Source organism: Anopheles moucheti, chromosome X, assembly GCF_943734755.1.
Source record: "Anopheles moucheti chromosome X, idAnoMoucSN_F20_07, whole genome shotgun sequence".
Classification (NCBI taxonomy): Eukaryota; Metazoa; Arthropoda; class Insecta; order Diptera; family Culicidae; genus Anopheles; species Anopheles moucheti.
In genome coordinates, this window is record NC_069142.1 from 14,569,028 (window position 1) to 14,641,116 (window position 72,089).

At 46.8% G+C, this 72,089-nt stretch overlaps 2 protein-coding genes across 2 annotated transcripts; both read right to left on the minus strand.

Annotated features, from left to right (window-relative positions):
* Positions 1 to 24,230: 24,230 nt before the first annotated feature.
* On the minus strand, positions 24,231 to 36,919 carry LOC128307139 (proline-rich proteoglycan 2). Its single transcript, XM_053044871.1, has 6 exons — positions 36,813 to 36,919; positions 36,621 to 36,688; positions 30,271 to 30,407; positions 25,376 to 25,655; positions 24,759 to 25,196; positions 24,231 to 24,599 (listed from the first exon to the last, which is right to left on the minus strand). Exons 2-6 carry the CDS (start codon positions 36,636 to 36,638, stop codon positions 24,429 to 24,431), a joined length of 1,044 nt encoding a protein of 347 aa, XP_052900831.1. The 5' UTR covers positions 36,639 to 36,688; positions 36,813 to 36,919; the 3' UTR covers positions 24,231 to 24,428.
* Positions 36,920 to 51,668: 14,749 nt separating this feature from the next.
* On the minus strand, positions 51,669 to 56,838 carry LOC128307000 (pupal cuticle protein 27). The gene is made up of 4 exons (XM_053044700.1): positions 56,715 to 56,838; positions 56,269 to 56,477; positions 52,370 to 52,625; positions 51,669 to 52,293 (listed from the first exon to the last, which is right to left on the minus strand). Exons 2-4 carry the CDS (start codon positions 56,278 to 56,280, stop codon positions 51,902 to 51,904), a joined length of 660 nt encoding a protein of 219 aa, XP_052900660.1. The 5' UTR covers positions 56,281 to 56,477; positions 56,715 to 56,838; the 3' UTR covers positions 51,669 to 51,901.
* Between the last annotated feature and the right edge of the window lie 15,251 nt (positions 56,839 to 72,089).

A 72,089-nucleotide genomic window follows, 5' to 3' on the forward strand; every position in this document is an offset into this window, starting at 1 on the left:
AAAACACACGTAAAGATATTGGATAAAGAGGGAAGGTGTCGTATAGGATGGTTTTTAATATTTCTCAAAATAATTTCATAGGGGCTTAGTCATCTACGACTCACGCTGTACAAAGCAGAAATTTCGAGGACATTTCAATGTGTTTCGTTGTCGAAAAAGTTCTTCTCAGAATAGAATGCAATTTTTGAATGTACAGAAATATCCGATACTATTTGACTTTAATGTATTTTTGATCAAAATAATTACCTTACTTAAGAAGTGGTGTCTTACAATTTGCAGGAAGCAATTTTGGTAGCAATTTCCCACTTAAGAAACAAAGCTGCTCCAAAATATGTGAAAGTGACCTAAGAGTTCCCCCAAACAATCATTCTGCTGGGAGGCAACAAACATTACTTAGTGACCCGAATATCAGAACTGCTACTTTCAAAACTGTTCACTTATATTTACCTAATTATTGTACATTATTATCTTTGGACGGCTAGACCAACTTGTCAACAGCTCTATTTTTATATGAAAAAAACTAAAGCAAATTATTACCCCTGATGATAGACATCGACTGTAAGCAATTTAAATAAGAAAAACCTCAAAACCTCAAGAGCTTACGCACCGCAAGGTGTGTACTTAAGATGATATCTTACAAGGTGTAACCAATCCACAACGGACCCCCTAGATTTCTCCCAAAAATAAAAGAAAGATAACCCTCATCTGGCACTGGAAATCCCATCGAAATTCGTGATTCCAATCGGCACCGACATCACGGCCGGTACAAGTACCTCCGGCTATATAAGGGGAGCGGAAAAGCAACATTTTCGTGGGTTTTTTTTTTCGAAAGGCAACCAAACAACGGAAGATGATGAAATCTTTAGCGTGTGTTGGTGGCAAAAAATTTGCTGACTCGTCCGTACCATGGGCCTCTGTTCCCATGTCACCTTTGGACGAGCCTGAAGGGCCAACTTCCCAATAAGCACATCGATGAACCTATGCTAATGGGAACACCAGTGTGAACGGCAACCGACTCGAGCGTGTCTATTTCGATTCTTATCGACTGATTGGCTCTGGCCGCTGGCATTGCGGAACCCGGCCATTTGCATGGTCCGGATGCGGGTGAAGAGGACGGTGAGAAAAATGAATAAATATATATTTGTGCAGTCAAGCCCAATGCGAAACAAAACCACACGTAAGGATTTCATACACTCCCATGTTATGGTTAGTGTTGTGTAAAATTCGTATCAAGAGCGAGGGGCATAGAGATGGAGAGAAAACATCTACATTGCCCCAGAAAAGGGGGCTTTAGCTAAAGAACCACCACTAGGCGCCTCTTGTCCGAAATCGAGAAAAACAACGACAATAGAATCGCCCAAACTTTCCGATCTCAATCAGCATTGGAGGACAGAAAAAAATGAACCGAGACACAAAAATCATATCATTGGAGCTTGCACAACTCCTTCCCCTTCACCACCTTAGTGTTCCGCGCCTCTACTGTCCCGATGTGTCGTTGGAAGAAAGTTAGACACTTTTATCGAAAACCCCTGGGTTCATGGCGGAGAGTGTCTTTACTGTTCGGCCTCGTCAGAGTATGGTGGGAAGGGACAGCAGGAGTAGGGTCTTCGTGTAATAGAATCATGGAGGGATTCACCAGCAACTCGAAAAAGATCAGACAATCATGTTTCATCTTCCTAGGGCGCTCCAACGAGGCCAAAATGGGCTAAAAGCGTGGAAGTGGCAAGGGTTCAAAATTGATTTCTTTTATTTCTAGTGAGCGAACGAGCTTTTCCTTAGTTCGCAATGTGTGGAACACCATAAAAGAAGCCAAAAACTAAATAACAAAAAAAGAAACAAACTCATTCACGCTACAAATCTATCTTCCATTTCAGTTTTAAACCCTTTCTTTCTCTTGCATTTACATCCCCTATTTACACCCCATCTTACTACCCCTTTTCGTTTTTAGGTACAATGGGCAGCCATACTCTTTTTTTATTACTTTTTCTCAAACTCTACAACCTCTATAATCGTGACTATTGGTGTTGGTGTATGTGTGAGTGTGTGCGCGTTTATGATGACATTAGCGGAAGGAAATAAAATCAAATAAAAGGCAAAAATCACACACATCACCACCCCCCAACATAGGGGGGAGGGGGAGGGGGTCCTTTTTTATTTTAGAAACTTAACTTTTTTGCTAACGTCAGCGGAATAAAACCACCCTCGAGAAAACCCATACACACGCTCACGCTCGAATCATGTAAAGCTGTATTTATTTCGCTTCGTTGGTCGCTTTGCTTTATCTTTCTCTTTCGCCCGTTCGGTTGGCCTTCGGTTGCGGGAAAGTGGTGTCCGAAAGATTTGTCAGCAGTATCAACTAATGTTGCAAGTTTTTGCACTTATCCGAACGCCGGTATAAGTTTTATGGCGCTCAACACACTGCGCTGGTGTGTGTGTGTGTGTATGTGTATGTGCGAGTAAAAGCTATCTTTCCTGCGATGTAACGGTTTGACTATCAACAATCTGCCTGACGAGTGGGCGAGATAAAAGAAAAACGAAATGCGAAACAAACCGAGAAGCAAAACCAACAAAAAAACAACAGCGAAAAGCGGAAACAGGAAATGTACATCAAATGAAAAAGCGGATGAAATAAATCAAACGATATGAAACCAAATCGAATAAAAGTGAAAGATACTTGAGAGAGGAAAGCAAATGGTAAGCAAGGGCAGCAGGCGAATAGGGGATGCGAAATTATGGGAACCTTTCGCCACCGTGGAAATGAACGAATGGATGGATGGATGGGCTGGAGAAAAAAAAACCCATACACACATAAACCAAAGGGAACACATCGAGTGTGAATGCGGGGAAAGGACATTTAGGAAATTGAATCATTCCGTGCGATGCCACGTGCTTCAAAGCGTGACCCTCGACTCCGTAACCCAACTGGAAAGTGCAACTTTTTTCCTGCCGTTATTGCTGTTTAGCTTTGCTTTCGATGCTTTTTTTCCTTTTTTTCCGGGATGAGCTTTTTCTACCTCCATCTTTCTCACCAACCACCCCACCCCCTTCCTCTCGCATCACCCTCTCAATCATCCTCTTCAACAGTGCTGATGATTGGATGAGAGATGGCCGGTAGTTGTTGAAATCTGATTCACTTTAACATAAATCAAGTGGCAAGAGATACAAATCGGAGCACCGATTCCGGTTCAGACTCGTTTCGAACGCAAACATTTGCGACTCAAGTTTGGCGAATGGTTCATAAAAACTATATAGGGTACGGATGCTGTGCTACATTCATATCACGAGTTGTTTGTAGTATGTGTAGAGATGATTTAATAGTTCTAATACTCACAAATGTCTGAGAGATAAAAACATAAACTTGACGTTACATTTTTGTCCAACTGTTGGACGACTAGTCCACGTCTGATGATTAGACATCTCACTTAATCTCCCAATTAGTAATTGTCGTATGGATATGGCTGTAATGATCTGATGTCACTATTAGTCAGTATTATTAGACGTCAGCATCTCCAAATCCGCCCAACTATTCCAACCCAATCCACCAACAGCATCATCGAAATGAATTTGATTTTATAGGGTCTCGGGAAGTCATCCAATTATCAGAGCAAATTTAATGTAATGTGATTACCAAAAAAGATATCGTTTTATAATTTTAATTGCTTGCACAACTGTATCAACAATTGCGTGGAGTCTTAAATTTCACATTAAATTCCCCCCCTTAGGATTGACTATCAGATCGGATGCAAACTTCTGCTGATGCCGATACGATAATGTTACGCTTATTGTACGAATGTTCAATACACCAAAAACAGTTGCCTTCGTTTTATGTCTTTAACTCAGACGCGTGCCGTCATCGGCAGACACTCGCCCAGGCAGTCTGCAAATCGAACTCAATCGCCAGTCTCCATTCCACCCCTCCAAATCACCTTCTGCACCCCATCCTGCATGAAGTATACCGAGCAGACCGAAAACGAATCGAAATTGCTTCACATTCGAGCCACCCGACACAGACTGTTTGGGAGTGATCGAGTTACAGCTGTCATTTGGCAGTATCCGATTTCTGCCACTCCGCCACGCACCACGTTCACCGTGATTGCCATTGTACGAATGCGAAAGGACACCGAAAATTGCCATTGGTCCAACATCTCGGTGTGTTTGTATCAAGGGAAATACTCTATCCAACTCAGTACAGTTGTTCTTCGCGTGCTTATGCGGATTTGGAAGTACGTTTGATTCAGTGGAGGATCAAACCCCTTGGTGGCACAGGGCGGAATTTTAAAATGGAGGCCTATAATTTTGCTACGGCATTATCGGTGTTAGTGAGGTGTACTTCAAACATGATTTAACAACACCAGCAAAGTCTCGGGAAGAAAGCTCCCTTGCATACATCTCAGAGTTCTGTTGCGTAGCCCTGTAAACGAGCCTAGTAAGCTAGTCTACATATAAACGTTTGCATGCGCTAAGGAGAACCATCACGCCACTACTTGGATCGCCATTAGCTGGTACGAAATTCCATACAAAACCAGCTATTTTCAGATTGCCGATACCAGGAAAGCATCCACGGAAGAGGTAGCACCTAGTACAGCAATTTTGCTCGAAAACCGCCGAAAGGTATGCAATGTTTAAACACTAACTTTCCCGTTGGTGGAGAAAAATTTCTTCGAAAACTACCAGTTTCCGAATGTATAGTACCAGGAGAGCATCCACCGAAGAGGTAGCACCTAGTACAGCAATTTTAAATATTGCATACCTTTCGGCGGTTTTCGAGCAAAATTGCTGTACTAGGTGCTATCTCTTCCGTGGATGCTCACCTGGTACTATACATTCGGAAACTGGTAGTTTACGGGAAAGTTAGTGTATAAACATTGCATACCTTTCGGCGGTTTTCGACCAAAATTGCTTTACTAGGTGCTACCTCTTCTGTGGATGCTCTCCTGGCAATATACATTCGGAAAGCTGGTAGTTTTCGAAGAAATTTTTCTCGACTAACGGGAAAATTAGTGTTCCTGGTCCTGGTGTAATTTCGTTTATAGTTTAAATTCACAAAGTCGATATTCTTCTCTGCATTAAATTTATCACATAGAAACAAATGTTTTATATAACCAAGGAAGATATTTTTGATCAATTTTTTACCTTTTAAATTAATTTTTTTTGCAATAAATTAACTCTGCTGTCAAATTTTCAAAAATCACACAATCGGCACAAATTTTTTGGGGCCCCCAACACGGCGAGGCCCTAGGCGACCGCCTACTCCGCCTACCGTTTGATCCGCCGCTGGTTTGATTTCCGATTCTACCAACTTTGCTAGAACGGCATGCTGATGGTCTTCATTCTAGCTGAATAATGGTTTCGTGGAAATAGTAGTGAAACAAATTTAAGCTTCGTTTACGAACGGGTAACGCTCATAGAGAGATAGAAATAGGGTTCATACAAGAGAGAAAGAATGAGAAATAGAAGGAGAGAGAGAGAGCAACTTGTAATATGTAAGAAAAAGTAATGTGGGTTGCATACGCTACAGGCGGTTTAAAGAGCATATCCCTTTCCAGGTGTCTTCCATAACTCTAATGTTGATCGTACTGCGTGCATCGTTACTGTGGCATGCTTTTCGATAAACTTGGTATCAATTCTGGCCCAAACTGAAATCATAGAGCACAGCTGGATGAATTATTGCTATTGATTTTCCTCCATCCGATTCATCCCCTTCTACACACAGCAACGCATCGGTTCGCTTTTGTCGCAATTGAGGATCGAATTTAGAAGCAATTGAGGGGGGGGGGAGATTATTATTTATTCATTAATTCATCAATCCACGGAAAAAAGACGCTCAATGTATAAAGAAGGGGGCGCACCACGCAAACGCCTACCCTTTGATGCACGACCGGTGATGTAACAGCAAACACCCCGGCACGGGATCTGGAGAAAACTAATTGACGCCAGCCTTATCGTTGTGACAACTGAAACGCGTGTACGGCGCGTAATCCAATCTAGCGGGAATTGAAATATTAAGCTCCCATCAGTACGCTGACTTACGCGTCGAACTCGTCGACTGTTCCGACCGGGCAACGATCGAAGATCATGAATAATGAATTCCTGCCCGGGTTCTCAATGCCCCTGCTGCTACGGAGGATGGAAGGGATGGCTATGGCCGGTTCCGAACCCAAAATTACCTCCAACAGAGATCCACACCCTTAGAATTTAATGAAACTGTCATCCAGTGTAGCGCCATGCTCAAGCTCCGCAACCGACTACCGACGGCAAACAATTGGGCTTCAGGCTGAAACATTAGCATGTAAATTAGTGTCCTCGATGCCCATTTAATTATGCTTGGATGGGCAAGTAGATGGTGTAGGGGAACTTTTCGGACCTTGTAATCAGCCACGGATCTATGATTATTTCGATGTGTGTGCTGGCATGTGCTACTTGAGACCGTCTTTGTTGCCTGACCAATTCCAGTAAGGACCTTTCAATTTGTGGAATTTTGTCCCAATTTCCAAACCCTATTAAAATGGTTACACTCTTAGGTTTTATTTTTTGTTTTACCTCATTGTTTTATCATCTCCCTACCTGCAGTTTAGTCCATCTACCCATAAGATCTTTGCTCATCTATTTCTATTCACTTTCAATTGCTACTTCGCAATGCGATGGCCAAACATATTATCCTTGACGAAGTAGCAAACGAACCAGGAAAAAAGCCTTTATTAAAATAATACCATTCGTATCATATTTCGTATCTGGTCTCATCTCCTCACCAGGGGGAAGGGAAGATCGGAATGGGAATTGGGTGGAAGCTCTCGCAATGATCCGCATAATAAAATTAAATCCCATTCCACGAAATCATGCAACGCAAACATTAAAAGAAACCAAACGATAAGGCTCTGGTTTCTTCCCGAGCCGAGTGCTGAGGAAAACGTTGGGATCGAGCGTCCGGAATCGGTTCCAATTAACCAAAACGGTTCAAGAATTATGAGCACTCAAATGTAACGACATCCTCCAGTGCAGGCTACACCTCTCCATACGCACACCGAACCCGCACCAGATCAAAGGTATTTGAAGCACGCGAAAGAAAATATACCATGGAGGAGGAAGAAAAGCTCTTCAGATCTTTCCGATTACGGCGAAAGCCCTCTCGAGTGTGGGAGTGCGTACGCACCACGGCAAGGTATGTCTGTAGGTGTGCCGGTGCGAGTGTGTTTGTATGTGTTCATAAATATATTTTTATAATATTGGCCGATAAAAATGCAAATGATTATGATCACGGTGGGGTTCCTTTCAGGCGAAAGGTGACGATGCTTCGTTTCGTTTATTAAATGCCCATTCGTGAAGGTGTTATAACCGCTGTAGTGATTGGAGTTTTGATTGGAGTGGGGGTGAAATTATTAAGACAATGCTTTCATGTATAAAACTGAATCCATTGCCATTAGTCTATTGCTCGCTTTGATTTATTACCTCGGAAAAGGGGTCTTGTAAAACATTGCGCCGGATAGTATGCAATCTGTAACTCAATTTTGTTTCTTTAAATAGCTCCAATGGGTTAAGGAATGACTTTTGACATTAATGGGACCTCGTTCGCCATATCCTACTCCACAACTTTGAGTCTTCCCTTACATTTTCAGTAAAATTAAACACAATTATAATTAAACACAAATTGCATATGTTTAGGCGCATACAATTCTAGACGACGAAAAAGTCATAAGTTGCTCAGAAAGAAAAATGTTATTTATACTCATAGAGGACAGTAAACCTTATCTTTGTGGCTTACAATATTATTCAATGTGATTGATCATGTTTTTTTTTTCAATCCACTTTAAATATGCATCACCACATCATTAGTGACGAACAATAGGGATCCAAATTCGTAATTTGACAGTTATTGAATGTAAGCAAACAAAACATTCCATGATACTTTGAAGTTCCTCTTTAAACGACTCTGCAAAGTCCTTTGCTCCCTTACTTCTAAATACGCTTGCCAGATAATCTACTTAGCGATGAAACCAGCCTGTACAAATCACTCAAAATAAATTACAAACGAATTTAAATTCATCCTCAAATTGAAAAAAGAAACACACGCACAAAACATCCCCAGACATCCGTGACGGGAAGTTTTGTGCTTGTTCCAAACATCTAAACCACAGACCTTTTGCTGCTTAATCCGATCTAGATCCTGGTTCCGATGGATGATGAATTAATCATTTGCTGGAAAGCAGTCGACAAAAAAAAACACCCCAAACATTATCCATAGACAAGCGGAAAGCCAAAACAAGTCGAAGGCGCACCGGAAAAGACGATCGAGACAAATAGACTCCCCTGTGTTCCCTTTGCGCTGTGTGATTTAAAAATTAGTCTTATTTGCCATTCGGTCGGATGGGATTCCGATCCGATAGATTTGCCTTTTTCACTGTCCGCCATTCGCTGGCCTTTCTCGCCAACACCGGTACCACCTTGGAATGGATCGTGCAGTGCGAAACGGCGATAAACATCATGTAGAGATGTTTCGATCAACAGCAACATCCCACAAAGCCGCCCAAAAAATCGCGAGAACCGTGAATCGTTGGCAAAATGTGCACAACGGACCATCAATTATAAATCCACTGTTACGTATTGCCGGCAAGCGGAAGAGCGAGAAGGGTTTGTGGAAGGTTTTACGAAGAAGTATTTTTTGCCTAACAAAAGCAAACGGGCAGCATAAGATAAACAACTACAGCCAGCCAGCTCCCGAATGGGCGGCCAGCCTTGAGGATGCTAAAGCAAATAAATGCTCCCCAATCACCCACCACCACAAACACGCACAGCTCTACTCATCTTTGTTCATCTGACTTTGTTTGTATTGGTGTTTGTTTGTGTATATACTCTTCATTTTCTACTTCCTGTTTTCTTTCTTTTTTGCCTTTCAACCGTTGTCTTTCCGTTTACAGAAGCGACCCCTGTCTATTTTATAAGTCCAATCCACCCGCCCGTAAGCACCTCCTATCCCGTGCCCGAGGATGTGGGGTACGTCGTATGTATATTTCAACCATTATTTGCGACCATTGTTGTGCCAATCCTCCATCCTCTGTTCGGTGCTGAGGAATAGTCCTTCCACCATTCTTCATCCAGCCATCAATGGATGATCAAAACTGAAAATCAATCGACCTCTCCGAGTGGAATATCAATTTACAATGTGAGGCATTTGTGCTGGACGAAGGGGAGGATGTAGCTCCACCGTTAGAGAGGGTTTGTAAGCGCCTAAAGAACCTCCTTCAAAAGCACTAGTCCGGAAGCATCCGGATCACAAACGAAGCGGTACAAAAATCTAGGACAAGCTAGTCGTTCAAAGATGAGTGTACGGGATGGGTGCGAAGTATAAAGGATAGCTACAGCACACCCAAGATGACCTGCCCTAGGGAAAGAGAAAGGGGCCTATGGGTGAGAAGATAGAGTATATAACAAGCAGGACCAGAAAGGGACATTCGTTTCCATCCACTCCCTTAAACGGCGCTCTGCTGATTGATGAATAGTGTCACTAACGAAAAGTGGAACGAAATCCAGCAGAAAATGTGTGTCCCTACGTTGTTTTTCTTTTACTTTTCCGATAGCAAAGCGAACTTTCACCCGCATATCCTCAAAACTGTTATCTTTGCTGTTACTGTATGCCGAACAAAGGACTTTTTTCGTCAAAATTCAAAAGAAAAATAGAACGAACATCGATTTGTGTATCGATTCCAATCAACATTCAAATCAAAAACAGGAAATTCCATCAAATATCCTAGCTCAACACCTAAACCTGGTTTAGCGCACAAAAGGACACCACGGCAACAAAAGGACTCGCCGATGTTTCCTCGAAGGCGTGCTTAATTGAGGCATCAAGCTTGCTTACAGCGTGCTCGGCACGCGCTCCTTTCACTAAATTTCGCTCGTCAGCACATTTGGTGCCGTGACCAGGATTGTTGAATTCCGCCGAACGGAAATGCGCCCGGGAGCTGTCGGAAAGCCCGGGGGTGGGGAAGGGTGTGGGACTTGTTTTTGCTTCCATTGTCCCCCGCATTCTTTCTCTCACCGCATTTTGATTGCCTTTATTTAAGGCAGTCCAGCACCGGAAGCCACACCACAAACTATCGGCATTTAATCTTTTTAGTGCGAATTTTTATGACCCTCATTCTCCGGCCAACACAAAAAAGGGCAAGATTCGGACATTAAATGCGTTTTTATACAGATATATAAAATGGGACGAAACTTTGCGTACTGCGCGGTCGGAAAACCCGGGGCTGGCTTATTTGCTTGCCGCCCGGTTTGAGTGGCTGTCTCGCGAACGGTTGTATTGGAGGGTGCCGCTGGATTGACGCCTGTTGGCGATGGTGTGTGATCGTTTGGGGTTGTTTTTCTTTTTACTCGTTTGTAACAGTGTAGGTTTGTGTGTACCTTCTTAATTAGATCGTTGTGTTTCGGCACTGCTGTCTACACTTGCTACCCCTGCAGCCCCGGGACCGCGCTACTCATGTCTATCCACCGGAAGTGTTCCACGACTTCCATTGCCGGTCTCCGAACCCCATTATAGGCCTATTCTATTACCCCATTAGCTGGTGGTTGGGAGCCATTTTCGAGGGAGAAGGCTGGATAATATACGATCCCTCCGGAGTGCTCCATACCCCACAAACATCCAAGAACTCCAAGACCGGAAAAAAAACCAAAGGCCCTGCTTAAGGAAGAAAGATGGCGCGAATGGGCTGCACACACCCGCATTCCCAGAGTCGCCGAGCCGCTGAGCCGCATTGATTGTTTTCGCTGTTATTTATAAGAAACATTTAAGCCAGCATGATATTGCTCCCTCGTGTGGCGTGGGTAGCACGGAGTAAACGGTTGATGGAGGGGAAGCAGGAAGCACGAGACAAAAAATGATACTGAATAGCAAAATTTACATAAAATATTCATCCAAGCTTCGGTGAACGTTTTTACATCAAACCAACATTGTTTCGCTCGAAAGCGCAAGAGAAAGAAAGAGAGAGAGAGAGAGAGAGAGAGAGAGAGAGAGAGAGAGAGAGAGAGAGAGAGAGAGAGAGTTGTGCCCGGATGAAGTTTGTACGGGTGTAAGCGTTTGTCGTATTAGTGGTGCTCGCCGGTATTACCTCTTCCAACCGTTCGACTGGGCGCCGGATTGGAACACGGAATGTATGTCCCTTTTTAGTCGGTGATCCATGCGGAATATGTCCTTCCCTGGTGGCCCATTAAAGCAGGATGATTGATTGCTATCTGCTATCAATTGACTCGTCGGTGGTTTGTTCTTTCGTTTTTTTATTTTTTTTTCGTTCGAGTCTCTTTCTCTTGCTCTCTCCCGTTCATTTTGTCGATCGTGTTTTGACATGTGCACCGATTTCCGTTCGATTTTGGCTTACCCTTCGTGCGACTTTTATTTGACGGCCTGGGCCGGGTTTGAATGTGGTCCGACTTTTTTATTGTTATTATTATTATTATCTACGCTTTTCCCAGCACCCTACTCAACCAACCGGAAAATGGTCGCCGTGCGGGCAAACGTTGCAGATTGATTCACCAGGCCAGGCACACGCACCACTACTGCCACGATCGATTGGCACCCGTACCCGCGAACTTCGGGCTGGTCGGGCAACAGTCATTAATATCACTTAAGTGAGCGACACTCGATCGGTAAACGGTGGATGATTGAGGAGCGTAGAAAGGGAGAGAGAAATCCGTCCGAGCGAAGGACACGTCGATCGGGCCGTGTTCCGGTAGAGTAATAGTAGCCAAAAAGGCACAAACCGAACATCCCCTATCCCACTCCGAAAGGGGTGGGTAATAGGAGGGAACAAAAAACTTCCACCCTTAAAACCCGATGCCAAACTTGACGAGCCCCAGTAATCGTGGGATATTGACTTTTGACAGCTCCGTTTCTAGCATGGAAGTTGAGGAAGGACAGAAAAAAAACAACTCCGATACCGTACTATTCGGGTCGAAAATTTCTCTCTCACCAATTTCAAACTTCATTAGCTTGACTTTTGCCAGCTGACGAAGGTTGAAACGTTGGCGTGCAAAATGTTGATCCACTTCCGGCGTCAACAAAAAAAAAACGTCTGTGATGGAAGTTTTTTGCAGTTTTCGCCCTCGCCCTCAAGTCTCAAGGCTGCAAAATTGGTGACAAATTGCGGCATTTATTTACTTATTTCTCCACACCAATGCCATGCTCCGAACAGTTATGCGAACCGACCTATTACCTATTCCTATTCCCCATCTCATTCCAATTACTTGGAACGAGTTCAAAATATATACACAAACACACACAGTAAATACAAAACAAACAAATTATGACAGCAAACTATAAACGGTGGTGTGAATTGCAAACACCGTCAGCGCACAGCTGTGGCTGCTAGTGTAAGCGCTGCAGGGGTTTTGCCCTGGTTTACGATGCTCAATCCATCATCGTTCGATGACAAACGCTCGAGAAAAGTCACCCATTATAACCGGCCCGGCCAGAAAGAACGACGCACTAACAGAGAATAACGTCCCCCGTCGACAGATTGTTCCCCACCCTTACTGCGCTCATGTTTCTACCTTAACATTTGGACCGGATGTTTGGAAAAGTCTCCTTGTTGCCTGGGGGGAAAAAAACCGGCGGATGGCCATCATACTGCTCGGACCGGGGTACCAGTTGTCAGTCATTCCTGTCAGCAGCGGAACAGCTTATTACTCCCGAGCAACCACACGCTCTACGGCCCACGGAGAACCTTCTCCAAGGAGAGCTCGTCACGCTCAATTACTGTGCGAGTCGAAATGTGGCTGAATAGTTTCTCGTTCGCCGTCGGAGGCGCTTCATTAGTGGATGTGCGTCACAGAGCCAAACCGCTAATTATCAGAGATATGTTAATACACGTGTAATGTGGAGATAACAGCGAGCATTATCAATACATCCTAAAGTGGAAAGCGGATATCTTAACGGTTTATATAATATCATTAATTTGATCCATGTTTCGAATTTCACCTTATGACTTGCCGGGGCATAACTGAGTTTATAAACGTTTTATTAATTTTACATTGTTATGTTTATCCTCTTGCGTTGGTCACACTGTACCACTGTGTTTAAACACTTTGCAACCAAACATTGCATACCTTTCGGCGGTTTTCGAGCAAAATTGCTGAAATATTTGAGAGAATTTTACATGTTAGGATGGAAGATCATTGTAATGCAAATAACACCATATCTGAAATTCAGTTTGGATTTAGAAAGGGACATTCAACAGCACATCAGCTACAGAGGATGTTAAACATCATTAATGAAGGTAAATCTGTTGGAAAATCTACAGCAATCACTTTGCTGGACGTAGAAAAAGCGTTTGATAATGTTTGGCATCACGGCCTTCTTTACAAACTTAAAAAACAGCTTTTTCCTATGTATATTATAAAAATGATTCAAAGTTATCTAAGCAGCAGAACTTCTGCGGTATACCTAGGTTCGACACACTCTGAACCTTATGAAAATAAAGCAGGTGTACCACAGGGCAGCGTCTTACGACCGCTGTTGTATAATTGTTACACAACGGACGTCCCCGCACTAAATGACAATACTCAGTTATCTCTTTATGCTGATGATACAGCCATCTTACATCAACAGAAATATCTGGCATGTCTACATGGTGGACTGCAAAGAGCATTAACAAAATATGTAAAATACCTCCACGACTGGAAAATTGTGGTTAACTGTGCCAAAACGCAAGGTATTGTATTACCATGTAGAACAAATTTGTGGCTTTCCACCATCAGGCGTAGAGTAAAGTGTATTAAACTAGAAGGCCATGCGATCACATGGGACTCCCATGTTCGCTATCTTGGCGTAGTTATAGATCGCAAATTATCTTTTAAACAGCACATCAACCATATAAAAACAAAAGTCCTTGGGACGCTGATGTGCCTTTATCCTCTAATCAAAAGGAATGGAGGACTAACAACGGAGAACAAGATCATTCTCTACAAACAAGTAATATTGCCTGCAATACTGTATGGATCAAATGCATGGGGAACATGCTCCCCTGCCAATATGCTTATTCTACAACGAATACAAAATAAGATCTTAAAAATGATCCTGAACTTACCTCTTAGATACAGCACCCACGACCTCCACAAATTAACAGAAATACCACTAATACACGAGAGGATACGTACTGATTTGGATCGCCTTAAAAATACCAGCTCACGATCCAACGCCGAGCTCATAAGAGATCTTTTCTTGTAAATATTTTTATTATTTTCTTCGGTAATAGGGTAGGTTAGTTAGGTTAATGATATATTATTAAGTAGATGTAAGCTAGCTCTAGTACTAATGTTTAAGGTTTAGTTTCATGACATAGGTCCAATATGAAAGTTGATCCTTTTCACTTTCCACTCTATAATTGTCCTTCCAATTCCCGAATCGTTAGTATATTCTAACCTATATTTTCCAATCTCCACAGAATGAATTTCTTTCCATAGCGTAAATATTTAGTAATAAAAAACCTATTCAGTACAAAGCACCTGCGACAGTACACCCCTTTTATGTAAATATGGTTTATCATGAATAAATTCAACAATAATTGTTCTTAAAAAAAAAAACGAGCAAAATTGCTGTACTAGGTGCTACCTCTTCTGTGGATGCTCTCCTGGTACTATACATTCGGAAAGCTGGTGGTTTTTCTCGACTAACGGGAAAATTAGTGTTCCTGGTCCTGGTGTAATTTCGTTTATAGTTTAAATTCACAAAGTCGATATTCTTCTCTGCATTTAATTTATCACATAGAAACAAATGTTTTATATAACCAAGGGAGATGTTTTTCATCAATTTTTTACCATTTTAAACCATAAATTTTGTGCTATAAATTAACTCTGCTGTAAAATTTCCAAAAATCACACAATCGGCACCAATTTTTTGGGGACCCAACACAGCGAGGCTACCGCCATATAATACATATATTTTTGGTACGAGAATATTAGAAAACAGACCGTAAACTTCGGCAAATATTGTGGGCGATTGTATAATGACTTGAACATCATGCTAGAAATTATAATAATAAAGTATAGCTTGGGCATTTCGGTGCGTTCTTTATCGGTCTTCAGTATTGGCACACCATTCCCAACCAGTCGCAGATCAAAACGTCCTATCGATGAATATCAGGACTCTAATAGTATTCCTATGAACACAATCCATTTAAACTGCCTATCGTGGTAAAAACATTAGCAACATTCACTAGCCATCAGTACTAAAATCTTCAAGCTTCAAATGAACCAACCGGAATGAAAATCCTCATCACGCACTCATACATACTGCACAAAAAAGAAAGAAACTTAACCATCGAGTGTAATCTGCTCCATTGTGCAACTTTGCCATGGTGAAACTTTTGTTCTAGCCAAACACCAGCGCTGTGAAAACATCACCATGGGGGATTGCTCGTGCGCTCACCAAAACTCGGCTCAGCGTACATGTCCTCCAGATGACTATCTAGATAAGCCTCATAAACGGCATTTTATGAGATTCACAATGAAGCCATCAAAACGTCCACCCATTCCCGACCTTCGGATAGAAGGAGGGGGGTAGTAGGTCCACCATTAAGCCCTGTCAGTGTCTTCTGCGCCCTCTTGCAGTCATTTAGTGCAAGCATTTTGCGGAGATTACGCCTGGTGGGTAACGCCACCACTACCAAACCAAGATTACTTGACCCAGTTCAGATGGGCTCGGTTTATCTCATTGCTTGGCGCATAGCCACCTCACGCCAAACAAATCAAGCATTGATTTGAACCGCACGATACCAAGGATGCGGAACTGTACGAAAACCTTCTGCTGGCACGCTTTTACGAGGCGACCATCTATTTTACGAACGCGATGACAATTAATGTACCCGCCTGTCCACTTTGACCATAATAATCAAGCAATTATCATAAACAAACCACCACTTTTCTTACTCCGCGACGATGGGGTGGACTTTAACACCTTCAAGAAGGAAGATGGCCTTGTCGTGCTCGGTGGAAAATAATCTTCTGTCTATTTTTCGTTGGTTCAAAGAGGGCAATAATTCTTTCTTACCCAGCCGAATTACAATAAAAACATCGAATTGTTTACTCCACAATACAATACATATATTCGATCATCTCTATAAAATTCTATATCATGTTTTGCTTCAGTAATTGTTTTTCCTTCCAGAGAAAATATATACACTCCCGGTAAGGAAGGAAGTCTGGTTTTCATTTCCGGTCTTAAAGTTGGGCTCAAAATAACTCACCTAACTTCTTTTCGCCTCTTTTTTTTAACTCACGTATCTCCCGCTTTCGTCTCTCCCCCACACCCCCACCAACCACCCTAAGAGAAAACAAAAGGATACCCATTGAAAGATGCAACTACCCTTCTGCTCTGTCAAACGTGATCCAGCACGAGCGATAAAGTTGTGTGCCTCGCCCTAACGAATTTTACACCTATATCATTTTTCCCTCCGCTATTGCTACTTCTTCTTCGTCAGCGTGTTACGGTAAATTTCGTGCGGCATCTATCGGGTGCCACGTGCTGCAATAGTTGACGGGCAAACTATGTATACACACCCCCTTTCCCGGGTGCACCTCCACAAACCATTGCTGAGAGGGAAAAAGTTTTCGCACCTACTCAAGTCAAGCTTACTCAAAAAGTTATAAATATGTAACAGGATTACATCGACCATGGTTTCTGTTTTTTTTTTTGGTAAGCAAATGGCGAATAGAATGGAAAAGTGAGTACTCGCCAGAGACAGTGTGCGCTCTATGCGCAAAAAAAAAATCCCCGTACCCAGGGGAAAGAAAATTTCACCCTGCACCTGCAATTCCGACCGACCGCATCATTAATTACAGCGCCCGGTTTGTGCTTGTGTGTAGTTAAGCGGCTTCAACCTGCGGTGTGCCATTTAAACTCTTCCCTGTTACCAATACGCAGCCGTTAACCAGCACCATGGGTACCGTTTCGCCTCGTGAGTGATGATGGTTTTCGCGAAAATGTCTTAATTATTTGCTGAAATTTCATGCACCGATACACTAAATGAGAAGCGGATGGAGGGTGGATAAGGAGGGTGTCTGGCGGGGATAAAAGCGTCCATTACGTATCCGTTCGTTTGCGGGTGCAATCATAGTGTGGTTGCGAGCAGGAGAGGAAAATAGCACCGTTAAACTTGCCTTCACTTCCATTCCCGTGCCAGCCGGAAACCGTAAGTGAAATTAATCTTATCTTAATTACTGGTCAAACTTCACCATCATGCAATGTTTTTCTTTTCCTATTACCATTTTCTGGCTTCCCTTAGCATCTACTTTTTTTTCTTTTCCTATTTTCCACCTTAAATATCGCAAAAACTCGGGAAATTGCTCGCACATGTTCCAGAAGTGTTCGGCAAAGTCAAGGTTCCAACACCATAATTTACCTTCCCTGCATCACATCTCGTGTTGCACGGAAGAAGACAACATGCGCCATTTTATTTGCCATTTCCGCTCGATTCAATGTACAACATCGAAGAAAACACGACACCGATTTATTACCATCACGCTTCGTACGTTGGTCTTCCCATCCGTGCCGCTCCACTGGACGCCATTTTATTTTACTTTTTGTTTTCGAGTCTCTCCGGTTTTAGTTCACTTGGTGGGGTTCGCAAGAAAATTACACCCCGGGCCAATGGCCAATTCGGTCGCGCAGTCGAACGGTTATAAATCTTTTCCTATCCCTCGCGAACGCTCGCTTTGGAAGTCGTCCCTTTTTTTTGCCATCGCCACCAGCATTTGCCCAAGGTCAGACTGGTTGGTCGGTTGCCAAACGTAGCCCTTGCCCGCTCTACGGCCGACACTATCTTATGAGGACACGCCGAATGAAAAGTAATGTACGGGATACGGCTGCTGTTCCGGCAGTCGGCCTCCGTCCTCCGATGGAGGCGCCAAGTGGCTCACCGCACTTCTGCCGATGCTTATTGCCGATGAGTGCGATGAGAGTGAGATGATAATTATGGTGCCGCTGCCCTCATTATACTATCTCATTCAGCAATCCTCTAGTAATGGTTAAGGGTTGATAAAACGGGACAATATGGCACACCACCCATACGTGGGTGGTAAGCGACGAACCTCCGAATTGGGCCAAACAAATATAAATTACCTAAAGAAATAAAAGCAACATAAAACCCAGTAGCACAAAATCACGCCGAAACAAAATGTGAGGCGGACGCTATATACGGGGGAGCTGCACGCATCTGTACCGTACCAGCCGCCTCCACACGATCAACGGAAGCCCATCCATTTTCTTGACGCAATTCCGAATTTTCGATTCGTTCATGTTTTTCTGCCGTATTGATTTTCACGGATTTTGCTTCCTATTAACATCCAATTAGTTGATTACATTTCACTCCACTCCGTGTATGCGTTCCACCCGGACAGTGTAAGTGTGTGTGTGTATGTGTGTGTTGAAAGTTTACTCTCGTTTGCACACAAACATGCGGACACACATACACTCGGAATGAAGGTGGAAGTCCTTAAGCAATACTGTACCATCCATTGAGCGCGGAGTGACTTTCTTCTTCCGTTCCGCTGCTAATCGTACCTAATGAGAGCGCAAACAGCTTGCGAGCTCCTTATCGGGGCAACCGGATCCAGGAGCAGCAAAGCAAAGCCGGCCGGTTGCAAAAATACTTTTCTGTTTGGCGAGCGAGGGTTAGGAGGCGAAAAAAAACATACAAAAACACTGAAACAAATCACACAAGTAAGCAGGAGCAACACTTAGGCCGTTTCCCTGCTTTCAGTTGTCACTTTCAATTTCACGCTGGGTGCCACCGTTACCGCAAGCCACCCATACCATCCATGCCCACTTTCATATCACCCATAATGGCCATAATGTGGTAAAGTTTTGCGCAAAGAAAATGGACGGGAAGGATTAAATTTCATTTGACTAATTTACTGCAGCACTACTTTACTGGCACTGCCCGGTGGCACAACTCGATGGGAGAGATGTCGCGCATCCTTGACCCTTCCTTTGCTGCATCGTTTGCCTTTTGCCTGGCGCAAATCCCTAACGACCTTGCCTCGGCTGAGCGATCAAATATTCATTTTATAATTATACGTTTCGGTGAATGGGGTAGCCGGGCTGAGCTAGATTGGCTAGGGAATGGTGCCGTACTTGCTACAAAGGCGAATTGATTTAATATACATATTCATGTGCGCATCAACGAAACGTCCGAGGCGTAGTAACGACAGCCATCACATCGTAGGCAAAGGCTAGCTAGCGTATGATGTATGGCCGATGAAAACAAGAAGCTTGTCAAACGGATAAAGTCTTACAAGTTTCTTGGAGAGATTTATACATATTATAACCCTTGAGAACACTCACTGTACAATTTTTGTCTGGTATGATTCTATCTGTGTAGTTAACGGCATAAATAATACTCTTAATATATGATGATTTTCGAAAAAGAAAACACAATTATACCTACATAAAACCTTTTAAAAAGCTGATGTTATTTTACACGCATTGCATAGTTTTAGGCGCTAAACATAACAAGCAACTAAGAATATTGTTCTGCCACTTGGGCATATTTTATAAAATTGTTCATTGAGTACAAACAAATAGAAAAAAAGTGCTGTTGCTCACGAAATTTCTGCCTGTGTTTGGCCCCGTAGTTGTGGGCGTCAAATGTTCATTTCATTTCAACTTCATGAATCTTCTAAGGAAATTATTCACAACGTGAGCATTAAATGCAAAATAAATCTTACGCAGCAACCATCAAAAACATTCGATGCCCTATAGAACAGCAAATCGATACGTACTGCAGATACGAATCGTAATGCTGCTAATCGATCAAATCACCACTAGGTTGTGGCATTGCTGAGTAAGCGTCGGTCCGTCCATGTTTCTACAACGTTCCAGACTACATCCCGGCGAAGCGATGAATGGGATCGAATTTTGCAACTCATTTCACCCCCGGATCTGTTACTCCGCATGCTCATTAGTGCGGATACACACCTTCGCACGAGGCTAGTCGCTCGCACGCCCCCATATGTGGGCGATGGGGGTTTGAGTGTGCTGGATGGTAAAGAAATTATGCTTCGTTCCGGGTAGCATGGCAGCCAAGCAAAGTTCACAAAGGCGCAAAGGACATGCCTGCAAAGGCATTGAAAAGTCACCGTGTTAATTTGGCTTCACCTTCAGCAAAAACCAACGCTCCATTACCGTGTCACCGGGCGCTCACCATCAAGCACTGGCGATAGTTCTAATTAATATTCACCGCAACAGCGCTCAAGTTCCAGCACGGCCTGGGATATCATGAACAGCATCGCGCGTCGAGTGCAATTCCCTGCGCGTTGCTTACAACCTCACCACTTGAAGGATGCAAATTGATGAGTTACGAGACGGTAACTAAACTAGCAAAACATCAAGGACCCAAAAGCCCTCTGCAGGGGATGAATCAGAATCTCCGTAAACAGCACCGCTCAGTTCGTTCTGGGAAGTGGTCCTCTTTGCATGGGTTTTTCCTTCTTCTTTCTATGCTGCTTTCATAATAAATAAAGGTGGGATTTATTACTTAACCTAACTCGTTCGCTCGAAAACAACTTTACGCTTTCTGCGCGAGATGTCGAGCAGCGAGGCGAAGTTTTGTGGCTAACCCGAGTATAGCAGCTAAAGATTAAAAGATCCTTGCTAACGCAGCGTGTAACGTTACCGGTATATTGCTGCTTCCGAGACTCACTACACTTCCTTCTCCGCCCTCTATCACTCACGCCCTCTCCATTGCTGAGGAAGATACAAAAACAGAACATACACACCTTCACAAACAAACACTCCCACAGGTGCTGCAACATTGCTGGAAAAGGATATGCATTAGTGGGAAAGAAAGCAACCGAAGCTGGTTACCTTCATTAGCAGCTTAGCGCTTAGTGCGATGGCTTCTACCGTCACTAGGTGTGGCACACACGGGCTAAGGTCTGCCCGGTAGGCGCACCATTCAACCCGTGCTGCATATCACCGGAATGGTTAATATAACCACCAAAAAGCAAACAAGCTTTCACGCGGATTACGTGCCACGTCAGAATCACGAGCACGAGGCCCTGGGTGAGGATGAGTTCTTGATTAAAACACTCTGCTATCGCCGCACCTTGCCCTTGCTTCAAACCACCCCAGCACAGAATGGACCCACCCACCCAATGCCGGCCCTGCCAAACCGCTCAGTCACACTCATTTCGGGATGAGATTTTAATTGCTCTAATTTGGTGCCATGGCTCGAATAATTGCCACCGACGCCATTTCACCGCTTATCATCAATGCTCGAGCAGCTCCTATTGCTACCGTTGCCTGACAGGTGATTTTAGCGCTACCCGTCTCGCACCGTCCCGTACGGTGTGTCTCTCAGATTTGGAGGATTAGCTTGTCCTCGCGATGGTTTCGGATGCGTGACTTCTGTGTTTGAATAGTAATAGAGTAGTTTACGCGCGGTATCACATTTCCCTCACTACCGCAGTACGGCCTCCCCGGGCTTTCCGTATCCTCCAGCCCATGGAGACGCCCGGTAGCGAACGGTGTAAAAACACCGAACCCATGGAGACGCCCAGTACCTGACGGAACGCCTGATGGAGACGCCCAGTACCTGACGGAACATCCGATGGAGGCGCCCAGTACCTGACGAAAAAGCAACACCATTCGAGACGTGTGGTTGCTTTCGCCATCTAATGGATGGGATATGATTTGTTTCATTTTGTTTACAAAAACGATGCGATTTCTCACATCACACCTACACGCTGTGTTGGTTGGGGGAAATAAATAGGCTTAGGAAAAAATATGTATAAATATAAAAAAACGCACACAAAAATCGAAAACCGCTCCGCACGCCTGTACCCTTCTTAGCGTTGATACCTTTAGCGCGAAAACGTACGAATAAATTGGATTCTGGCATGCCGCCTACATGTTTGCGCTCTGCTGCGAGGCAAAATAGTCAACAAATAACACGCAAATGATACACCGTGCGCTGAAAATGAAATGTTAAAAAAGAACACACATCTATCGGTGTTACGAGGAGTTTAAAAACGAGGTGGCATCTGAAAAATTGCCTCGTTCCTTTTGCCATGTTCAATCATACAAGCTGTATTGAGATTGTACACCGGAAGCAAGAAACCGGCGCGAAACGCATTGCTCAACAACTTACTCCATTCAGCAGAAAAGTAGAAATTCCACCAGACAATCGACGCGAAACGGAAACGACTTGCGCCGGGCAAGGCAAGGCAAACGGAACCAAATCAGGCGGCGAATGTAACGCGTAATTCAATTAGCGCTTTCGGAGTTGGCGAACCGAGCACAACCCAGCGGGGGTGATGGAACGCACCCGGATGTGTTCAGTGTCAAATCAGTGTCATTGTGCGGGTGTCTGTTTGCTGATTCTACTGACGTTTTGAACGTTTGATCGCGAGCAAACAGACAACGGAACGGAATACATCCAACGCTTGATCCCACAGCTTAAAGAAGGCTCTAAACGAAGTTTTCCTTGCTCCAAAATTCTTCTTCGTACTATTTTTTTGGTCCCCTCTTCCCAATGTGCCTCAACCGGAATGATTGGAAATGATGTTTCAATTTCGCCATGCTGCTGAAGGCCACCCAATTGATGGCACCGTTCTAGACCATGTTAAGCAATTTATCGCCCGGCCAATAAAACTCGCACTCGCCTCCATTTTGCACGCCGGCGGGTCATCACTTCTCCGTTGCTGCGTCAATAGATCACCACCGCGAAACTAAGGATTAAATTCAGCCAATATTACGAAAAACCACCCTTAAAATTGTGTCCCATTTGATCGGTGCCGTAAAAAAATTTGACGCCTCCCGGGCACGGTGCCTAATTTCAGGCGTCATTAAGCGAACAGAAAGTGGCTAATAAACGGCAGGGGTCGGCCATGCCCCCTCTTGGGCACTGCCCTGTTTTGCTGCCTTAGAAAAAAAAAACAACAGATATAAATTTATCAAACTTTCAAAACCGGGAGCGTCCCACACCGCGATTCGGGCGCCGCGGAATTGGTTTATGGGCCGACCGTGCCGGCAACGCCTGAATGTATGCCGCCCCGTAACGACAACCCGGGCTCGCGAGGCAATTGTGTCGCTACGGCGCGTAGTGAGCCGTAGAAGAAAAACCGCTTTCGGTCGAATTTATATCCTCGCGAAACGAAGGAATGGAAGGGGGGGGGGGGGGGGGGGTGGGTGGTGAGGGAGGGAGGAGGGAGTTGGGGATGGACAAGCTCCATGGCTCCATGGAGCGTACGGTGAAAATAGGACTACATCGTTTTACGACTCGCTTTCCTTGCCGCCTCGCCGCATCATAAAGGCAAACCCGTTGTGTTTGGCCCTTGCCAAAACGGTGACAGAACGGCGTCCGCTTTGATCCGATCTCCGAAGCGCTCCGGGAACCATCTGCTCGCGTACGTTCGCATGTGCGCAACACACATACAGCGAAGGAAACTCCGCTCAAAACCGCCCACGCCTACGCGAAGAAACCGTACGAGATAAAAACAATAAATAACCCTCTTCATCCCCTTTCCCGTCCTCGCGCGTCTAGCAACTCCTCTCCCCCCCCCCCCCCCGCCATATGTTGCACCTTAACCTTTTCGTTGCATCACCCGTGGTAAAAGGTTTTGCTGGCTGAAGGTACTGGTGACGGAAAAACTTTATTACCAACGCATTACACCACGTAATCACCATTTTCGGTACAGCCATATGCGTGTGTGTGTGTGTTTGAGGGGGAAAATTGTTTTTTCCCTTCTTTCCCACTCCCACCCAACACCTTTACTTGGGCTTGGTTTGGGAAGGACACGCGCGAACAATGCGAGAAAAAAAGAGGCAGCAAAAATGGCGCTGCGTCATTGTTGTGCGACCGCTTCTTTCGGATGGACCCCGGCACTGTGCAGACGATCACAAAACACCTTGAATATGTGCGAGAAGGGGTGAGGGGGGCGGGTTTCTTCGCCTTCAATTGATTTAAATTTACTCTCGGGACGGGGCCTGGTTGCCTTTGCCTCCGTAAACGCATTTTTTTTTCCCGCAGCCATCGTGATATATCTCACTTCTCCTTCCCCAGTGTGTGTGTTTGGGTGTTTGTGAAAGGAAATTGCGTCGTATCTGATGATGTATGGGTCGAGAGCGATCAGCACTAACAAATGGGCAACCAAGCTACCTCAAGTTCGGATGCAACGCGCTGCCATGAAGGGACCGCCACACTGTACGATCACGTTTTTTCGTAAGACCAATTTTATTTTTCACCTTAACGCTACGGTGACATCAGTTCTTCACGGGTGCGTAGGAGTTTTGCAAAAGGTGCGCTCAGATGGTGCGAATGGTTGGGTGGAGGGGGAGCGGGTAGAGCAGGAGATGGTTGGTTGGCGGGTATTGAGGTGGCGAAAGATGAGAACGCGGTGTTGTTTGCAGGTGGACACCAGGAGAGCTCCAGAGATCGTTTTGCTCAGTAGTAGCCGAAGGTGATGTCGTGAAGCGGTGCAGCGCCTCCCTGCGGTAGCGCATAGTCCTTCGCCAGCTGATCGAGCACACTCGTGCTACGTCCCTGCGCAGGACGCGGCTGATAGATGGCCGGCTGGGGTCGGGGCTGCGGGAAGGCAGGCTGCAGTGGGACGGGCTATATCAGCAAACCAAAAAAAAACAAAAACAAACGGAACCAACGAAAGCCCGAAACCGAACAAATAAACAAAACAAAAAAAAAAAAAGATGGTGGAAACAGAGAATAAGCATTGGTTGGTGCGTGTCAAAAACTCAACATTCACTCGGCGGACATTACATTGGCAGATTTGGCGGTGTGCTGCGGTGGGAGAGCGGACGGTGCAAACGAGGGCTGGGAGTAGCGGATCTTGGGTTCGGGGGCCGGTGCGGCGGCGGGGAATGTTTGCGGTCCCACATTGCGATACTCGGCGTCCGGGCGGGCGGGCAGCTGCTTCGGTGCGTAGACAACGTCCACCGGTACCGCGTTCGGGATCTGGGCACGCGGTGGCGCCGGTCCTACCGACGGCGATTGGGCCGGTGCGGAACCGAAGTGGGACCGCTGCACGTACTGCGGTGCGGGCTGGTACTTGGGCTGGGGCAGCGGCGCGGGCTGCTCATCGTAGTCGTAGTACTGCTGCTGAGGACGCTGTGGCTGCTGGTGCTGGTGCTGGTGATGCTGCTGGTGTTGCTGGATCGGCACCTCCTGGAAGCGTGGCTTCGAGACGGGTCGATGTTTCTACGGCGTGAGCAAAAAGGCGCATCCATTAGTGATTGGCGAAAGTAACTCACTTTAGCGAATGAAATTAGCGTGCGTGCGATACAACAATGAGTTCACTCGTTAACTCCCTCCTTTCTAAATAACTCACTCATTCATTCTGATTTGCAAAGAGCAATTTAACAGGGCGAACTACATACCTGCAGGCGCGGCGCAACCGGCACGTTACCGTCATCGTCCTCGAGCAGATCGTCCTTGCCGGTCGTTTCGTCGACGAGCGTCGGTGGCGGTACGGTGATACCTTCGCCGGACGGCTGGAAACCGTACTTGTTCGCACCGTACTCCACCACCTTCACCTTGCCCGTTTCGTCGACATACCCGTACTTGCCCTTTACCTCGCCGGTTGCCAGCTTCGTTTCGATCTTGAACGAACCGTCCGCACCTTCGTAACCGTACGTGTACGAACCATCTTCGTTGTGTCTAGAGATCGGCGGGGGAGGGGGTGGGGGGAAAAACAAATGGAAAAAAGGAGAAACGAAGAGAGAGAGAGAGAGAGAGAGTGAGGGGAACAAAAGGTACACACAATTATGCTTTAGGGGGAAAAGGTAAAAAACAAACGCACAACAATACTACATGTCTCGATTCAACTGTCAAACGCAAGCAATGTGAGCGGTCTGTGGTCACACGTGTGGCAGTCTCATGTCGCCGCGCACCAACCAATCGACACCAACACATTGTTATTTTCGGATACGTCGCGCCCGTGCCCGGATCGAACGGAAATTTCAACTCGCTCGGTCACCGACATTGATCGATGGTTTTACTTACACGTACCAATCCCTCCATTCCACCGTGGGTGGACGAACGTGTGCGACGGCACGGTCACGTTTGATGAACTTTAATGCTGTTGCCCAAGGGTGGCCCCAATGTCCGTAAAGAAAAACCGATCCAAAAAAAAGAGTTATCCTGGACACTGGATCCGCATGTGCAGCTTTACGTGGCACTTGATGGACATCATCATCGTCATTGATTTTTCTTCCGCCTTCCGCTGGAAGGATTAGCGTGGTACCTAAGGATACCGTGCCCGGACTCGGATCTATCCGGGTACGGAGTGTACCTTTAGGTGATTGTCGGACGAATTTCTCGCACATCCATCCACGAGAAAGTTCTAGTTTTGGGTGGCTTCGGGGTTCGGCAAATACTTTGAACAATCAACCGCAAAGAGGGAACACAAACAAATTTCCTGACGAGCTTCCGTGCACACGCAACGCCTTAAGCTTGCACACATCTACTCCGCGCGTTTATCTCCATTCTGCTTTCCACGTGAAAAAGCCTCCCTCATGCAATACCTTTGTATTTGTGTCTCACTCCCCCTCTGTGTGTGTTTTAGAGTGCACAGAGTTGAGTTGGGGGCGAAAATGAAAGGAAATTCTTTACATCGCGTACCCGGCGTACCAGCGTGCCCAACAAACTCACCGGGTTGGGCCGGACAGGCCGGGCTGCTGAAAGCTTGGCCGAAGCCCACCCTGACGGCCATATTGATTTTCCAATCAATAAACTAAGCAAATGGTCGAAGTATCCTGCCCGGCACTCGCAGGAGGTCCTTCCACTATCCAATATTCTCCACCATCCAGCATTCCACTCCCCACACACACACACACGCACATACATACATACATACACACACAGACACATAGACTTCCTTTATCACGCCATACATCTGCTAAGCGCTCGTTCGTAACAACCGGAATCATTTATGCTGAGCGGAAATGGAATCAGGATAAATGACTGTGAATATTTTTGCCCTTCCTTTTTTTTTTAGCTCTCCCTTTCTCTCGGCCGATCATTCGTGCGCCCCATTGCCGGCCCTATCCGTCGAGCGTGTCGGCAGAAATGGTGAACGACTCCACAACCGTCGATGACAATGGCCGAAGGTCGAAGGCGAGCACTTTCTTTGCGAGTAAGCGTTCCCCGGTTCCCCGGTCGCGTTTGATGAGGAGTTTGATGGAAAGCCCAGGGTGTGGGTGGGTTGGGGGTGGCTGCGAGAGGGCAACATAAATCAACTGGCTGGTGAAACACACCCGAAAGCAAATATATAATGCCGGGGCAGTTGGGAAAATCCTACCAGCCGGGCGCATATTCCACGGTTCGTAGCCGGTGAGCCTCTTAAGCTCTTCTTTCTGTTGTTTTCAACCCCTGGCTCCAGGGTCACTTCCTCACCCTCTGTCTCTCTATTTCTCTCGCTCTCACTATCCAAAGACCTACGCAGCATCATATCGGTTTGGAGTTTTCCGAAAGATGATGAAGAACGGCCAGTAGATGGCGCTTAAACACCCAGCACAAAACATAGAGCCTAACCCCCCATCCCTCCTCTCTCTCGATTCCTTATACCTCGCTCTTTATCACCCTGCCACCCAAAGGAACGAGGCTGACTGATTTATTCGCACAGAAGCTGTTTGGCAGGCTGCGCTGATCAACCCCGCACGAAACGGTGGCAGCTGCCGGGGCATCACCCGGGAAGGGCCCTATTAGAAGCGCAATCGGTCGAGTTGGTGTTTGGAGGATGGAACAAAAAATACGGCCCACGAACCACCAACCCCCAACCTCCCTTCCTCCCTCCTCTCCGTCATGGTTTACGGCCGGAAACGGATCCTCGCCCGGATACAACAACTACCCGTGGCGAGATGTAAAGCCACAACAGGCCAACGATAATACCGCCTCCGGTATTCCCAATCAATCGGGTACGGATTAAATGGTCGGTTAGCTCGAGCGTTCGATTGCTTCGGCAGTTTGGCAAGATGGGTCCGGTAGTTTTTGTACTCCACCATGTCGTCCATTCGCTGTAACTGTTCGCCGGAACGTACCGGAACATTCTTTTAATCAGAGTTTATTTCTTAAGTACGATTGCTAACAAAATGCTTCACTTTCCTAACGATCTCGGCACAATCGTATGTGCGGATGTTGTGTTGATACATGCTCTGCCGTACTGCACAAGACAGGTACGTTGGGAAATCGCTTCTAAAGCCGGTTACCCGGTTTAGCTTTACCCGATCGTGTGTAATGAGACGACGTTAAAGGTGATGTTACACTACGGCGTAAGGTTGCTATAAAATACTGCGCTAGCTGCATACTTTAATCCACCTGCTAACAAGCTATATGCGTATTGCACATTGCATACCTTTAGGGGCATGACATTTTATTTGCACTTTATTGGACCGTGTTTCAGGTTGCGATGACTTAAACCAAGCAGCTGGGTGTTAAAAATACTACTCACGCCCAGCGCTTCTACAGCTAAATGTTATTTATTTTAAGCTTCTATAACAATACCAACAACACCAATGGCTACAAAGTGTATCTGCAAAACCGTATTGCAACGGTCACCCGGCAAAGCAACACCTCCGGGCACGATAGTTGTCGGTGTGAACGCACGGTGTGCCATCCCCTCTAGGTACCTTCCTGCTGAGTGGTAACAATGTTGTGACAGTGCACTGAAACCGAAAATGGCATTTTGGCCTTCCGAATCGTTCGCACAGCTGCTTCATGCGCCTCCATTGCTCGCTTTAATAACTATGGCACTATCGCGTCGGCCGAAATCGACCGGGACGAAAGGTAAGGTACGGGAAGACGGTAGAATACGAAGAGAACCAACAACAGCAACAACAACAAACCACCCCCCCCCCCCCCCCCCCCCGATAAAGTACTTCTGAAGCAAAAGCGCCTCCCTAAGGCGTACGCCCGACCGTTGACGGTTGGTACGGTTTGGGGAACTTTTTCCCAGCGGGCCGTTGCACTTCTGCGATGACATTTCCGGCGGCCGGCCGCACCCCGACCGGTTCCACCACCGGTCGACCTGCTCCAGCACCGGTCGGGATGAATTTCGAGTGAATTTTGTCGCCCGCACGCAGCTTGCAGTTGTTTCGCACTGCGGCAAAGCAGCGCTTCCGATAGTAACCGCTTCTGTCGCTGTCACATTTTTGCGTTTGTTTTATTTGCACCAGAACGGATTATACGGCACAAAGGCGAATGGATCCGTGTGGGGGAAGTTGGGATGGAGAGTTTGTGGAGGAAAAGGATAGGAGGATAGGGAATGGAACAGGTCATGTGGATGACATGTGAGATCACATCGTCAACCGATAATAGACAAACAAATAACGGACGAAAAAAAAACAGTATGGAAGGAACCGTTGTCACCCAGACGGTGCAATTAATTTGAAGCAGTTCAGTTCGGTAGTTTTGTATAGTTTGCAATACATGGATGTGTGTTGAAGTGCATGTGAGAGATTTTGTTTTGTAACCCGAAGTGAGGTTTATGTTTTTTTTTGTTTGTTTGCAGTGAGCAAGTGATTTAAGCAGACCGCCATTTCGTTCCAACAGCCAGCCGCAAGACAATGGACCGAGCGAGAAAAGAAACAGAGAAACAAAACACTAAAATACAATATGGCCGCGAAACGAGATTGCAATACGGTGCGCGTTAAACCAACCCGGTGTAAGCGTACTGTTCACCGCGAGCTGTCGTTCGGGTGTGTACGCCTGAAGGTATGCAACGTTTGGTTTTTCAACATCACCAATCAACCCCCATTGAGTCGGAGTGTCCTAGGTCTCCCGACAGACGCAGCTCAACGAAATTGTCAACAGCATCTCCCAACGCTCCGTTGGGCTGTTAAAAGTGAAGTAAAAACGCGTGATTGCATAACTTCAGGCGCTGCAAATTCAAGACACGACGGAGTGAGCGCACAATGGGGAAAAGTCACACATACACCGATACAAAACATTCAGCACACCAGCAAGCGTACAGTTGTTAGCATTCTCGTTTTGGGAAACACCAACAAACCAAACCAATCTCATCGGTCGGTGTGTGTGTGTGTTTAGTTGCACTGTTTGGTCAACTTTTCCCAACATTGATTAATTGAACCGCAACGCGCTGGACTTTGGCAGCATTCCAGCGCTCCCTTTTTGATTTGGCATGCAGTTATTTAGCGAATGTAATGACCATCCGCAGATGTGTTATGGGTCGACCTTACGCTAGGCCGTTTCGGTTTCGGCAAGCGGTTGTTAGTTTGCAGCTCCTGCACGGAAACGCTGTTACGGTTTTGCTTACCTGTTGATCTGCTTCAAGATGGGAACCGGCGTCGGTTTTGGTTCTTCCGCCTTGGTGCCGATCCGGAGCGGCGCCTGTCGATACTCCTGGTAGTCCTGGGCAAGGATAACGCCGGCCAGACAGGTGGCGATGGTAAGCTGCAATGGAAAATCCATCAAGAAACGCACAGACTACGGTTAAGTGCTTTGTTTTATCGATTTACATTACAAATCCCCTTTCGCCAGGAGGTACCACTCCACCCAGAAGCACGCGGTACCTGTGATGCCGTGTGCAGGACTTTATCAGCACCACGTGCCCGGTTTATGTTAGTCGTAGGATAATAACGGATTGATTTACGGACCAACCAACCGTACTGCATACTGCGGGCGGGTTGCACACGGAAGTCGTGCAGAGATGCCGAGATGGCTGATGCGTTCGTCTTCCGAGCACGTTTGCAAATGATTGTCCATCAATTTTGCTATTATTATTCATAGAATTCCGAACACCGCTTCCAGCTTGGACCAGTTGAACGAAGCGCACTCACTCGAGGTCACTCGGGCTGCCAACCTAAAACTCTACTGTCCGGAAGCGATCGGTAGCGAAAACACGGAGCTCAACACGAGCAGGGCAGAATTAATTACGCTTGAAATATTCAGCAAAATCGTTGGTAAGGCTGAACAATTTCTTTAATCCTTTTGCCGACCAGCAGAAGGATGTTGCGTGGAGATGCATCATATTAGACGTAAGCCTCCAGAGCGATGCTGCTCCACATCCATGACGTGTCCTGGATGTCTGCCGGGCACATAACGTCACTGCAGATGCAACAACCTTTAAAGAGCAATCTAATAACGCACGCACATATAAAACTACTAAACCACCGTGCAGCTACGGCAGCAGTAGATCATTGCGGAAAGCAAGCCACTCCGCACCGTTGTTGGGGGGTTGGAAAACTTTCTACCCCAAACTGCTGCCCGTGTACGCCTTTAAACTCGCCACTCACCCCAACCTGCAATCACGGACCAAAGGGAAAGCCAGAGTAGTAATCAAAACAGAATGTAGCATCATCGAGCGAGGATATATGAGAAAGCAACTACCGAACAGTGACGGCAAAGTATGGCAACCGGTCTGCTAAGAACCATCCCGTCGTACGCTTCCTTCTGAGTACCGGGGCGAAGGCTTTCGAGCGTAAAACTTCCTACCATTGGGGGGCGGGGGCCTTTTTTGTGTGTATGCTCCCAGCATCTCCATCATCCACTCGACTCGACCGTAATGTTCTGGTAGAATTAATATGATTTTACCGAGCCACTGGCACACGCACACACACACACTGTCCGTGGAGGAGCGTGTGTTTACTTTTGCCTGGCCGGCTTTCGGCTTTCGCTACGCAAACAATGCACAAACCACTCATTCGCACACAGCAACACGTACCGCTGGACAACAAGCCCTTGGACCGGATGCCCTGAGATAAACAGCACGGTACCACACGTACAGCAACTTTCGGTTCCGGTTCGGACGCACGAAGCGAGATTTTCTGACCCAAGACATGGAGACAGTTTTGCTCCTTCGTTTCGGGGGCCCAATTTAGATGTTTTGGATGCTGTTGATACGCGTGTGTGACGTGGGGTCTGCATGTGGCAACGGTACGGTGGCCGGTCCGGGCAGGATATTATTTACTTCGCAATGCGCCGTACGTGCTGCCACGCGGGTCACATTTCGACAATTTCCGGTGCCTGTGTCGTATTTTTGCTGCTAACGTTATTTTGTTACTGGGACCAGTGGTCAGCAATCAGTTACTTGCACCAACATCTTTATTATGCAGATCAGTACATTTAGTTTTTTTTTGGTAAATTTAATCCGACCCGTTCCTGCTCATGTGCCGGTACTTCAATTACAATTGCAATTTAATAGCGTGGATAACATAATAATAATAGGTCAATAAATGTTCCATTAGCTGGCATCAGCTCTGAAAAAAAATACCTGCGCAATAATACTCGCCGAAGGTATGCAATAAAAAAATCTTTTTAAAATTCCGTTGAGAAAAACCAAAACTGTGTTGACTCTTTTTGATTTAAACTGCGCCTTGAAGTTATATTACTCCATTTAACTCTTTTTTTGTCCAAGTTTCCAGCAGTTTTTACAAAGTAAACGTCAATAAAGAACGCTTCAAACGCTTGAACAATCTAGTGTTTAAAAATATTCCTTTTGCATACATTCAGGCGCATTCAATCAACATGTTACTCAATTGAGGTAAAACAAAATTTCTAAAACAAACAGATTTAGGGCATTGAAAAAAATTAAATTAATAATTGTGAATCAATCTTACGCTTGCGAACCACTGCCCAGAGCAACGGAAGACGAACGCTACAGGTCCCGTGGCTTTTGCAACCTAATTTCAACTTCATTTGTGACGCTCCATTCCGGGACACAGCTCGATCACGTTTCGTACGCTGGTTTCGCTGCAAAACTTCAACCCAGCACGCGAAACAGCAAAAGTTCTGCGCCCCGCTTACTAACACCTTCCCACGCTGGTAGCTGGTCCACCGTACCGTTCCACCGTGCCTGGCCATGCCCGAAAGATGCAAGCCAGGCACGTGCAAGACGGTACCCAATCCAAACCGTGCCTTGACCTGGTACCGTAAGCGTGCGAACAGCCCCATCGTCGCTGAAACTTTCCCAATAACTAAGTCGTGATTCGTGCAAGCGTTCTCCAAACCAAACGGGACGGGCAACGGGGAGAGAATGCAACATCCCAGTAGTGGGAAGGGAAAACCAGGGAGGGTGAGGTGGTTTGGGGTTCACATGCAAGTCATCATGCGCTAGCACACACACACACACAGATGCAAAATCAATATCGCAGCTTTACGAGCGTGGCCAACTTTACGAGCAATCCGGGTTCGGGCGGACACCGGATAGACCCCAAACGAATGGAGTGTCTCAAGTGGAAGCGGTTGGGAAGGTGAAGGCAAGGGGAATGGATAGACGGAAAATAGACAAACCGACCCGTAAGAAGGAAACACCGGTAAATCACGGGGGAGCAAAATAAACCCGTCCCCATGCCATGCTTGGGAAACTTGGGAAACGCGTGCAAAATCTGCGCCAAAAACTCTTTTTCCACCACATTGTCTTTTATTGCCCACCGATAGTTCGTTTTATAGTACGTTTTACGAGCGTGACGATGGAAACACATGGCTAGCAGCGCAAACGGGGAGACTATGGAGACGAGCGGTAAAACACATCCCAAGTGGAAAAGGGAATGTGTTAAGTCTTTCCTCTTCGTCGCCAAAACGGCATCATTTGTCGGATGCACCAATGTAAATAGTTCCCCGTTGCTTTATTGTCACCATTTTGTTCTGTGAACTGACTGCAAGTTGAGCTTGAGATTTCCTTTTTTTTTTTTTTAGAAAACCAGTTACCTGATGCAATCTTCAGCGCGGATGTACACCAATTCCAAGCGGATAGAAGCGCATTTGGGACCGGTTCTCACGAGAATTCCGTGCGCCGGCTGTACCGACAGATGGTGCCCTCAACCTGGAATTCCACGCTTGCATACGCCGGGTACACCGGGTCAACCTTCCGAAAATCATTATTTATTGACAACCAGCACCGGATTTCTGCACCGTGCTGATTTCCGGTGCGTCAGCATGCGGCAACCCAGAGATTGTGGGGGGGTGCTTCGGTTCATATGCCCGCCGGCTAGCACGAATTATATATTGTTTGTAACTGGGCCTTTTTTTCTCCCCTGCTTGCTTCTGCTTTGTGTGCATTGTTCTGTTCGGCGCGGACCAGAAGGACGGATGCTGCATGCACCTTGGGCAATGGTTCCTTCCGGAACTGACGAAGTGGAAAGCGCACACCCGGGCTATCGATTACCGGGCTTGCACGCTCGTTCCCACAGCAGGGAGCAACAAAATCCCTCAGCTAGTTATTAAAAAAAATCCTCGGGAACCTAACAAAAATGGAACTCGCCAGTGGTGGTCCAGAATTTCCCGACCAAAAACTAGGTACAACTGTGTTCAAAACAATTGCAATGAAACATTATGTAGTAACGTTGGAATTTTAAACCCTTCTTACAAAGTATCGTTAGACACTTGTCAAGTAAAACAGAACTTGAGCAAACATTAATATAGCCGTTGTTAGTAATGTCGGCTACTTCTGACATTCTGACGTGAATATCCGCTGAGCATTGTATTTATCAGTATCAGAAGTTGTGGAACAGGTGTAGCTACTCGTATATTCCAATCTGATGTCTACAATTGCTTCAAATGTCTAATAAAATCCTCGATCAAATCCTCGGATTGATGCTCGCATGGTTTTGAAGCTGAAGACTATTCTGCAAACTCAATAAATTTGAATTACTTTAGAAAATGTCTACATCCAGTATGAGTTTTGTATGCACTGGATCTTTATTTCGTTGGAATACCCAGCTGTATGACAATGTCCAGAAGAACTGCGAATTACTGCGAAGAATTCCCACGGTACATCAGGAAAATTAATTGATTGGTATACAACACTTCTTGAACTTACTGCTTGATGTCCTTTGGACATCTTTTAGAACAATTCTTCAAGGTCTTTCTCGAAGTTTTCAAGCAAGACATCAATTTTTCCGAACTATATCCTTAGTTTGTGTGAAAATACCCTCTTATTATCTTGCCCACAATATTGAACTTTGGACAACAAAATAACTCTGTTCACGACTGTACTTTCAATAATAATCTAAAATCACATCCATGCGTCTAATATCTCTCTCAAAGCACGTCAATATCCGCGCGTTAAAGTGAATACGGACTAGACGCTGCTATTTTATTGAACTCGATAGTATTTGCAAGAGAGGAAGGATTGTCCGGTGGACGGTTTCCGATCGATATCTCATTCCGGTTGTGACTTTAACATCCTTTTAACGTTGCCGGCTACTGGTAGGAAACGTTGCCGGTAGTATGTCCACGAAGTTTTGCCCACACTGCCCACATTTCGTTTCGATTTTTCCGTTAACGTTTTATTTTTTTCTATTCCCCTTTCTTTGCATTCCACCAGCAGCACTGGGGAGGGGAAATGGATTTTCAATAGTGGTGCAGTTGCGATTGGCCAGCGCTGGTAGAACCAAATTCTACCCGGCAGCAATCGGTTGAAACTGTCAATTACTATTAGCGTACGCTCCGCAAATGTTCTTTCGTTTTCCTTCAGCCGCAGTTGCCAATAATACTGTTTGATATCGAGCCGGATAGAAAGTACGTGGCGGCACGAAGATGATAAATTCGATTTCCGCCCAAAACGAAGAAATGTCACGAGACCGGCCGGGAAAAGGACGGCCGAGATAATCGCATCAGTGTTGTAGCATCGGGTAAGCGTCTTACCGAGTGGCCGATATCAACCGCTTACTGCCACCAGTGCACGCCGTGTTCGAAGGGGGAACCGGAAATTGGCTTTCAGTTTGATCGGCTGGCCGGTACCACAGTACAGAGGATTTCCCTAAACGGTTGTAGACATAAACCCTTGCTAGTCTGGGGATGCAATCCCGTCCCCACCGGTACAAGTGGATATACTCGATATAATCGGCCTATTGAAGCCTGTTCGCCGACATTGCCATTTGCTGTGGCCGGTTTCGTACACGCCGAATCGTGACGGCGACACACGCTCGGATCGGTGTTTGCGCATCATGCTGTACACACTCCGCACCTTCAAGAAGCGGGAAGAACAGACCCACCACGCACAGATCACCGTTGCCAACCGGGCCAAAGCAAAGGGGCGCGGGTTGATTGAGGAAGTGTACGGCAATGCGGATACGGTACGGCGCAACTGGGCGGTTCCCGAATACTCGCCGTTTGCCTTGAAAACTCACCGAACGCCCTCAACAACCCGTTCTAATCTCCATCACCCTGTCCAACTCGTCACCCGTGGAGCGCTGCCCATATTAATGACGGCTTAGGATGGTTGATGCTGTCGAACCCCCACCCCATAGGTGACTGGTGCGCCGGTGTTCGCATTCTTAAAAAGTGAAAGTACCGCGCTGCCGTACGGTGAGGTTAGCGGTGTACACCGTTCCCTCCACACTCGGCAACGGCCTCAAGGTGAACCAACTACTGGGGTGTTTTTTTTTTTTGGTGTTGTGGGGCAGGTCGGTTGATAGGTGGTGTTTTATTTTATTTCTTTATAACGGATGCCCTGCCTCCACGCGATGTCAACGTTCGCGCGAGAACCGACACGTCATCAACGTCAACCGGGACGTATAGGCACAATGCTAATATCTTGAATTTCCTGGCAGGTATTCGATCACCAAACACCTCGCAACATAGCACATGCACTTTGGTTTTCATTTTGAGTACCAACAAAACTATTTATTTGGATGTCCCAACCAAACAGATGAACAAACCTACCAATTTAAATCCAATCATTGTTGCACGCTGGATGCTTGGGTTTTGGAATGATGGAATGATGGCCCCAACTGGAAGGCAGATTGACAGATGCTGATGACTTTGAAGTGTAACAGGCACGGTTGTGTAATATTTATTTCTTTTTTTTTTCGGTGAAGATGACAGCTCTCACTAAACACTTTGAGGTTCACTCACCAAAAAATAAAAAATAAAGCACACTAAACACCACACGCACACTAAGAAGCGCACAATTTCACCGCTGGGACGTAGGGGTGGTTTTTGTTTTGGAAAAATAAACTTTTCGAAAGTTTCGAAGGTTTGTCTAAACCACACTGCACTGTACCTGCACGCTGAACCACACGCTAAATTACCGTGCGTCCGGAGCCCGCACACAAAATCAGTTACTGAGCACAATTAGGGCTTACCGAATGCTTTTTATACGACGAACCGATCGGGTGCGCGAACTAAGGCCTGTGGGGGGTGGCCTTTTTTTTGCTTCTTTTTCTTTGGGAAGGATCGGTTCCACGACGGCCCCCGCACGGCGACTTCCCTTTCGCATGCTACCATTGAACATTCCATGCACCCCACAGCCCAGGCGGCACTAGTGGCAGCCCTCTCCAGCGCATTCGCTCGATCCGGGTGTCGATCGGGTTCGGATTCGGTTTCGATTCGGTCACCTGGCCACCACCGCACCGGTGATAGGTTTTTTTTTTTTAGTTTTTCGCATTTGTCTTCTTTGCCTCAACAGCATTGTTAGCATTATGGGCACCACTACTCCCTAGAATGCACCACACACGCAAGCAACGCCACCGGTTCCCACAGTGTTGGACGTAATGGGTTTTCGCTGGTGCACCGAACGGGGAAACCGGTACGGGTTGGAATGGATACAAACCCCCCCACTCCCTTTCACAACGCCCCGGTAGAGAACGGTCCCACCGCTAACTCTAGGTCAGCAGCGGGAGCGTGTCGCGGGTGGGCAAGGGAGTGCGAGACGCAGCAGCGGCTGCCAGCAAGAGAAAGGCACACCGAGCCAGCGAGCTATTACAGCGGGACAGAAGGAAACAAATGTACACTAAAGAATATCTACCGAAAGACACCTGGTACCTGGTAGACTTCACCATTCCACTCGGGTCTACACGGTCGCACCAACATCGGGTAATTGTATCACGCCCCAAAACTCCGGCAGCGACCATTTTGCTGAACGAACAATTCGCAACCGACTGGAGGCATATGAGATCGTATCCCAAGCACGAATGATCGGGCCTACTCACCGTACCGTATCCGCAATATGGCTAGATCCCGGCTACTGTCAAACCACACATCTACCGTGTGGAGGTTGTTAACAACAAAAAACCTCCAAATTTGCCGTCAAACTTGCCGAATAGCAGGAAGTCTTCATTAAAACCAAGCCTGCAACTTCCCTGCCCGCCAAAGGTCACGGTGGCGCTGGGGTAGCCAACAAGAATTGGTGCTGGTCATTATCGAGACATCGAGCGAGTGACGTTAGCTAACTTAAATGTCAAATTAGCCGACTTAACAGCACCATCACCACCAAACCGAGCGAAACGCGGTGTGACAAGATCTCACCCGAATTGGAAACGGGTGGCAGAAAATGAGTTTCATCCGCTTCCCTCCACCCCCTCACTTCTTCACCCGAAAATTTCCCACCCCAACTCGCGTGACACTTCATCGAGCAGATTTGCGCCCGGCGTGAACAATTATGCAAAGAATGCGGCTGTATCTACCAAACGGCACCACCACGGCAGAAGCGGATTAATTATAGAGCAAGCACCAACGCCGTTCTTGCGCCGTTTTAATGGAGCCCGGAACATTTACCGCAAGCTTATCGAGTCACGCGTGAAAATGGATCCATTGCTATCGCCAACCGGGCCGGGAGGCAGCGTGTCGCATTGTATGCCGCTAATCTATCCTTTTGATCCCTTTTGGTCCGTGGAATGTGGAATCGATTGGCAGCTGGAGGGCATTTTAAAGCTCCCGGGTTCCCGCAAACCCGAACATCTTCCTTCGGTGCTGCTCCAGTTCGTTCCAATCTCAGAAGATATGATGTGAAGCACTGCCTTGGGATATTGGATGGTGGATGTGTTCCGTGCGCAAATAAGACCAAAGACGCTAAAGAGCTGTTGGGTGTGTTGTGTGCGAGTGTGCAGTGCGCTAAACTGTTGCCTGAAGTTAGACCTAGCTTTAGACCACGAGCTTGTGGCATGCTTTAAGCTGTAGGATGATAAGACATCCACATCCGCACTAACCCAGCGTACGTTTTGAGCTTCATAGTTAAACATTTCGCTTATTACCTCAGAGTTCCTGAGGTTCGCAACCGAACTCCACCCTGATGGAGGGCTCTCGGGCTTTTGTGTGCCATTGCGTCATCCGCGCTATCTTCGCATGGAACCATCTTGGTTTCGAGCGCCATAAAAGCAGAATCTTAACAAACCCCAACAGGCCATGTTCTTCAATGTTCCCAAGAAGAGGAAGCAAAAAACCACGCGACAACACGGAAACAGTTACAAAACGTTGAATTCCGAAACCGAAGAACTCCGAAAGAACTCATCTCGTCCATCCCGTGAAGAGTCGTAGAGTGGAAGATTTTTCACTTCAAAAGAAAGGCATCTGCGTATGCGAGGAACGATAACGATGCTGCTGATAATGAAGAGAATGGCCAATGATATAGCTGTAGCGTAACGAGGTAGACGACGACGAAGTCTTCCCGTCGACGACGACGACGACGATGATGATGATGAGTGTAATATGATGAGCAATAGCAATAGAGGCATAGAAAAAGACATCCTCCGGGGGTATCCTTCCAACCATTCCAGCCCGTTTGGTCAACACTCCTGTCCACGCTGGAACCTTCCGCGCCGTGCTTCGCTCGCGTACTTGGCCACCGTGCACCAAGACCATTTCTTCTGCGTTCTTGATTTCTTTGTGGACGGGAGCGGTGCGGATGAATTGGAGCGGAGAGTTCCAAAGAAACGAAGCGAGTGCGGAAAACAATGGGAAGATGCTCGTTAATAGCGCGCCTAGCGTAGAGCCTGCTGTCACTGCGCTTTTGCGCTCACGGCACCACCACCCGAAATGTAGGGGATGTGCAGTTTGACGACGAGCTGATTGTCTGGCCCGGGCACACGGTTAGGGGACGGTTGAGCATCATAATGAGCGCCAAATTCCTTTACCAACGTTGCCGTGCTGCCGCGGGTTGTGAAACACCCGCAAAACACCCTTCTGTGTCCGTCCCGGTACGAAGGTTTGAGTTTTGAAGCGCGCGGGATAAAGGACTCGTCATAATTGACAGCAAAGAATTTGCACTTTCTCCGTCTCTTGGCTCCCCCCCCTTCCAAAAAAAAAGGACCCCCATTTGCCAGCTTCGATAGCGCCTGCGGGGCCCACACATAGGGACGGAGGTGCTATTTTTATACCGAGCAAAGGATGGCTGCCCGCAAGGAAATGTGGCGATGGCTGATGGCATGGAATGTGGAGGAAAATGGCGCTTGCTTCCTACATTCAGTTTTAGACGGTCGCGGCGGTTTTTGGGCCGATTCGGAGCAGGACGTTAGAACTGGGAGTGATGCAGTTCGCTCCGTAGATCATCAGCCCAATTCAGCTCGTGACTCAATTGTGCTGTCAAAGGCACTCTCCGCACGCCATCGCTTTCTTCCGCTTCGTCGTGGTATTGAATGGGAGGCGCTGCTTCCGGAAGGCGTTCCGACCGCACGCTGCCGTACCGGGGAGGCTTTTGTGTGTCGGCGATAAACCGACAGCTTCGTTGTGCTTCCCAACTCCCATCATTCCGCAGCGATCGGGACCCTCTGGCACATTAAAATAATTAAAGTAAACATCAACGTTTTGGTTTGTTTCAATTAAATTGGTTGCAAAAAATGGTGCCAAACGTCATATACTTCACCAACCGAAGGCAAAGTCATAAATAAGCTCACTGTGTTCTATTCTTCAACAGCAGCAACAGCAAACCAAGCAGATAAAAATAAATTAATGAACAAACAATGGTAAATTGCATCAGGCTGCAATACAAATGACACCGAGCGCTTTGATGATATGTCATCCGGCACTTGCCGCCAGGCACCTGGTGACTTGCAGCGGCTGCAAGGGTTTTTGTGATGAAATTAGCGCATCGATTGGGTGCGATAATTAAGTCCTACCGAAACGGAAAGCAAACTGACCAGCCCCGGGGGGTTTGTACCCGAAAAGAAGCAAGAATTGAAATTGCCATTCAAAGGAGAGGTTTATCGGAAAATATGCAATCCATCCCGTCCGGCCCACATCCCACTTCCCATTATGAATGGCGTAAACGAGGGAAATCCAATTGCTCGTACTAATTTAATTTATTTATTCAGCGTGCGGATGTGCAGCAAAACACAACGGGACTATAAATTTCGGCATAAGTGTGAGCCGCACACTGCGCATCATCACTTGTCATCGCCGATTGCAGGACTAATTTAATAATTTGCATATCGATTCGATACTGTCACGGGTGTTGCCGTGTGATCTGCTGTTGGCCATGGCCGCTGGCAAAGATGGTGGAATGCGCTTTTGGCATTACGATTAGTGTTTACCTTTTTTACCCACCCACCCACCCCCGGGGCAGGGGGCGGGTTTGCAACATGGCGTTAACGGCAAATTCACCACCGAGCGTTGGATGGAATTACCGAAACCGAAATTGTACACCAGCGCGTAAGGCAAACCAGCCACTAATCATGATGATGCCGAGATGGCCAAAGGTGTGTTGGCGAGCGGCGCATAAAAATAAACACACTCGCAATGCACCGGAGCATGTGCGAACTTACAGCCCGGTGGTGATTGAAATTTAAACCTTCCGGTTAGAAACGCGCGCCCAATGCCAACGTACAGCGTGCCCGGGCATGATGAAATCACAACGGGCGGCTAACGTATGCCGGTTAGGCCGCGATACAGTTACCAGATCAATCCGTGGTTTCGTGTGTCTTCCTTTGCAGGCGCTTCCCTGATTAAAGGCCCGAATGGATGGGCTGCACCGCGCCTAATGCAGGCAAACCTTCGGCTGTCGGTCGAGCATCTGGAGCGTCTGCGGTGATCGAGCGTGTCGGTAGCGAACGTCCTCGGATAGAATTTCATACCCGGTCTGCTGGCTGCTCGCTTCGCAACGCCGTGGCGATCGTGTCGTTGGCCCTGCCGCGGTGGAAAAGTTCACAGACCCAAAACAAATCCCCCGGCCCCGGGGGGTACGCTAGTTACGCTGACGTAACCTCCCAGGGGCGTTCAAACCAGTTCAAATTCAATTCGTGTCACCCGTACGTCGGTCGTCGTGCGGTCTTGCGATCGGCATCAATTGCACCAGTTTCGCTCCTACGGTGTGGAACCCTCACTCACCTTCTCACCGTCCTACACTCCTTTCCAAACTCCTTCCATTCGGTTCCACCCCATCGACGACATCCAGCAACAAAAAATTCAAACAAAAGGGGAAAAGGGAACGAGTTGCGAGTGTACCCGTCGGTGAACAGGTGCATGTTGGAGGTGTAAACTTTTGCATTAGACCGCAACCGTACGTACCAACTATTTTACGCGCCGAAAAATTATTATTACTATATCTACCCGCACACCAAACGGTGGAAGAAACCGTTGGCAGTAAAGCACCACCGCAAGATGGCGTGCTGGAACCGCTCCATTTCAAAACGTTTCTTTATCTTGCTAATTGGTTGTGAGCAGTGTGGTATTTGTTTCGTGTCAACCCGCTACTCTCCATCGTTGCGAGGCGTCGTGGAAGTAGTTGGCCTAATTAGATGGGTTAATGATTGCTCCCGCAGAAGTCATGCACCATAAAACGGAATAGCTTCTGATGTTGGCCTGATAATGGCTTAATTCAATTTTGAATGTCATTACGGATTATCACTGATTAGCAAGGTAAGGTCGTTTATGCACCTCCGAAAGAGATACTTTGAAAGTATCGCAAGCACTTTTTGGTGATTGTACGTCTAAGTACTTCCAGAGCACTGATTGCTTTTTAAGAGCTTTAATCAAGATCTTCTTGAAACTAAAATTGTATTTCTTTATGTGAGTAGTTAAGAAGAAACTATTACTTTTAATTCTCAAAACTCCAGCAATTCTTCCAACTCCAAGAATTCGAGTTACTTAAAAAAACCCTCAAACCACCTTAGCTACTTCTTCGTCCAATTATCCCTCGGTTAATAGAAAGAAACAAATTCCAGAAATCCTTCAACTTGAAGACTTTTTCTTAGCTCCAAAAAAAAAACTCAAACCACCTAGGCAACTTCTTCATCTAACAATCATTGGACTGCTTCACCGGTGGCCGGACGTACACCGCACACATCTACTGCCTGGCACGATCCCAGCATCTGCGTGGGAAAGCAAAGAAAGCACAATGTGCTCTAGAATACACCAGCACCGAGCGAACGTGCCGTCTCCCAAGCGCATAAGATTGCACATTGGTGATGGCTTAAGTGCGGTGGGCACCATTAAGGCACCACCATATTGGTACGAACAAAAACTAGCGGACCGGTTTGCGCAGGTTCGTTGCAACACATGCCACCGTCCCGTAACGCAGGTCCCGATCGACTGTTGGTTCTATTGATCGGCCACGGCACGGACACGATTCAAGAAGCCGTAACCCATCGAGACCCTATTCGTGTGTGTGTGTGTTTGAAGCGCAGGAGATCACCAGAAGCCTTCGATGCTTGGCACGGTTTGAACCCGGTGTGTGATGTAATAGGCTTAATGAATGCCGAATCCAAGTCGCTGGCAAGCCGGTCTCGATAAACAGTCAACGAACGATTTGACAGATCATTGGCATGTTTTTATTGTCTTATCCGTTTGTTTGGTCTGGTTTAAAATAATCCGTCTACACGTATAGTATTCCGTTCCTGCACATTTCCCTTTTATAATGAATTTATTAAGATTATTTGACATTTATTCACTCGTTTATTACATTTCGGCCTGAATGGTCCAAATTTTATGATTAAACTTTTAGTTTCTTTTGATCGCTTCCCGTGCTCGCCCCCGTTCCAGTGACATTCAATATTCCCTTATTTCAATAAAGCGATTTGGTTTAATTCGAAACCGAAACCGAAACGAGCCGTTAACATTTCTCATATCGTTAACCGTTGCTCTGGCCGCGCCATTCACTAACCGTCGAAAGCTGAGCATGCGGAACTGGTCGGTGTACTTTCGATTTCAGTTTGAAGGTCTCTGGTTATATATATTTTTTTTCGTTACACGCTCGTTAACGCCTTCGCTCCAGTTTTCTGCGTACGCGGTGCGATAGTATGATCATGAGCCTGCTGCATTGTGCCGTGCGTTCGGTCCGGGGGTCCCCCGCCATTCGGATGCTCTAAATAGTTCAGATTCTCCCCGAGGGCGATCTGTTTTTTGTGTGGAGCACGGATTAACCCTTAACGGTCCAAGCAATGTGCATGGTGAAGGCATGGGAGAGTATACAAATAATATAGTTCAGCTTAGCGTCCTTATTTCCATCATCTCAAGATAAGTTTATTGAACTCCACTAATTAGTTAATTAGTTATACTTACTTGCATTAGCTGTACTGCCTAAACCACACAACAACAAACAGTCTTTGCCATCTTAGATATATAGATATATACTATAATTTATAAAACTAGTTCAATTGTAAAAATAAACCGTTTATATAATATTCAACGTGATAATCTCATTATTTTGGGCCTGAAGCTCTAAGGGTTATAACTCCTATAACGGATATTAGTGCGGATCGTAGCTCCAAATATCTCGGCGTATGCCACCGTGTCTTCCGCGGCATATCACGAAGAAGCTGCGCGCCTGATCAGCTGCAACCCGTATAACAGCTTCCCCCTTTTAGTCTGATACTGATCTTAAGGTGCTGGATATAGAAAGGGCGAACCGGTACACCCATGATTGCCTTGACTTATTTCCGTGGCAGCAACTTGCTACTTGCGCCCTTCATCCACCGCTCTCTCCCTCCTTACTCACCTTTAACACAGATAATCATTTCTACACTTCGTTTTTTGTTCCAATTCGCTTTCACCGTTTACACACCAGCGGACGTTTTGTTGGTGCCGTTCGATGGACGATTTTCTTTCCTTTCTTACACACTTTTGCTAGGTGATCAACGGTGACCTTCAAAATGGGCACCAAAATTGGACCACTCACGGCCTGTCAGTCATCATCTTAAAGGTGGCCAGACCTGAAAATTATATCACACCAAAAAAACAATACCGCATGTGTGTGTGTGTGTGTGTGTGTGTGTGTGTTTGTAGGAAAGCTTTCGATTCCTACGCCTCTGTTCCACAACGTAAATAAAACCCAACGCAACTCACCCCAGGTTCTCACCCCCATCAATCCTCACCCAACAACCCTTTTGCTTTCGAGCCTCCCCCGTTATACGATGTGGTTCTCCTTGCGGCATTGAGCGTGCAGGAAAGTTATGCAATAGGTTTCCTTTTAAAAATGGAAAATTCTTTTCACTTTCCAGCAGCGCCTGCCTGCCCGTCCCCGTTTCGCCGTAACCACCAACACCCGGGCACCCAAAACACCCCCTGCAGGCGAAACGAGATGAATTAATGGATGCGATGGCGTATACATACATGTGTGTGAGAGATTTCTTCCTTACGCCACCCTCGCCACCCCCCCCCCCCCCACCCCCACCCTCGCCCATTTGCATTCTCGCATAAAGCAACAGTTGAAACGTTCGCTTACGCTCGCTTTGAAACCATTTTGAAGGGCGGACACCATTTGTAAGCTTTAATCTTTCAGCTGAGGCGCAGAGGCTCTCCATACCAGGGAGAGAGTGAGTGAGAGAGAGAGAAAGAGCCGTGTATGGATAGGCAGAGTTTTTCCGTTTTACTTGCTGATGTTTTTTTTTTTTTTGGTTTGCACTGTTACGTTTGCTAGCATTGTTTTCTCTGTGCTTATTTTATGCAACGACTCCTGTGCGAGGGATCTGTTGTGTGTTGGCGGCTTCTTGTGTCTACCCATCCTTGCAGTCCTGCAAAACCCATTCTCATCTCATTTTTCCTATTGTGATAGTCGCTTCCCCCAACACACATATAGATATATATCTGCACACACCCACCAGAGCATGCCTATCCCCCTCTCCCCCTCCCCATCCTCACCCCTCCCTACCTCACAATTTTTTTCCAAAAAGGGGCCTCTCCCGCTATAAATTCCGGCTTATCGAAATTACATTTGTTACGCTTTACAATGGGAGCCCTCAGTAAACAAGATTCGCTTTTCCATTCCAACGAAGCGTTGCTGCTGGCGGTGGTAGCATCCATGCTCAGCTTTCACGTTATTCTGTGAATTTCGCCCTCCCACCCAATACATTCCCCTAAACCGAAGCACTGCGCTATGCGCCTCGCAAAAATAAATAGATCGCATCCTTCTCCTGTTTAGTTCCTTCATTTCCATCTCACCCCCGCCATCTCCCGGGACCTCTCGTTTTTAGATGTATTTCTGCTTGTGCCCCGTGATATTATGCTTTTCGCTGTCGTTTGCTAACATTTACGGGGCTAAAACACGTTCGCTGAGAGCGTAACCAGATAGAAGAAAAAATGGAAACCTTTCGATTGTTTACCGTTCATGGTTCACTAGTGTCGAAGATGAGGAAGGGTAAGGTGGGACAGAATAGCGGAGGGCGGGAGAAGGATCCTTCATAATTCATATCTACAGCACAAAACGGATGCACGTACATCCGAGATGTACTTACCGCGGTACTGTATACAGTCTATATTTACACTCGGCCATCTTCTTACAAGCAGCTCGCATCTTGCTCCATCCGGCAGAACGATTTTACCTCCAGTTGGGAAAATATCTCCTTCATCGGCTTTACTGCCATCACGCCGACAATCAAAACACGATCGATTCCGTTGCCCGGTTCCGGACGATAAATGTCACCGTGTGGGGGATGTTTTTTATTCAGTTTGTTTTTTCTTCCTTTCACAAGGTTCAAGCATGCAGCCGGACAAATGTCACCGTCGCGTTCCGATATCGAATACGCGCCCGGTAAAAGCCTCAACCAAAAGCATAAAAAAATGCTCATTTTGTTGCCAAAACCGCCACCCCAAAATGTTACCTGTCGTTCAAGGCCACCCGATCGAAACGGCATTCGGGAGAAGGAAGTCGAGAACGGAAACCGTAAAGGCCAAACTCGCACACTAGACCGACCGATGTGTCGGAACCCGATGGTTTCATTTTAAAGTCTAATTCACCCGTGCAGTTGCTGATGCGGATTGTAGCGCATTTGATATATTGAGTGATTGCTATCCTCCATTTCCCAGCACGAAAAATGGTGCGACCCGAAAGGCGAGCCGGCGACAAAAAGGGGGGGGGGCTAATCGTGCGGCGGGATAACAAGATGCAGATTGAATTTCGTGCCGCCACGGTCCGGATAGTTAACGGACAATTGCTTCGGTGCTTGAGCGCCCGACCAACCAAGACTTTGACGACGAGTAAAGCATAAACCAACTTCGCGACCCCACCGGAACGGATGATGGCGCCTCAATATCGAGGGTACGTGCACGAGTGCGATGTCTTGCTCAATTGGCACGTTTCACGGATTTGCCACAGCATGACCGATAAAACACAATTTGACTTGTTGATATGTTCCTTCATTCACTGCTTGAACCATTGAGCTTCTTCCGGCGGCTTTGTTCGAATCATTTGCAGTCCAGAACCCACCGGGGAATTCCATCACAGCAACACACAAAACAGGAAGCACTGGGGAAATGGAGCAGCACAAAACAATGCCTAAAACAGAAAGAAAACATGAACACGGCAAAACGGAAAACCTGCACACGACCATATGCAAAACTGACCGAACAACAAACGAGCAAGCAGTACAACTCGCACAAAAGCTTAAAGGAAGGCGAAAAGAAAAATATAGCAGCAAACAGCGGGCCACGTCCAGCCTGTCAAATGAAAACCCGTCGCCGGGTGCACAATAATTGCATAACGCCGGGCGCAGAACGATACGGCCGAGGCCGGTTGATGGGTGGTCGGTTTTGTCGTGTGCAAACCCACACGCTACCCAACCGGCAACGCTGCTTTAGCGTGCGTAACAAGATGTTACCAAGCTCCGCGATAAAAGTATGTTGAGATGAAACGTGCGATTTTTAATTTGTATCCCGAGGTTTTTAAATATACGCCTAAAAGTATGCAATTCATATTGAAAAACATTAGCATTACGATTAGGGTAACAGCGCCGATGGAAGAGTGGCAGCTGGGTTGCTCCAATGAAGCGAGCTTAATAAGGACGTGCATTCAGGCTAATATCAGTCCACTCGAACGCATATAGACGACTAATGGGACACTGTTGACGGGCCTTACGAGTTCATTAAAAACGGCTGCAATGTGGAAATGAAACAGTTTTAACATTCGTCCATGTCGCGGAGATTGAACAAATCCGATGCGTTGCTTGAAGTCTACAGATCTCCAACAATTTATTGGAGGTAACATTTTCGAAGAATCTTCGAATTCTTAAAAAATTCTTGAAGTACAAATCGCTCACAATTTATGGGAGATTAGATTTTTGAACGATCTTCGAATTCGTGAAGAATTCTAACTGGAATTCGAATTCATGATTTTGCTAATGTTTTGTCATTGTAATTGCCTACTTTTAGGCGTGTTAAACCTGGAAATGATTTCCAATACTGGTGGATTTTATTCTTACAGTTTTTGGCAAAGTTTCTTTGCTAATATTATAGAGCTGTTTGAGTGAATGTGGTGCTTCCTACAGTCAGCGGCGGATCAAACGGTAGGCGGAGTAGGCGGTCGCCTAGGGCCTCGCCCTGTTGGGGGCCCCAAACAACTTGTGCCGATTGTGCGATTTTTGGAAATTTAGCAGCAGAGTTAATTTATAGCATAAAATCTAATTAAAAAGGTAGAAAATTGGTTATCCTTGGTTAGATAATTTTGTTTTATTTGATATGCTATATCGGCCCGGTTACAAGGCTACGCAAGAGAAGTATGCAGTGTATTCAAACTCCTTCTTCTTTATCGGCACGACATCCTCAGGATGTTTAAGCCTATCATTTCTATTTTTTTACTTTATTTACCCGTAGGATAGTCAGACCTGCGTACGGAGGTTTGGTGGCCCAAATGAAATTTTTCCGTGGTCCTGTCTTGTACAGACCGACTGCGCTACCAATACACAATCTGGCCGCCCCGTGAACCCTTATATGTCCTTTTACTTCAACCTATTCACGTATTCTATTTCTTGAACGGGATTTTTTCATCTATTCGTAAATGATCCTATCGTTAGATGCTAGAATAGAAACCATGCTTATTTTCACTTCCGCAATATTCGCCAGCTATTGCCATTGCGATACTCGTGGTGTGGTATTGTTTTCTCTCCCCGATTGAACCGTGAAAATGTCCAGCCTACGTGTTTCGAAACAGTATTGTGGTGGAGTATTGTGTTTAGTATTGTCACAATTTCTGCAAGTTTGCAAGGCGGTAATGATGTTATAATTGACACAAACTGTCACTGTACTACGACATAGCTAGCATTGTCATAGATTATGAATAAATTCATATTGCAATCATTAGAACTCTCTCTTCTGTTTGATATTACAACCTCATGGTTCTTGGAATACCATTTCTGTCTTTCTTGATTATTACTTATTCGAAGCTGGATTGTAGGTTCAGCTTATGTCCACCCATCCCAAACTGTCCAAACACTTCATCATATCCCCGTGTAGAATACTGTTCAAACTACATTGTGGTAATCTCGGTAACATTTGCATCGTTGTTAGACTGAAATTGTTTCAAAATTTCCAATTCGAAATCCATACGGTTGAAAATCATCGCCGCGAAATCGTTGATCTAAATTAAAAAAAGAACACGAAAAAAGATACTTGAAGAAATCAAGTATGCATTGATATAATAACGATGTATTCAGTGAAGAATCTATCATAATAGTCTTGCTAAAACATTGTCGTGCGTGCTGAAAGCGGTCTCGTTTTTTTTGCATTGAAAACTCAGTTTGTTTGAGAAAAATTAGTGAGTGCTTTGTGGTGTTGTATCCCTATAATTTGCTACTGACTATCAAATTGTGCCTGAGGAGCACGTAGTGTGTTTCATACTGATGTAAATGTGCAAGTGTAAATGTGACGAAATGATCGCAAGTGTCTTCACAATGAGCGAAGAGATCGGCCCAGAAATTCTTGGATTTCTTGACGCATGGACAACCGATCTAAATTTGGAGCATCAAACTTAATACGCGAAAATCAAGCGAACGATCGAAATTCACATTAATGTGTGCAGGGCCACGAGAGTTGACAAATTTGTCCAATGACCAAATCAACTCGTCAACTGTGAAAACCACTATGCCGTAGCCGCGCACACAATTGTTTTCAGATTTCCGATACCAGGAGAGCATGGTTTCCCAGAGGTGACATCTGCAGCTTGGGACAAATTTGCCCATCACAATTGCTATTGCATACTATCAAACACGTGAGAACGATCGCTAATGTAAGGAAGATCAATAAAACGGAAAGCATCCTTCATCTCGCTCAAACTTCCCGTCGGTTGGTACGAAATTCCATACAAAACCAGCTGTTTTCCGATTTCCGATACCAGGAGAGCATCCACGGAAGAGGTAGCACCTTGTACAGCAATTTTGGTCGAAAACCGCCGAAAGCCGTCGATTAGCCGTCAATTAGCCGTTAATTAGCAGTCATCTCCAATCTCGTGTCACCTCCACCCTCGTGTCACCTCCCCCCTCGTGCCACCTCCCCCCTCGTGTCACCTCCCCCCTCGTGTCACCACCATCCTTCCACGTGTCACCACCTACCACCTACGTGGCGGACCATTTGAAGAAGATGATTAGGGGTGGCCCAGCGGCGGATCAAACGGTAGGCGGAGTAGGCCCTTTCTTACTGCGCTTTTCGCCTTGTCTCATTCCAAGTCCCCTCAATGTTCCCCTTCCCACCTGCATCGTTTTTTAAAATTAGAGGCCCCAACTATAATTCCGCCCTGGGCCTCCAAGGGGATTGATCCTCCACTGCCTACAGTGCAATCAGAATCAAAAAGGTTCAATGTTGATATACACTATTACGCCGGTCTTTCGAGTGTGTCCATGCAATAACCTTAATTGACGATGGGAGCTTTAGGATATGCGAGAATGCAATTGGTAAACAAACAAACAAACGAAGAATATCTTAGCCAGTACGCTCACGGATGCAGTAATAGAGCCATCTGCCCAGACGAATGTAGCGCCACCAGTATAGGAGCCGGGTGTACTTGTGTACGCTGTGTCCGGAAGGTGACACAGTGTGCGGTTGATAAATTAATTACCGACGCAAAGTGCTGCCCAAACGATGCCCCGTGCCCTCGTGTAGTGTCATCGATGTCGACCGTTTGGCGAGAATGTTGCAATGAATTAATTATACCAAATGCGCGACATTCGCCCACACCCCGGCACTGATCGGCACCCTCGACCCCCCCAGCTGTGGAAATGCTCAATCACGGAAACGACGCTACTTCTGGCGCTCCCGGTGGCGAGTGTAACGTTATGGTGTCAAGTACGGTGATGCCTGTACATGATACCGTACACCGCAAACTGTCACAAATTCCAGAACTTTTCCGGAGGGAAACTCCACCGTGTAGCGCGGCGAAACATTCCGTGCAAATGTGCAAATGTGTCAGAGGGGTGGAACAATTTGCTTGGAGGTGATTACTGTTTGTTCCACGCAGTATCGATTCCTCTTTTCCTCGCTCCTTGACAGAAAGAAGCGTTAAAAAAAATACATCTTACCTGGCATTACTCAAAGTAGCGAGCATCCGGGTTTATCGCCACGAGTTTCTGTAAACATTTGAAAGAAATTGATGAACTCTCTAACTCTACCCACCTGTAACCTGGAACGCCCTTTACGAATTGGTGAAGATTTATCGACCCAGGATGGGCAATCGATTATTAGCGCTTCCCTCTTAAATCGTTTCCCCAGCAGATTGCATCCGCACATCAATTACAACCATGCTGTCAAACGTCGTATCAAATTATCAAACACCTCTCGAACGCCGCGTGTGAGTTTATGTTTGGGGAAAAAAAAACGTTCTCTACCACTTTATTGCGCACCCTTCCGATATTCGACTTGGAACAGGAGTTGGAGGTTGTAACGAATGTCGCGCCATTTTGGGGTGTGATGCACCCGCTCAAGGGTTGGGGGACCCACCACGTTGACTTAGGATATTAGAGTTGCGTTGGAGATGGAGTGTGGGTTGATTTGGATTGTCTGTGCACTTTTGCTCGGGAGAAACCCCATCCAGCCTATCTGCCGGTGTAGCTGAGCGAGTACGAGCCAGTGTTGATGTCCACCTTCGCGTTCGGGTGCCAGTAGTCGGCACGCTGCTGCGGCACTGGTGCCGCCGGCTGATAGTACTGCTGCTGTGGCTGCGGCTGGAACCGGTGCTGGGGCTGTGGCTGGTAGGTGGCCGGGGCGGCTTCCGGGGCGGCCGTGTTGCGATAGTACTGCTGCGGTGCCGGATTGTACGCGACCGGTGCCGGTCGCGGATTGTACGGTGCCGGTTTCGAGTTGTAACGCGTGTCCTTGTAGTAGATGCTCGGATCCTCCCGGTATTGACCATCGTCTTCCTCGTTCGGCCCAAGCGGCGGATAGTTGCTGTTGCTCAGCGTCGGCGGTGGCACGTTGATGTCCGTACCTGTGCGCAAAAGAGTAATGGATGTGGTGAGCCGTTACGGTGCATTATTTCCTGGCCCATCCTGCCATTGCCTTACCCTGTGGCTCGAAACCGCGATTGCTCGCACCGTACTCAATTTCGCGCAGCTTGCCACCGTCATCCACGTAGCCGTACTTGCCCTGCACCTCACCGTTCGGGTACTTGGTCTCGATCTTAAACGTACCGTCCGCCGCCTCATAACCGTAGCTGTAACTGCCATCCTCGTTGTGTCTGTTGATCTGCTTCAGAATGGGCACCGGCGTGGTGTAGTCTCTCTGGGCCGCAATAATCGTCACTATCGCGGAGAGTAGTAACTGTCACCCAACAAACAAAAAACAAAGAACACAAAATTCACTAACGAAAAATTGTCGCTTTTTTGTTGCTACCTTAAAGAAAAAGGTTCCATTTGTCCAAGGTTTGCCCAGTTTCGCCCAGTTTTGCCCAGTTTCGCTACAAAACCCAACACGAATTTTCCAGCGAAGGTGGGGGGAGAGGGGGGGGGGGGGGGTGGACAAAAGCAATGAAACTATAAAATTCCACATTTCACATTCCGGGGGGAAAAAATACCCCCTCTGAGATGACATGAAACAGCGGCAAAAAGAACGCATCACACACAGCTCCAAAGCGGTATTGGATATTTTGGGGCGGCCGTACAGAACATTTCCGAGTCAACATGTTGACACATCCCAAGGCTTGCCGCAGGCCCTTTGCCCGCTTATTTACATACGAAGCCAAAGTGAATCATTCCAACTGCCGGCTCTGTCACAGCTGCTACCCCCACGGTATGTGTGTGTCCGGGTTATCATTTTCCTTTTTTTTCTTTTTTGCTCTCCGATCGAAAATACTTTCCGAAACCCATCATCTCCACGCAAATAAAAACCTCCACACTGCACGGGCCCAATCTCATATCCAGCGTGTCACTGCCGGTGGCGTTATTTTTACTGCGCCAAAGCTCCATCGGTACATCGGGCAGGGTAGGTTAGATAATCATGCCTTCCTTCCTTCGCAGAATGTCGAGTAGGAATCTCGTTGAAAACCCCCGCCCGGAGCCGGAGAACGTTCTGCCTAACATCCGAACTTACGGCGGGTGAAATTGCCTTCCGCCATGGACCGTTAGGGCAGGCAGCTCGTTATGGCGTGGGTTACATTCAACGTTCCGTTCCCTTCGCACTTATAGTGCTCACCGGCGCCAGAAAGTACCAAATGCACCAGGTGAGGTAACGCAGGTCACGAGACATTCTGCCACCGATAGTTAACGTCACGGATTGCGAATGGAAACGCACGGAGTTACGATGAGTGCTCTCAACGCCCTTCCCCCGGCTTGCCGCACGCCAAAAAAAAAAGGGATCGAAATTTAATTGAAAAATGTTAATTCTCACAGATTAGCATGCAAAATTTTAAGTCTCCAAACCTACCCTTGTGCCGGACGGTTTTACGCAATTTTTGGCAAAAGCAGATATTGGAAGGTTTTTATTGCACGCCGCCCCCTCCAAGACACGCGACCAGCCCGGGAGGAAAGTTAAAAGTACCATTTTATTTCACGCCGCTTTCGCACGCAGAAATTCGGTAAGGTGTTGAAGACCAGATGGTAAGGGTACAATATTTCTTCGACACGACGGCAACGGCAAAGAACACCCAAAACACAACAGTCTCAGTTCTGGGCGTTCTGCACGTAAGGCCGCCATCTTACGCATTTCTTGGTTGTTGTCGCCTACCTTCCCAGAAGTCTCTAACGACAGTCGGCTGAGAGTTTTAAGGTTCGCGGAAACATAAAATAAGACGACATAATAGCTTAAACGTGCTAAAATTTTGTCAATTTACGAACCTAATGATTTTAGTAGAAGCAACCCCGGGGCCACCCCGGGGCGGTAAAAGCTTCCACACGGATAAGGCTTCAGCCGGGGGAACTATTGCTTCATCTGCCATGGATCATTGGATTATCTTACTGTTTTTTTTTGTTTCGGGGGATTTTTTCAAATTAAGGACCACCTATTTTTCACAGTCTACATCCTCCACAAGACCCTACGCTTGTAAAGACAACTTATAGCCCAAAACAAACCATCCATTCCAGTGGTTGAATTCTTGGATATTGGAAGCAGATTTAGCTTCTTATTGCTCTTTACCAGTCCTGGCTCATAAGCGGCGGCACATGTTGCTCGCATCATTTGATATTCCCAACGCTTTCTTCTTTACGCAACCACCGACCTCACATGGTCAGGCGTTTGGGCCGTTTCGCTTGGAAGATCTCTAGCTCCCTTCCGAACGACACCCGAATGGGCAATGTTGAGATGGATGTTACGCTTGATCGAATGCACTAATGGGCAGCGGATGAGCGATTTTTCGACAGAACTTTGCACACTAGCAGACCCCCTCCCTTAACCTCAGATCAGACCTGACTCCCTGAGGTTTGTTTTTTTTTTAGTTTCATTTCGTTACTCCATCACTGCGACTGGCAGGGGCAAATGAGTTGTGCAATCAAATAAAACAAAACCAACACCAAAAAGGCACATTGAATAAAAGCCCATTAGGATGTATAATACATCTTGTCAGAGCGCATGTCCTCACACACAGGTGCCCCCCGACATATGGGGCACTTCCTTGTTTTGGGCCGACTGCAAAATAGGTGTCGACCGAGGTGGTGGGGAGGCTCGGCGCGCCTTCTCCTGCCAGCTAATGAATAAATAAATAAATTATGAGCACCTCCTCGATTCGCGGTACACCGCGACAGATTGTCTATAAATCATGGCCGCTTCATCAACCCCCCCTTTTCCCCCCCGCACACACACACACAACACCCTCGTGGGGTATTCTCGTCCCACATGCGTTGCGGTGTTACCCATCTGCCCGGGATAATTACGCGTCGATGGTGGTGTAAAGTGAACCGAAAGTGAGCTGATACCTACTAGTGTTACGGTGGGGCTTTTGAGTGCGATGGCAACTTACACCGAAGTACCTGAGCTTGCTCTAGCGAAATAGCGTTGGAAAAATATATGCCGGGACCGCGTTAAGGTTTGATAATGGATTCTGATTTCTTCCATGGTGAGCAGTGCGTACCGGTGGTGTACAGATAAGAAACTTCGTGGTATATAGAGATTACTCTGCATGATCAGCGACGCTCGCTTGTACATCCAACCATACCCCTTGTAGCCCGAGACGCCTGCCAGAACTGAAGTTAATTGCCACCCGCCGCCATCTTGCGAATGATGATTCATTTCCCTGTTTTTTTTTTTCATGCTCCATTTTTCCCCCCCTTTAGCAGATAAACCGACGGAGCTGGTCATAGTTTGTGTGCATCAAAATGTCATTAGCAAACCAAGAAACTGGTGGCCAAGTCAACGGCATCTCGACCGTACCCGGATAACTAGATTCTCGGCGCGGGACTCTTTTTTTCTGCGTCTTTTTTTTATTTCCTGCCTTCCATTTCTACTCATTCTCCTGTAAGCAGAACTACAGTTACCATGCCCATATACGTCCTCCGTCTACGTGCGAAGCGAGAGTTGAAGTTATTCTAATGGCGGAATGAAGAAAAAAAAGTATGTTCACTTTGGGCAAACAGCGGTAAAGTTATCTTTCCCGAACCGGAGCACCGATAGCGAGCTTAGGGAAAAGCTGACCAGTCACAGTGCTAGCTGATAATGAGTTGTCTTCCCACCGTTCATCTTGTGAAGCCGTAAAAACACACAGGTTTTGTCCAGCCGGGTCTATTATTCCTGCACCAAGTAACATAGCCCTGCTACGATTCAAAATGCCAAGAATTCAATCCGGTTCCTGTTTTGCTTCTCCAACAGCTCAAGTCGGCCAGTTGCACCACACAACGGGATAACCAACTCCTCTTTATGGAGCTGAGCACTCGTCACACTGCGCAAACCCATGCCGTTTTGCAATTTCTCTCGTTCGAGCCCTCAAATTCGAGCCCTGCTCAGCAAAGCTTCCATGGGTAAGCTGAGCTGCACTTACCAGAGACTTCATTTTTGGTTGATTGGACTTGTGGATGTGGAGCACACTGCGTAAGAAGGTAAGAAGCGTATTTCGGGGACCCTCCGCTTGAGCTGCGCTTGGCTGGTAGCGAGTTTGACTGTCTGTGCTGTTTGCTGGTCGTATTGCGCCGGGTTCTTCCACTTGCTGCTATAACCGTTTGGCTTGCTGTTGGCTGCTGCGTCGATGACCTATCGTAATGGTTTTTATTTTCCGTTCACAAGGTCACACCAACCGCAAAAGAAGATATAGAAAAAAGGATCAGATGTCTCGCTATAAACGGATCAATGTTACACTCTAACCACACAACCACAAAGAAACGCACACGTACACACACACACACACTAATGCAGAAACACACACTCAACCACACACCAAGAACCTGACACGGATAGGGCCGCAGCAGAAAGGAGTAGAAGCCTTCGTACCTGCACCGAGCACTGTACTTGTACAAGTCGACCAAACTCAAGCTCCAAAATTGGACTGATCCCGAGATATATTTATATAGCTACAGACGTGCGGTGGGCGATCACAACCGCTGGCAAAGTTTGTTTGTAAACAGATCGTACGCAAATACGGAGCGTTCGCTTATATATAGACAGTCCTCCCGCCCGGTGCACTACACCTGTTTCATTCGCTCCGATGCAGCTGCCCTCTTCTCGCCCAACGCAATGGCGCTTGCCGGCGTGCGTGGGGATTGACTGCCGGTGGACAGACAAGGAAGGGGAGCGAAAGCACGGTCTTCGCTTCTGCTCTGACACACCTGATTCACTCCCGGCCGCAACTAGCATACGGGGTATGCTACCATGTTCGCGCACAGCTAAAAACCCACCACTGCCACGCCACAAGACTACTGAGCTGACTTTATCCTTTCTCCTCTGGCACGCAGCGGGTACCTGATATCGTGCCGTTACGTACCGTCTGTGTGTCCTGCTCGTGCGATCGAGCCGCTCCTATCGACCGTAGACGGAAGTAAGTGCAGTTCTACGTACGTACGGTGGCGTTGGCGTTTGGAAATTACTGGAGCAAATGAGAGTGCTTTTTCGGCACCATACTTGTTGGACTTTGGGCCACTTTAAGTGGCCCAGCGCACGCTCGAGTGCGCTGCGAAAGAAACCAAATCATCTGACCGATTTGGGGCCTTCTTTGGTTAACTGCTTCCACCTGCACGACAGGTGCAGCACAACATTCAATCAGCCATGACGAGGCACGGTTAACTTCACGTGCCACAGACACCTCAAGTCATCGAGGGCGTTGGGTATTGGAGCTCCAACTAGTAATGGGTATCAGCTCGTTAAACTTGCAATCGTACAATCGAAGCGATAGAATTACACCACCCCGGTGAAGCTCCTCGGATGACAGCTATGAAACTTCCAACGGACGCTAGTTTTGAAGACTTAGACGATAGAGATCTCCCCAGCCCTAATGCTAATTATAAAATGGCGTTGAATTCACAAACGATTTTTGATTGATGATTATAATGTGCCCTTTGCACCACATGCTGCCCACTAATGAAACCTTACATTTTGTGCACTATAATCAGCACTCCATCAGGCACTCAATCAGCAGAACGAAGGCCTAGCACAAGGATGCGATACCGGTGTACCTTTTTGGCCGATCGCTTCATCCACCCCGTAGCAGCCAACCAAACGAAATTACGCTTATTGTGCGCTGCCCTACTTCACCGGACCGGAGTGGCATTCCATTTCCGTAGAGCGACCCCAAGCCGTATCTAGCCGAGACAGTCACCCGCGTGTGCTTGGGGCTGCATTCCGGAGGTTTTGTTGTACTTTAGAAGGGAAACTGCAACAGTTGGAATCCTAGAACGTTCTAAAATAATGCACCGGGGGCTGTGGGGACACTGCCGTGCCTCTGTGCGGTCCGTGCGGAAACGAGGTACTGCAGGCTAGGTACCTTAGACCCTGACCACACCCTGCTGCCAGCGATTACTTCTCTTCGCTTCCACCCGCCACGACACTTCCATCCGGCGGCACTGCTTCTGGTTCTGGTTTCTGTTGTGTGGGATTTGAACGTTTGCCGTTCCGCAATCGTATGCAGCTTAATGGCTGGTTAGTTCCTGCCACAACACGGCGTACGGTTGCAGGCTGGTTGCCGGTTCGCCTGGTACAATGGCTAAACATCGATGCATAATCAAAAGAACCAGCCCCACTCGCGTGTTACCATTTCGGTGTTACCAATGTTCGATGGTTTTGTGTAGGTATCACGGCAAACGGCTCGCAACAGCAATTGTCAACATCGCTTGGTTGTTTGCCTACGGCCGGTGGCTATGACCAGCGTCGAGGTCATAAAAAAACCCCCCCCGTCCCGAGCAACGCCCCAAAGTCAACAGTATCGCCCATGTGAACCCCTCTTCCGCGTGTGTCGTGGTGGATGTTGCGTGTGGGTTTTTTGGTTTTTCGCGTAACAATCACGGCACAGCGTGTATCGTGCGGCGTCCTGTCGTCTGATGTGCGGGAACTCTGGTCCGAGTGCTGGAAACAACTGACGAGCATGAGATGTTCAGAAAAGGGGGGAGGGGAGGGGGGGTATTGGAGAGTTGGCGGTATGACACACAGTTGCAACAATGCCGTGACATATTTCAACTATCAGGACAATACCTTAAATCTGTCAATCTTCATTATGCGCGTCACTATTCCCGTAGCGTCCGCGACTGCTGACACGGTACGAAGACGTAATTTCGCGCGGCATGAAAACAGACAGCAAAGCGCTCGGGATGCGAACAACAAAAAAAAACAAACAAGAACGGTCCCTAAAACCAAAAACAAAACCCCAACACCCACCCCAAACCTGACAATCAAAGCTTTTATTAGAAAGACAACTACCAGTGCCGGTTACAATTGAAGCGCAAAAGCTATGCTCGAAACACAGCCTCCATTTTCTTGAAGTAACTCGGCGTTGCGACCATTTTGCGCTTGGTCCGGTGGGACCAACCGCCGGGGACGTGTGTTTTTGGTAGGCATTTCGACTACATTTGACTTTCTGATTACGCGGGGGAAAGCAAAAGAACCATAATCCCTTTTTCCCTTCCCGTTCCGCTCGACTGGAGACAAAGTTCCAGTTCCTGTGCTTCTCAGCACCACACCACTCGCACCGTTCCAACAAATCGCTGTAGATCCTTTAAAAGTTAACACTCGTCGCTTTCCTAATTAGTGAAGCTTGCCGTGCTTTGCTGGTTTCAGCTGACCGCATTCGACAAAGCGGACCGCAGCTACGAACCGTAACTTTGTCGCCCCGCACATACTCAACCCGCCTATTCCAATCGCTTCAAGGTTTTGCCCACGGCAGTAACTGTCCCAGATGGCTCTGGGAAGATGAGTCGACACCCAGCCGCAAGAAGCAAATTTGGAACGAAGGTAAAACGAACGAAATAAAAGAGGAGAGAATCTGGACCTTTTATCTGGTAGTATCGAATTCTGGGAACGCTGAAAGTTCATTCGTCTGGAAATCCGATAAAGCCCATCGTCATCGCTATTTCCTTCCGGTCCGGTGTTGGTTCCCGCAGCTGACCCGAACTCTCCTTCGCTGCTAACATTCTCGACGGTTCCGGGTAAATTGCATCCCTTACGTCCGTTGACCTGGTTACGCTAGCGGCGTGGAGTACTTTGCACTCGGAACGCACCAGAGATAATAGCACCAGATGGCCTACAATATGCAGCAGCGCATTACGGGGTCGGTTTTAAGGAGCGAAGACCCCGGCGAGGGTGGAGTATGTATGCGGATGGCACACATGTAGGTTGGTCCACCTATTGTACTCCGGTCAAAGGTTTGGTTGACATGGGTAGTAGGAGCAGACGAGCGGCAAAGACAAGCATTCCATTTGGCACCGGCATCTACATCACCATTGTTCCGCCATTTTCAATGCATATTATTCAAATTCTATGCATGATGTCGGTCGGTATTGCTTGCTAGCTTGCTAACTTGCATCACCTCGTCTACTTCCATCCCGGCCTGCGTTTCAGAAAGGATTTACCACCATCGTACCAATACTACGGCTGTTAAACAAATTGCAAACTGCACTCCAGCACACTCAGGGGCACACGGACTCCACCAGACGCCCAGACCACGCGGTTGAGGTCAACGCGATTCGGAGAAAACCCCCCGCCGGCTGAGAACTCCCGTGCGATTTCGGTCTCGGTTTTAAAGCAGAGTCCTCGAAATGCACCCAACGGCCGGGTCTGAACACACAAGATAACTCGACAGGATTTCGACAGCTCCTTCGGTGTTCTTCGCATGTATCTCATCCGTTTGCCGGACGGTGACGCCCCCATTCGAATGTGCGGTATCCAGTCGGACATGGCGAACATCAGCACATTTTGGGGCCCAAACTTTCACGTCCATTTCCTGACACACACACACACACACGTGCTTTCCGGCGACACCTTGCTCTTTCGATTGTCGATGACAACAAGGGGATGGATGTGTAGTACGGAAGGCCCCATTACCACGTCCATCATTCAGCCGTTGGTCGACAGCGTGGACGAGCGTGGAATATAAAGTTGTTGTGACCCTGCTGCGATGCTGGTGATGGCAAAATAAAACAGAAGCCAAACAGCATCAGGGTTCCAAGGGGGCGGTGGTTGGAAGGATTACGTGGCGCTATTTATATTATTTTTGTACTCTCGTAATCTCGCTCAATATGCGTTAAAGGGAGCAGCAGACTTGTGCTTTTCGGTTTCCGTTCTCCCGTGTCGAAATGTTCGAACCCGGGCCCTTGCCTCAACGATAAGCATGATTCCGAACGGGCCGCTCCCGGAAATGCGGCTTGGCGTAAAAATATTGTCAACAAATATATAGACGAACAAATAACAACGGCAGCCAACAGGCACAGCAACAGCAAAAGCACAACAGTTTGCCCCAAACGGCGGAGTCCGCCAAATTGAGCAGCAGCTCCGGTGACTCCCTGGCAAACACACGGTCCCGGCGGGACCGGGACCGCGAGCACATCCCAGCCGCCAGTTTTTGACAGAGACAATTGGTGGCAGTTTCATGAATAAATTTACAGGGCACATGCCCTTCGAAGCACTCCGAAAATGACACACCGTTGCATGTTGCATGGCAAAACGGATAAAACAACGCGAAAGCAAAATGGTTGCAACAATCAACAATAGACGAAGGAGAAAAAAAGAAGTGGGAAATGCATTCCAGAAATAAAAGGGACACGGCTGCAGTGCTGTATTTTTGTTTTAATGAAAATTTATAGCAGGCCCTACCTTTCCGCCATGCTGTTTGGGTGTGTGTGTGTGTGTGTGTATTTTTGTCACAATCGCAACAACTTCTGCTTGGTAAAGCTACCCCGTGCAAATGTTCGCAATCATCTGCTCGGTTCAGGTGCGCCCGAAGAGCGGAAGCACACTCAAGTGCACGCGGTACTTCCGTTTTGTGCTGTTCATCCAAGTGCCCGGTAGATGGCGCTAGTTTACCCGCGTAAGGATGCCAATTTGCGATAGAGTGAAAGTGTACCGAGCACTCACACCCGAACTGGGGCGAAGGTGTTAAAATTTTAAACTAAAAAAAAACAGGGTAACATGCGCTCCATTGCGAAAGACATTACCCTCCCCCCCTTCCCCTCCCCTCCCCCCCGCGCATATCATCCCCTTCAGGAAAAAAGTGGCAGAAAGCTGCTGCATATTTAATTCCCGCCTTTCCAGCACCCAACGTGACTGCAGCGTGTGAGCTATGCTGATGATGATTATCAAACAAACGTGCTCCGGATGTAGACCCGCCGAACGTTGGGCGAGCTCCCCGAGGGTGGCAATTGGGCATGCAGGTGGTATCGCGCGTCACCGTGAGTTTGCCGCTGCCATCGTCCCAAAATTTGCTACCAGCAGTCCGTGGTAAATAAATACCATCACCGCAAAACTGTACGGTCACACTTCATTAGTTCGGGTTTCGGAGGTTTTATAATTGCTGCTTTACCGTGTACTGGCTGGTCGATTATCCAATCGATCTGATTGATATGACAAACGTCAACGGGTAGAAAGCACATAAACCCACCGGCCCCCCCGGGTTTGGCATGGATGATGCGTGACAGTATCGTTGTATTTTCTTTGCTGCTTTCGATTGAGTCATTAGTAAGCCGTGTTGCTGTGTCCCTTTTTAATGCATTTCTTTACTTTCTTTTTTACACCAGGTACACCCGCCAGGGGTAGTCATCTAAGGGTGGGAGATTTAACCATAGACACCATCGCTAAAAGCGTCAACGACAACAGCAACACACAATGTGCGAGTTTGAGTTAATTAATTGTTGCAAGAAACTGTTACAAACGTCTCATTTCATCGGCTTTCATTTCTAACTCCCTTATGTCCCCCATCCATGCATCCATGAAGTTTGGCTAAAATTAGTTAACCACAACGGAGCGAACCGAGGTGGGGGGGGGGGGGGAGGTTCTCCATTAATGTCCAAACAACCCGAAAGCAACCGAAGGCTTATGCTCCAGTTACAAATATCCAAAACTTCCAACTTCATCCGATGCATTATGAAGTTGCACGATGGTTTCCCAAGCCGTAGGACCATCACAAACCGGCATCGGTACTCCTATTGCAGCTCTTTGCAGGTTTTTTTTTTTGGTCTAAGCTCGCAACAGCAATCATGTATGCAGTTTATGTACACCGAGCACTTTCCCAATGGTTTTTGCCTGTTTTATATTAAAACGCGCGTTCCGCAATCGATCGAATTATCTGACGCTGTATGTGTGTGTACAAAATGGCCGGATAAGTGGAGTTATGAGACGGATGATTAAAGAAAGCTATCGGTGGAGCGAGCGAATAATGTTTGGTAAAAAAAAACACTCACACACAAATCCAAACAGTCAACGCCATCGGGCATTGGCAAACACCCGTTTTTATTCCCGGCTAGTTCTGACGGCACAGCCGTGTGTCGCTTGTACGTGCTTGTATAGCGTCGGCATTGCCTTCTCATTACCAGGAACTGAGCATTGGAATGAAATCCCTGTTTCTCCAAATTGCACCCCCTGTTCCAACCAGGGGGTTTGAAACTGTGCGGCGGGTGGAACGGAATGCACTTACATAAGTGATCCAGTATTGCCGCATTTAGTTTTCCTACGTTTCGTATGGAGTTTTGGAGTTTTTTTTTTTTTTTTGCTAGTGTGGTCCACCTACCCAAGAACCAATTTTGCCCTCCAGAGCGTACGCGAATTATGGACACAACTGTCGCTTGCCTTTCAATGGCCAGTGTTGGGAAAAAGTGGTTATAGTCGCTTAGATTCCATCAACTTCATCGATCCACTCCACTCATACGCTGGGCAAAATGCACGATGGCAGTAGCCACAGTTAATTCCAGCAAACTTCAAGACACTGCGAGACCCGCTTTGCTACGGCGGTTTTCCAGAAGTCCTGTGGCAGCAAAACCTGTGGCACCTACACCTACACTTGTTGGGCGTAGAAAGCCATGATCGGCTGGAGATATTTTGAGATAGAATTGCGCAACAGTGGTCACGGGGTTTCTGCGTTGTCCTGGAACTTGGAAAGCTTTGAGCGATACTAAATCCAAAATCGCCGTTGCTCTTGTGCGAATCACGCATCTCAAGGCCGCTTTGGTATGAGACCCGAGAAGGTCTCGTCTCTACCACCACACAGGGATACTGCTCGCTTCTAGCGAACACCCAACCTGCAAACAAGAAACCTGTCCATCTCAGAGGATGAAGTCTGAAACTAGCGCGCGTTAATTGGTCGCTCGCAGCAAACGCGCCGGTTCCTTTCCTGTACCGCGCTCGATTAATTATCGGTACCACTTTCATCATAGCGCATTCCACGACCCACCTCCAAAGTTCTTGCCAGCAACAGGGAAGTCTGCTGACAGTACTTCGGCGTACGGAACGAAACAGCTTAAATCGCTTACCTATCGAGAGAATCAACACGAAATCAAACATGGAATGCGGTCTCCCAGCAGGGTTGGTTAGGCGTTTACTACTTCCACAACTATCACAGCTGCTACTACTGTTACTATTCCGCATCCAGAGCAACGCTCTCGACGCAACGACAGATGAACAACAGCAACAACAACAACAAAAAAAAACAGCGCAAGGCCGTCCACCATGTGTCCGGCGGGTCAGTAAATGGAGCAAGCGTGCCAATTCGTCGATCTTGCCGAGTTACGTGTGCAGAGCAGCCAGTTAAGTGCAGCGGACAAATGTGTGCAGAACTGCAACGAACGTGCGGCCGCGTGCTGCAAATGGCGAAACACCTGGATAAACAACCATTCCGCATGGAAAATTAGCCCCAAAATAGCAAAACAAACCGATCCCTTCCCCGGTGGGTTGCATGCAGCACCCATGCACCAGGTTTGGCTATAACGAGCCACACTTTCATTCATCGAGCGCGCACCATATATGACAACAGCGAAAAACAAAAGCCCAATCACACAAAGCAGTGAAATGCGTCCGCAGTGCGAGCGTTACCGCGTGTTCCCCGCGCGCGCGTGACGCACCGTTTGCAACCTGTTGCCATGGCGGCCATCTCTGCCCGGAATGTGAATGTAGCTCACCTTGCGCACCGAAACGCACCAAACGCGACGCGGAATGGGGCACCAAGGAATAAAATACCGAGCCACCAAAATTATAACCGGTTTTGTTTGCTGGACCGTACGCCCTTTCTTCGCGTTTGATAGCGGTATCTTTTACCGCTCTCTGCAGAGTGACAGGTGAAGGTTAATTGATGGTGGGAGTTTGAGTGCGATGATCTGTGTATCAATCTTTCCATCCAAATCCCGAGCATTACTTTGACGTTCCAAGGCAATCGGGTGCGAATTCGCAAGCAGACAAAGGAATTCGCACGACTTTAACACTTCTAGCTCCTGCCCTCCAATTATCTTCCAATTTTAACCTCAAACGCACATCAATCTTCAATTGATGTCCTCATCAAAATGGTAGTAAATCTGCCATTTATTGCTTCCCGGTTTCCTGTACGCAATCCACTCAACAACAAGAACAACAGCCAAAAAAAAAACCCCCCGAAAGCACTCGAATATTTCTGTTTCGCGGTTCACATTTCTTTCGGCGAACGTACGACTTTGGTGCTGCATCGATTGAACTGCACCGATGCGATTCGCATAAGCGCAGCACCATAACCGTGCAGAGGCCTGCAGAGCATCATAAATGAAGTCATAAATGCAGACCGTCATTAAGCGTTTAATGATTGGGTATGTCCGGAACACTGCATCCCACCAGCGCCACCCGCAGCGGTCGACGAATTCTTGGCTGGGGGTTTGTTGGGAAGGCATCGTGGTGGGCAGGCGGTAGAGATCTATATTTTATGGGTGGTGTTCGAATTCGTATGTTTGATTGGTTGGTGCAACCCAAAATGCCGAATGCTATAAAGCGGCATGTGAAACATGGGTAACCGGTAAGAATGGTAAATCTGTGGGTGGAATAACCGATAGTGCCATTATATTTTTACGATAGCGTTTTATTGCGCAACCGATTGCCGTGCTGTCCAACTATTGAATGGCAAGACTTTTGATAGGAAATTAATTCGATAGACTGTGTGGCAGATATAAATGTTACACAAAGTAATAGATGTTCAACTTGCCGAAGAGCCTTGACTGTATTCGCTAGGGTTTCGTGTAGTAATCTCAACTCCTGACACGAAGAGCCTTACAAATGCGTGCTTCAACTTTCAACGGATGTCCAAGATGTTGGATCTCTGAGATTCTTGCACCAAGAGCTCCAATAGTAAACAGATCTGTTAGGAGCTCCAGGAAGTTTAAACACAAACGGAAGTCCACAACATCATCTGATAAGCAACGGCTTCTAGATACGTGTGGAAAACGTTTCCTTATTAAATCCATCGATCAACCACAAGAGCACTGCAAAGCAGTTCTCGTTGAGTCCACCCGTTCTCCTGTACTCGTTCGAAATTATCCCTTCCCTTCCGACCTTACGCGTGTGGTACAGGGAAGTGATACGTTCATAGGTCTAAGTGCTGACTCCCTCCGTCCTTGCGCGTCCGCGCAGGGTCTAATAGGAACGGTTTTTATTCTTTCGCACACGCCGTTTGCATAAAATGCTTCCTTTTCTCACCCTTTCGTTTTATTTTTCTTCTTTCCCTTGTGCCGAAGCTCTCGTGTGTTGGGTCACAAATTCCATTCGACGCAGCGACCACTTCCACTCAAGGGACGGTACAGCAGGGGTAGCGTCCAACTATCTTCGGGCAAGGTCGTGCCAGGGGTGGGCAACATGAAACCGGTTCCATCAGTTGTGACTGTAGCGTTCGGGACCTGATGCTTCAACCACAACGCTCAACGTAGCCTAGGAGTGACCCAGGGGGCCGTAGAATTGCTGCGACATAACATAGCTGGCAGCGATCTAGTTTGTCGTAGATACTTCCTTGCTTGTAAGTCCGCTCGACAAAGTGTTCAACACGCACCATAGGGAAGTGATAACACAATGTTGTCACCGCTTCAAATTCTTCACAGCAGTTCAACTCCACCGTCGCAAATGATGCCTATCGTAATGAGGGGTGGGATAGGGAACGCTGCGAGACCTGCCGTACCAAATCCCATCAACCAATGAAAATGTCAACGCTTTCGGGGTCTCATTCACCAAATGCCCCAATAAACAGCCATTAAACCCATAAACAATCTCTTTATGGGGCTTTACAACCTTTTCTCCGTTCGAGAAAAAAAAACGAACCACACACAACTAATGACCCGCGCGTATCCATACGGCAAGCAAACGGACTTGCGGCCAGAAATGTCACAATCCGCACATCCACCGGGTGCGGGTATTACGAGAGGAACGAAATGTCATGTGGAAGGCCTTGCGAAAGCTCGCCCGCGGAATCACAACCCCTATTCCCGGGAGGGTAATCATGTAACGAGAAGCGGGAGATGAACGCCTAAACTGGATTTCTGGCCACCCGATGGCCACCCGAAATATGAGTGACTGAACCGAACCGTGACAAAAGTGACAGTCGCCAGCGATGGCTATCAAAATAACACCCATACCCAGAACTATATCAAGCATGTTTGGCACTGCTGAAACAAAGCGTTACCGTACGGCCGGATACGTGCGGATGGGTTCGAAGACGGGGAGATTAAAATAAGGTGACCGCTATAAAACACCAATCGAAAGTGTGTTTTGTTTCGCGTGCTTTTGCTTTGTGTGTACGGTGTTTTTTTTTTTTTTTTTTGGAGGGGGAGGGGACGTCGTATATATTTTCCCCTTTTTTTTCGCCCCATTTACACGCCCGGCTGCATTACTCGCTACGCGCGCGGTATGGCCGGGGCCAATGTGCCCGCGGGTGTGCACCGAAACGGTATCAAGGAAACCTGTTCTTCAAGGACACGTCCATAGCAAACTGGTGTACAGGGTAACCCTTCATTCCTTTCGGATGATTTAAATTGTTGGTATGCAAGCACGTTCGGAACAATCGCTTCACCCGTAAATGGAACCGTCCTTTTGGAGCCTGTAATCAGTGCGCGATCGTGTTTCTATATTAAATAACCTTCAAACAGATGAGGTAAACAAGCTGTGACAGGTGTAGACACCACCATTTTCGTCTGGGATCCTGCGAAGTAGAGCTTATTTGTAATCGGTAGTTACTTTTTAGCATAATTTCGAATAGCGGTACTATTATTTAACTATTTGTTGGAGTTGTAAAGGCATACATCAACTACCGTGGAATGAGTAACAATAAAACATTCTGAGCATAGTACCCGTGTAGCATATACAATATCTCTCACAAGTGTAATTAAAATCATAATTAAATGAATTATAAGGTTTAGTGAGGTTCTCCTTAAAATTCCACAATGGAAAATTCATAATGCACTACGAACAACTAAATTTGAAAAAAAAAATCCATTGCGCCAAAAAGTATGCAATTCGCATGGCAAAATTACCTTTATGCAATGCTGGTAGCTGAAATACCTAACCGAAAGTCCTACGAGTGCTGCTGTGTTTGTTTGTGCGTGTTGAGAAAAAAGGAACCTCTTTGTGTTTATCGTAAATGCTTCAAAAACCCCCACGCTATTATGCGTTACCTAGCCTGTTCCTGTTTCCCATTGCCACCTCAGCACCGCGCAACTGTTTCCCAACGCTTTTTTTTATTTATTTTCGCTCGCCCTTTTGTGTAAGCTACCGGCGCTTTTCTATTACGCATAAACATTTTCTAATTATCGCCAACAATAGCATCCTGGCGGGTGGGCTAGCAATGGGACACACAGCAAAACGGAAACTGCAATAAAAGCAGAAGACCCCATCGACCAACGCGCTACCGATGATTTAAAAGTAAAACAAAAGGATCGTGGAGGAAAAAGTTGCATCGTTAATTTGGTGTCGAGCGGGCGGGATGATTTCGATCAGTGTGGTAAAAGTGTGCCTCCACCATTTTCCCCCATTTTCCACCGCGGTGGTAATTTATCGCGAACCACTACGAAACGCTCCAGTACACAATGGCGCACAATATTTATGTTTCTATTTGCTTTTTTCACCGTGTTTTGTTGTGCTGAAAGTTATGCTTTTCCTGGTACACCTTGCATCACTCAGCGGTGAATAACGTGACAGGGGTAAGTTAGTGAGAACGGGGAGCGCAAAACACCAGCGTATGAGAAAATGGTGGAAAACAACAACAACCAAAATCAAACACGAACAAAAAATAAAACTGGATCAGCGTCTTGCTGGTGAGCGTTTCGCCTTTTATCCCCTAAATTGCTTCATGCGTGCCTACATTCAGGCGCTTGAACTTTTATGATTGATATTTGCGGGTGCTTATCTTCTTTTCATTGTATATGTGTGTGTGTATGTGTTGCTTCGGTATGTGCGGTGTGACTGCAAAGATCAAACCTTAAGCACCTGCCAGCCGCACGGTTGAATGTAGGATCGGGATTCCGCTGGCAGTATTGTACGAAAAATTAGCCTGGAATCGATCCCGGCATCCCAGCGAAAGACGTGCTTTTAAGAGCCACCCGAACCAGAACCGATAACAGGGTGGTTGTTTTTTTTTTTATTTTCACTATTTTTTTCTTTATGCAGTACCGCTTCCCGCTATTTTCCGACCGCCCGCCTTCCGTTCAACAGTATCATCATATTCGCACAGAAGCACTCTCCATTGTTGCGACTTTTTTCCCATTTTTCCTTCTGGCACAGCCCTGCTACTACCGCTCGGTAAAAGTGCGAACGTTACCGTGGTCGAGTGGCATCGAATAGCAGCCACATCCCGACCTCGACCGTGATATCGATTGTTCGTGATGCGCGGGCACACAAACACACTTTGGAGCGACGTGAGAGGACACGAAGCTTTAACGTGAAACTTCAAGTGGATGCTGGCAAAAATCAGACGAATGCTCACCCACTCCACACGGGTTGAGCGCAAAAGGGAAAATGTGCTTTTTCCCAGTTGGTGAAATTACTTTACACATTGTGCACCAGTACTGTGAGCGATATATTGTGCAAATTCTATCGCCGTTGCTAAATGTAGTCAAATTTGAGGCATAATAGAAGAAGGGTATTACATGCTATTGAATATTCTTTTGTACGTAATTCCGTTCGATTGTAATGGAATGGTGAAAAACGCCCGAAGGTATGTAGTTTCATTCTATGAAAGGCTTCTATTAGTAGGGTCTAGGGTAGTTTATGTTCGGAATTTTAAGTCTTGAAACGTTAACGGTCAACCTTACTTGCTTATTTACTTATCAGACGCTACATCCGCATCGTGGTTTTGTCCTGTTGCAGGACTTCCCTGGATCGCTCACGATCGAGTCCAGTTTTCTTCGATAGCTACGTAGGAGAACCGTAAACCAATTAAGTCTATGTTTCCGATGTAACTAGCTCGTGCTGTCTGATATTTCTAATTTTGTTTTCCTTTCTATTTGACCTCTTACTTAGACCGATATAAGGGACTCACACATGGATGAGTTATTTAACTCACGAGTCACATCTCTTTGAGTGTAAGAATTACAACTCTTCTGAGTGAGATGATACTCATTGCAAAGAGTAATAACTCACTCAGAAGTGCGAAGCTTAAAGACACCAACACACCTGTACCAGGATAGGAATAGCTCATCGAAGAATCGGTTTAACAGTTGACTCACTGATTACACTCGTTGTAACATGGATCTATTTAAACGTTTGATCGTACCTCAAGTAATTAAAGAAATCCAAGAATTAAAAATACCTTGCAGATATGGAAATTAAGCTTATAGAAGAAATATATATTATATCGAGAGTAATACATTTGTCTACAATATGTACAAATAAATATCACGTAATATGTACGCATCATCCCCCTGTCCCCCTGTCAAAATATCGTCTATACTGGCTGGTATGAATATTTTGAGACGACTCCATTTTAATTACTGTTATCAAAACTAGTTGACCGTATATTTTAATTTATTGATTTATATATTAAACCCATCCTGCTTAAACCCTGTTTATGCAAACTATTATGGGCGTTGAGAACTCCGTGCTTCCGTAAGTTTAGGATGGCAAAGCCACCCTTGAGAAGCCTGCTTTAAACCACTCGAATCGTAATAAAGGACAAGAAGAGTGTTTGTATACGAGTGTGTGTATGTGTGTTTGTATACTGATAAGATGTTGATTGCAAGGATCGATACGCTAGGGTACTCGGTTTTCTAGTCGAAAAGTTGCTGCGGTTTGGTTTGAAAACTTCTACCTCGCTTCTTATCGCCCACGTTGTACGATATTCCGCAATACCGCAAAACCTTAAACCACCGGATGCTGGACATGGTGTGGCAGCGGGCATTGTGATAAAGGGCCTATTGCAAATGGATGAAAAGTGTGATGAAATATTTTTTCTCATCTCACTCGAAGAGAGAGAGAGAGAGACAGAGAGAGAAGGAGAGAGAGAGAGAGAGAGAGAGAGAGAGAGCACAAGATGGAATCGTGCAGACGCGGGCGCATAATCAAATGTGCCATTATCATCGCCACGAAGCGAAGCGTACTTGGAGTTTAGTGCCCTTTTCCAGTCCCATTCATGGAACGGTTGCGTCTTACGTGCTTCGCCCCATGCGAATACTTTTCTTCGCTTTTCCTTCATCTCGCTAAAAGCATCTAATTCTATCATTTTCATTCCTCACACTGTTGTGGTGTGGAACCATCCCCCCAGCCGAAGGCCACATGTACACATTAACGTCAGTCCCGCTTTGTCTTGGGTAGTTCCTTCTGGATGCGTTTCATTCATCTTGAACCGGCGGGCTGGTGCTGCAGGAATGCCGTGTGGAATGGAGCGTGTATTCGAATCATCCATTAATTGATTTAGACGGTCTTAACCGTTCCGCCCATAACCGTTGCGCAAAAGGGAGACGAAACTGTGCTAAGGAAGCGTTGCCCTGCTTCTTGCAGACTCCTTCAGACGCGTAGCCTCATCGATGGTTTTGATGAAGCCGAAATGGATTCTTTCGCAAGCGCGACGGCATCTCAACCTTGGGCCGTTCCGTTCTCTTCCGCCACTGTCGCTTCCATCGCGTATAATGATCGATCATCGTGTATGTGCTACACGACAATGCGAAAACCCTTCGGATCCCTCCAAACATACGCCAAAAAGGCTACCAATGTACATCGAAAAGCCTACATTTAGGCGGTATATCCGCCTGTGCATCCGTACTGTTCCACGCGTTACAGCCGAGCAGCGGCAAGCTAAATCGATTAACCTACTCCACTGCCTTTGCCACCCCAATCCCGTGAGGTATTGCAAAGATTTATCTTAGTTTTGAGGATTACTCACTGACCTAGATGTACAGTGATCCCCTTCCCGGAGCGATTCGGCGCGCGGCCAAACACAGCGCATACATTAGGTGCGTTTACGGC

Coding starts and splice junctions, on each gene's coding strand:
- LOC128307139 (XM_053044871.1), bottom strand. Junction 25,656..30,270: donor ATCTTGAAGCAGATCAACAG/GTAAGCAAAACC, acceptor GCCGATCTCTAG/ACACAACGAAGATGGTTCGT. Junction 24,600..24,758: donor ACACCGCCAAATCTGCCAAT/GTAATGTCCGCC, acceptor TTGCTGATATAG/CCCGTCCCACTGCAGCCTGC.
- LOC128307000 (XM_053044700.1), bottom strand. Junction 52,294..52,369: donor TCGCGGTTTCGAGCCACAGG/GTAAGGCAATGG, acceptor TTTTGCGCACAG/GTACGGACATCAACGTGCCA.